Source organism: Choristoneura fumiferana, chromosome 6 (assembly GCF_025370935.1).
Source record: "Choristoneura fumiferana chromosome 6, NRCan_CFum_1, whole genome shotgun sequence".
NCBI lineage: Eukaryota > Metazoa > Arthropoda > Insecta > Lepidoptera > Tortricidae > Choristoneura > Choristoneura fumiferana.
The window spans coordinates 11,041,069-11,104,760 of record NC_133477.1 but is presented as its reverse complement, the minus strand read 5'-3'; the positions used below and the strand labels follow the sequence as shown (position 1 = coordinate 11,104,760).

The following is a 63,692-nucleotide window of genomic DNA, read 5'->3' as shown; positions in this document are numbered from 1 at the left end:
TGTGGGGGGGGGGCTTTCGTTTCGGGGGTGAACAATTAGATTGGACCTATCTTTGGGAAAAAGCTTGTTTTCGAGTTTTAGAGGTTTATTTTGAGTGTAGGTACATTCCATGCGCAATAAGACGAGTAATTTCAATCAAGTAGACTGTCATCACAGCGTGGTGGTCAATCCGGTCCGTATAGTATTGGATTAGGGAGCATTTAAGTATTAATACCACCAACACCTTAGGTCAGTTTTTTTGTAACAACTACCTCAAAAGTGGTAAATTCGCTTCATCAATTGTTGTTTCTTGGCCTATAAATGCTCTCCAACTGAGTTGCCAGTGTGTGACTGTGCCAAAAAAATACCAACTTAACTTGGAAAACGGCTAAAGAAAAAAAAAAATTGAAACGAACGAATTCCATTGCTTAGCACTTCGCATTATGAAAGATGAAGCAAACCGCTTCGTGCGAGCTAACGGAACACTAACTAAGTACATAAGGGTGAAGATGCTCCCCTCTCCTGTAAGTCCGTTGGGAAAATGGAGATGGAGTAATAAGACAATGTAATTTCAATGGTTCAAATGTAGGTCGGATGTAACATAGTTTTTTTTTTACAAAATGAAGCAGTTGTACACATACCTACTTTTGTTTACAATTGTCCTTCTTCAGATTTAGGTTTTCGTCCGAGGAGAGGCTTTTGCAACCCGAATAATTCTCCCGCCTATGAAACTTGGCACATGATGAAAATAGCTAATACAGATTATAGATATACAATAATCCAATAACTTTTCTTACGAGAAGTTAGGTATTTTTACCTAAACATGAAAATCCAATTATTTTTGGATTTCAGAGATAACGCTAATTTAACTTTTAACATTTTGCACTATAACTTCTACTGAAAAATTGCTCTGCTGATTTTTATTTTTTAATATGATTTTATTTACTAAAATAAATAGCTTTTATAAGTTATCGAAAAGATTTTCCTTTGAGATATTATAATTCTTATTTTTACGTAAAACGTCGTGTGAATAATGATTCTCTATCGTTTGCCCGAATTTCATATGCCCGAATGAATCGTTTTCTAGAATTTTAATTTGCCATAAAGTGATTTATTTCTGAAATAGTAATTTCCTCAGATTTGATATTAAACTAACCTAACCTAACCTACTGCATTCTATATGACATTAAAAAAAATCCTGAAAACAGCACGGTTCTATATATTTTATGACAAACGTTGGTATGGCAAGTGAAATTCGGGCAAATGAAATTCGGGCAAGTAAAGGTAAACGGTGAATAATTGCTCAGGTAAATTTATTAGGTTTCTTAGTCAGGGGTCGCTCTATTGTAATAGACTTTTCAATAATCCAATTGAAATTCAACTAAATATACCAAGTTTTATAAATATCAATAATTGCTAATTAATACTAAGTATTTCCGCCGCTTAGTAGCGACTGGGCGCGCGGGAATGCAGAGGGCTGCGTGGCATAGTACCGTAGCAGCCAAAGTATCCAAAAGTATGGGACACCACAAGAAAATTGACTTTATTACACAGCGTATAAGGTCTAATGATCCAGTTAGTTAGTCCTATTTTAATACAATGTGAATGGTGTTCCATTTTTAGTCTCTTGGTGCAAAATGCACATGTCATTGCTTTTTTAAGTAATAAATAGTAGATTGTACATTTTTTTTTTTATATGTAGAAACTCCTTTGTTTGTGGCTGTTTACACCTGATTGCCTTGGTCTTAGACGAAGACTTTACTTTATGCACTAGAGCATAAAAAGTCATTTTGTCTTTTGGAAACTTTTGTCCTCCCTTTTTTTCCGAACGAAACGGGACTACGCCACACTGTAGTTTTATGGTACGGTTTTAATGTGTATTAAATTAAATATGATTTTAATCTAAATTTTGTTCTGACAGTGTAAATAAAACATGCGAAAAAAGCCGTCAACCTCCAAATGAAAGAGATGAAACGATCACTGACAAGTTGGTACTCTTCTCGGTGATTGTCAAAAACAAAAAGTTTGAAGAGATGATCTGAAATGACGTGTTTTATTTCGAAATATACTTAGACTGAAATATACCTACCTACTTTCTTGTTACAAAGGGTAATAAAAAATTCGCTACTGGCATGCGACTACCTTTTGTTACAATTTCAACCTTACGCGAGTGGTAATAAGAACGTATCGCTGATATTAGCCCGCGAACTATATCTCGTCTGCGAGATACTTATCTTAAAATAATACGTTCGAAAATTTTTCGGATAATTGATAAAACTGTTTTAATATATAATCAAATGACCAATAGATGTTGGAGCTAATTTTACATTACGTAATTAAGCAAAAATGAAATAAATGTTTCAAAATGAAAAACTTTTGGATAACTAAGAAAAGCTATGTATTTGAACATATAAAGCATATTAAAATTTTTTTTTATCAGCAGAGCAATTTTTCAGTAGAAGTTATATAGTGCCAAAATGTTAAAAGTTAAATTTGCGGTATCTCTGAAATCGAAAAATAATTGGATAGTTTCACATATATATTCTAAGTAGTACATAGGTACGTATACAGAAAGAATTTGAGTCTAATTTTTAAAAATTGAGGAATTTTTCGCACAGAGATCTATAAACGATTTTCATGTTTATCTTCTTGTAAGAAAAGTTGTTGGATTATTGTATATCTATAATATGTATTACCTATTTTCATCATGTGCCAAGTTCATAGGCAGGAGAATATTCTCCATTCCATACTCGTTAGACTAGACTAGATCATTTATCTATTATAAGAGGTATACTTAATATGGCTAGCATATAGGTATGCTCAGAAATATCTCAATTTAAGCATAACTTTCATTACATGATTGAACTTGTAGTAAATTATTACATAACTTACTTGCTATATTGTCATCAAATTGTACTCCAACAAGTATCAAAGTCATAGCATTAGGCTGTGTTAGGGCTCTTTCCATTTCTTTGGCATTCTTGAATCCTTTAGGTTAGGTAGCATTTCAGGATCAAATAGAAGTGCAAGAAAACTATTCAGGTTATCTAATGCCACTATTTCCAGGGCATCGACTAAAAGCTTTCCTAGCTAATGGACACTCGGGTGAAAATGCTAGTGTGCCTTTGTTTCTTACTTCTGTCATATTTTCTACAGACCTAAGATATTCAGTTAAGAAAGGATTTATTATTAGTTACATGAATATATGGTATATATTTATTTATTTGCCTATACCAATAATAGATATTTGAGTCAATCAACATTTTTAGTGTGTACTATGTTATCCTGGACGAGGACGAGGAGACATCAGTGATACTCTTTCTTAGAAAATCTTTTTGCAAAATATATTATTAGCATGCTTAGGAGATGAGCCATGAAGGAATAATTGCCTTAAAACTTTCTCAACTTTCTAACTTTTAATAGTTTTGTACACCATAAAATCATACTTGACATTGCCATGGCAAAAAGCTGATTGACACATTTCACAGTATTTTATCAGGGAAGAAATTATTATGGTCAAATCACACTTACTGCATTTTCCCGCTTGTGTTTGAAGTATGTTGGCAAGAATGGGGGATAAGTAACATCGGGCTGAGATTTGGGATCCACTAGACATCTTATTAAAATTAGAAATAGTGAAAATATCACAGGAGAGGCAACCTCAAATATAGTTTGGTATTTATGCCTCTTTTGAAGAAGAAAATTCTTCCAAATCAGAAGTTTTAGCTTTTGGAAAGATGCCATTTCCTTGTGTACCTTAAAAAAGGATAAGAGCAAAAAGTGAGCAAAATTTTGTTTAAATAAATAATATCAATTAATTAAAAGCAAGTGCAAACCATTACATTTCCTGGCAGGCATTTATTCTTATGGTTCATAATTCCTTCATGAGTAAATAATCTAGTAGCTGAATTATGCATACAGTAAGCATGATAGTCATGATGTATAGGTAATCTGAAAGCTGCATTTAAGCTTTTAAGAACAAAAAAGTTAAGTATTTATAACAGAATTTACCATTACCAACATAAAATGTTTCACTTTTACAAAATAAAAATGACATGAATCATGAAGCATCAGTCATCTATATTGACCCTCATATGAAGGAACTAAAAAAAATCCACATAAATTCAAGTATCATCATCTGTTTTAATAAGAGCAAATTCTGTTGATTTAAATATAAAAAAAAGATAGCATTTTAGGCATCAATCAGCGTCCTAAGCATACCAGAGAAAACTTTTTAACCACCACTATAATGCATAATATTAGGTAAGTATACTAAATATTTTTTGCATTAGCTATTGAATGTTTCCAATTCTGAGCTTCAAGTCCAAGCAAATAGTAGCTAATAGTGATTTCAAGACAAATTAAAATTATGGCATTTCATTCTGGGTAGCTAATTTGGCTTTATATTCGGCGATTAGGTTTGAGTATTTCATGTGTTATTTTGAATTATTTTACTATTTAAATTACTTTATTTACGCTGGCCATTTTTTTACAATTGGAATCAATGGGTGCATTACAATACTTATTGAAAATTGAGACAGTAAAAATTAAAATATATATTTGCCGAAGTTTTGAAATTAAAAAGAATCGTACGAAAAGTTAATTCAACCGCTATTTATTTGTTAAAAATAATTCTTCTAAAAACAAGCGTAAACGTAAAGCATAAACACGTATTTAACGCCATCAAAAAATATATAATATTAGAAAATACACCATCGTCCTACCTTTTATTAGTCTAAAATACTGTTTTTCACAGTTTTCCTTTTCATTTCCTTATTACCACCACTCCCATGACTTCACATTACTTACACACTGAACTGACTGACCTGCCTGACTGACAGGAGTGACAGATCAGTTGACTTGACTGTTGAGACTGACAGTGACAGTGACAGTGGCTGTGTAGAAAGAATTAAGGCGCGGCCTCATAAAAGTCGCTCGACGCTCGTTTCCAGCGATAAACCTGGTCACGTGACATATAGCGATAAAGCTGAAAATGTTGAGGTACTGCTGTATGCAATCGCTCGTCGCTACAAATCTGGTCACGTGGTATAAAGCGATAAAGCTGAAAATGTTGAGCTTCAAAATGAGAGCAACAATGTGTTGACACTGATAAACCCATTTTTGGTACTCGTAAACAAACGACATTTCGTTAATTTCCGAACAAACACTGTCATTTTTTTTTCAAGCATCTACCATGTTGACGCTGCTGTTCATCGCGGCGACTTGACGCTACTTTTTTGAGTCGCGGGAAATTCAAAATGGGGTCACGTGACCAGATTGGTTACTGCAAACGAGCGACGAGCGATTGCAAACGAGCGACTAGCGATTATCGATTTGAGTCGCGAGAAATTCAAAATGGGGTCACGTGACCAGATTTGTAGCTGGAAACGAGCGTCGAGCGACTGCATGGGGCCGCGCCTTTATCACTATATGTCACGTGACCAGATTTATCGCTGGAAACGAGCGTCGAACGACTTGCATGAGGCCGCGCCTTTAAGGTGGGACCACATGCAGTCGCTAGTCGCTCGTTTGCATTGCAGCGATAAATCTGGTCACGTGACATTTAGCGATAAACCTGAAAATGTTGAGCTTTATCGGTAAAAAAAAACCTCTTCAATTTCGGCAAAAACAGTGTTATTTTTTTTTCATTCACTCCAATTTATTTTAGTTGTACCACTGCGACGACTGCTACTAAATGAGATTAAGAAATCAGCTTCCAATACCAAGACAATTCATGCAAGAAGCCATCTTGTCGCTGCTGCTCGACGCGGCGACTTGACGCTACATTTTTGAGTCGCGGGAAATTCAAAATGGGTCACGTGACCAGATTTTTTTTTTATTCGACCGGATGGCAAACGAGCAAGTGGGTCACCTGATGGTAAGAGATTACCACCGCCCATAGACACCTGCAACACAAGGGAATTGCACATGCGTTGCCAACCTAGAGGCCTAAGATGGGATACCTCAAGTGCCAGTAATTTCACCGGCTGTCTTACTCTCCACGCTGCAATCGAGCGACTAGCGACTAGCTACTTAGGTTTCTCCTGCTATCTAATAATTTTATGTGTTTTATGTACAGTAAAATGTTATACATTGTATTGCAAAGCAAAAAGGATTGTCACTAAACCAATTTCTGTACTTATTTATAGCTCTTTGCACTAAACAAAATATGTCAGCTTTCAAAATTAAAGTATGCGTTAAAATTCTTTCAGTGTCATTTTTGAGATATGACTTGTCTCTCCTTCCCTCAGAGGAAGGAGTAATATCTTTGCTCCTTCCTCTTTGGATATGACAATGAGTCAATGAGTCTCATTCTCAAGATGAGACTGCCCAGCGAAAACTGTCCACGCATTTTTTACGAAACTTTAATCTGGTATCATTTTTGAGACTGTCAAAATTGTCATATTGTCATTCTAGCCTGGCTTAGATAATTTTGATACTCTATAGAAAAAATAAATTATTTTTTGTTTAATTCAACCTCCAACCATCCTCAAAATGCAAATGTTATAAGATAATGTTAGAAGATATATGCAATGCCAATCTGGTCAAAATGGGCCAAAAATTTATGCGTCTGGACTGTACGTAAATGGGCATGGGCACTGAGAAAGATCATAAAATTTACCAAGGGACTCCTAAAGTGCATCATCAACTTTCAACTACATAAATTTTGATGCAGCTTGAAGAGTCCGGTCCGGAGTATGATTTAATATATGAAAAATTTAAATAATATTTAAATATCAACATCGTTTAATCAGTATATACATATATAGTAATTAGCAAATGTTGTCAGCCATTTTTTTTTTAATTTGCCGCGGTTTCTCGTGGATAGCTTTCGTTGGCCAGGGTCTAGGAAAATCGTTCAAGTGAAGCCATATCACTTAGTTGATCATGTGTGTTGAGTCGCATTCACATTTATCTGTTGTGTTGTATTGTGATGCTCTCTGTCTCTCTCTCTTACCCTCTCTCTCTTTCTATAGGTTTAATGCGACACAACACAAGCCGTCACAACTCACTGCATCAGATAGATAAATGTGAAAACGTATGAAACCGATACCGTTCTGATGCGTCACGACACAACACGGCAGATAAATGTGAATGCTGCTTTACATTACTCATTCAACTCATATACTTACTTCGTTCATTTCATTCAGTCATTCATTCCACGGGTTGGCTTCATAGAACAAATACTCGCATTGTCTCTGACGGTTCGATTATAGAAAATGACAGCAGGGCTACTACGTAACTCGAAACTCGAAGTTCGTATCGTACCGTCCCTCTCGCTCTCGTATTAAATAGCTTAGATGAATGATTGGTCTCGCGCGCTCGCTCGACTAGATACCGCCGGCGTACTTGTCAAATGCGGCAACAAATAGTACGCCGAAATCGGCGTACCTGAGCCGGAGGCGAGTCATCGCGTTGCAAACTGTGCATAATGTGCATGTAGCGAATTTTTTGTTAAATTTTGGTCATAAACCGAAGTAAAATGCCAGTTTTCGCAGTGAAACTGTGTAAAAATAATACTACAAGAAATAAGAAGGACACTGGGATCACATACCATTAATAAATATCGTATAATTTCGAAATTACAAAATAAAATAACATGAACCCTAAACGCCATTCTGTGTTGCCACGTACACAAGAATCAAATTCCCCGTGGTTGAGATTTTAATAAATTGAATTTTATTGTTATCATCATTAAATGATGATAAATTTTAATAACTTATTTTATTTAAGTATCTAACGTAATTATTATATATACATAACCTAGTTCTATATTATTTTGTTTATCTTTGTGATATATACACTGAAGGTGTATAAATTGTTACCCGACACTATTTAATTAAGGGCTCAATGTGCCTTAAAATAAAAAATATTTTTCGTCTTCCCATTCAAAAGCCAATCAGCTGATTTACTTAGGTATTACAGGAAAGGAAAAAAATTTTTTTTTTCGTATTTCTACCCATTTTCCTGAAATGTTAACTTTTACCCGACTGCCCGAAGGAGGGTTATGTTTTTCAAGCGTATGTATGTAAGTATGTATGTATGCATGTATATATGTATAGTTTGTAAACAATTTTTTTTTATTTTGGTCTTAATTAACCTGTAAATTATATTAGGTTTAACTAAAGGTGCAACGTGTTATCTTAACTACGCAAAACTTCTTAGTTGGTGACTCAGTCCATGAATTTTTAGAAATAATTTGTTTATGTTGAATGTCCTTAAATATATATTTTTTTTAATTAAAAGTGAGGCTTGGTCATTGATATGCCTACATCATACCTACCATTTTTTTACAGAAAAAACCTACGCCTAACTTATACACAAACCCCTCTTAATTACTTCTTAATTTCTAAGTATTTCCCAAGATACATTTTGTAACCAGTAACTTAAAAGACCACAGAATAATTTATTTTCCCAATAATTCGGGTAACAGTGGAGCAGCTGGCAACACAATTCGTCACGCACACTAGCATCCTTGCAAATTGTCTTACACCGTTCTTACGCACACTACAATATTGAGTTGCCGCATTCACGAACCTTTTGTTTTTAGGTAGCGCGGTATCTAGTCGAGCGAGCGCGCGAGACCAATCATTCATCTAAGTTAAATAGTATAAGTGTCAGAGGGACCGCACGACACCAACTTCGAGTTTCGTAGTAGCCCTGCTGCTTCCACGTCCCCCGCGCCACGTACCGCCTCATTCTTGTCACTTGTCATAGTTGTCAATGTCAACGACAACGTTCATTAGTATTTCTGTACGTAGTGGTTATTTTATTATTCTCTTTGATCTGTGTTCATTAAGGTTTCAAAGTTGATCGAGTGAAGTTTTTCGTTGAATAATTTCCGTAGCTTATCATCTCAACGTTTGAAGGTGTACTAATAGCTTGCAATTATCTAAAATAAGTGCTGTCATCATCATCATCATCCCAGCCTAAAAACGTCCCACTGCTGGGCACAGGCCTCCTCTCAGAACAAGAGGGCTAATAAGTGCTGTGTTGTGAGTTAAATGTGAGTTATGATAGTAGGCGAAAGGACGTCAGTTTGTATAGGTTTCCAAAATCCGAGACAGGACTCAATAAATGGTTAGTGTTTAAATTGCGAGAGATTGCGAACTACTTCTTCAATCTAACATTGAGATTGCACCAATAAATAAAATACTTAAAGGCACAGATGTGATTCGTCTTCAAAATAAGGTTACAACCCATGCAAGCGAGCGAAAAAATGTAAAACGAGATTAAGAAATAAAAGAGTGAAAAAACAAATGTTTTTTTCTTGTTCCGGATTTATAATAAATTTAATAATTAATGTACCGAATACGAAGCTACAAATCTTTTTTGGCATAACAGACGATGTCACAGCCCCAAGAATTTCTCAAGAATAAAAAAAAAGTAACTGTCAAAATCTATAAGCGATATTCGTATGGCGGTTCTTTTCGTATTCGTATGAAAGTTACCCTTACCCGTCTGCAGGGCTACTACGAAACCCGAAACTCGAAGTTCGTGTAGTGCGGTCCCTCTGACACTTAAACTATTTAATACGAGAGCGAGAGGGACGGTACGATACGAACTTCGAGTTTCGAGTTTCGGAGTAGGCCTTCTGAACGTTAGTTCTTTGCAAAGGTTCTTTTTTGAGTTGAGCAGTCTGTGATTCATTCGATCGAATCAAAATGGCGCCTATGTCATTGACATATCTATTGTAATGTTTTATAATCAGATTTCTTTGTTAAAATAGCTTTATTCAAGTGTTTATTATATCATATTAGAGTAATTATGTCTACTAATAATTTGTCATCAGTTCTTAAATCATGTTCAGAGAGTGAATTAATCAACGAAGTGACGGATAATAATATGACACCAAAACAGGTGGAAGGATCCCGATTAAAAAGGACTTTTACGTTGCCTCGTAATCCTTTTGGAACGACGAAGCCTAATTCAAGCAAGATTAAAAGTAATGACAGTGATAGTAAGCAAGCAAGTTCTAGTTGTACAATTGCAGAGTCTCCAAAGGAAGATGGTGGTATTGAGAGGAAGTTGTTTAGAAGGCCATCATGGAAACGATTTCTGAACAAAATAGCGCAGCATATGAGTACCGTAAACGTAACTGGGGTAAGTAATGTCGTTAACTTGTTCCTTAGTAGTTCCATTATTAAGTAGTTTAATAAGATCTTATTAGACTGATCCAAAAATACTAATAATCAATAATTACAGGTGAAATCTGCACCAGCAGTGATGAATGGTGAACGGGTTCCATGTAGTGGAGATCCACCCTGGCCTCCGGGCTCCACCCCTGCTGCTACAGGGATAAAAAATCACGGCAACACTTGTTACATGAATGCTGTCTTGCAGTGCCTTTCCCATACTGATGTTATAGCTGAATATTTTGTACTAGATCATTACAGGGTAAGTATTCAATTTATAATATTAATTTGCTTATTAGATTTTGAATTTTTTAGCATTTATTTGTGTATTACAGATAGACTTACAGAAGAGGAATAAAATTAATTCAAAAAAATATGGAACAAGAGGTGAAGTAACGGAACAATTGGCAGCTCTTTTAAAAGCTCTCTGGGCATGTAGGTACACACCTGACATGAGTACTACATTCAAGGTAAATTGTTGCATCATCATTTAATTTTTATTACATACATTTTACTAATTAATGCCTATGCTTATATGTCCTTCAGTGTGAATGAGTCCTTAATTATAATCCCTGTGCATGCTATTATGAGTTGCAAATGTTGGCCTCAGGTGTAATGATCCAGTAAATTGTATCTAGTTTGTTGTTCATTGCAATAAGTTGCTTGAGAAATGCATAATAAATTTATTTCAAGTGAAAACAAGTATTTACTTCTATTTTTAGATATCCTTGAACAGTGACACCTAATTAAAAAAAAGTTAACTGATAATAATATCTTGTTTATGGTTTCATTAATGTAAACCAGAGAAAGGACAATAGCAAAACAATTTAGTCTAACCCATATTTGCTTCAACACTAGACAACAGGTTATACTAGTTATGCAAACATTAAAATCTAGGTTATAAAAATATTGATTATTATATTAGGGAGCAGTGGAACGACATGGTATGCAGTACAGAGGAAACAGTCAACATGATGCACAAGAATTCCTGTTCTGGTTATTGGACAAAGTTCATGAAGACTTAAACACTGCCACTAAAAAGAAATACAAGACTCTGAAGGTATACTTACATTGTTTATTATAGTTTCAAACAATAGTACATTTGTTGTCAGATTTACGCTTATTAGACCAGTGGAGTTCCTTAAATGTGTTTTTTTTTTACATTTGGTGGTGATTGATATAAAATATTTATTTAAAAACATTTAGGTATATTAAAATCTTTTATTAATTAAAATTCCTTATAAAAAATTTTGGACATTGTACATGCAAATAATTTAAATCATACCCTGTTTCTATTCCCCTTTTATGTGTTTGACATTAAGTGTTTTTAAAATTACATTATTTTTTTTATCTGCAGAACACTGGAGGCAAGTCCGATGAAGTTGTTGCTGCTGAAACATTGGCCAATCACGCCAGGAGAAATAGTTCATTTGTCCAGGCAGTGTTTCAAGCTCAATATAGGTAATTCTTGTTACTTAAATACTGGGGACTCTGTATTCGAACATGACACTGAGATTAAATACAAGGTCACTTGCAATCTTTCACAACTGATAAGTGGACAGTTTGTTTTACAATCTAAAAGTAGTGGGAAAAATGGTTTTAAATATTCCTGTGTCCAGCTCCCGTTGAATAATATTGTACTTCTCATTTTGAGCAATTTTTTTGTTATGTTTAGGCAAAGTAGCAATTTTTTTGAAATATGTGCTTAACAACATCCCAACCATATCAAGTCATGGACGAGAAAAAATCATCTGTCTATAGAGGAGAGGAGGTGCCCAAAAAACTAAATTATTGCGATTTTATTTCACCACATACCAAATCCGCACATCACAGCTGTCTGGTGCTAAGAGTTTATGATTAAATTGTAGACAGACATATATGGAAAAATAAATAAATGTTCAGTTTTTGCCATTTTGGCTACAGAACCTTGTAACTGGAAGCTACTAATGCTATTTATTAAGATAATGATTGCATTTTACAGATCAGCATTGACATGTGCGAAATGCGAGCGGACTTCCTGTACATTTGACCCATTCCATTGCGTGAGCGTGCAGCTTCCTCCCAGGCAGGCCACAGCCCAGCCTTCTCCTTTGCCTGTTAATGTAAGCCATGATTTTGTTTAATTTCCCTACTCCCTATGGCATAGAAGGGCAGACATTATAACCAAACCGAACTTTGGTTGGTTCTTGTTCTTTTGTTTTTTTAGCAGTTAATCCAATATTAGCCAATAATTAGCTTATTTATTACTTGAAATTGAATTTTGATGAGATAAGGAATGCACATGGTGAATAATGATTATGACTATATTTTCAGGTTGTGTATGTGAACCAGCAACCCAGACAAGTACGCATTGGTGTAGAGTTACTACCAAACTCCACAATGGATGAGCTACGGACCACTCTACACACCGATACAGGCATTGATCGTGATCATATCATATTGGCAGAGATCAACGAGACTGGTATTTATTCATAACCTTATTCATAGAAAAAATAAAGGCCCAAGAGGCTAGCATCAGTATAAAAAGAGAGAGAGAAAGAGAGAGAGAGACAGAGAGAGAGAGAGAGAGAGGTTGGATAAGAAAAAAAAACACCCCACTTTACGTCTATGGGAGGTACTCTAAAAAAAATCTTCAATTTTTTATTGTACCATTTTGTCGGCACATATATTCGTGCAAAATTACAGCTTTCTAGCATTGATTGATAGTCCCTGAGCAAAGCCGCGGACGGACAGACAGACAGACAGACATGGCGACACTGTAAGGGTTACGTTTTTGCCATTTTGGCTACGGAACCCTAAAAAAACCAACCACTTTGACATAAAATGAAAGGGTTCCTCATACGCGTTTTTCTGGAGTTTAATGTTCTATCTTTGTAGTGAAAATTACTCGGTGAATATGCCCATATACCATTATTATAATATTATAAATGCGAAAGTTGGTTAGTATGTTTGTTTATTTGTTACTTCGTCTCGTCTAAACCATTGAACCGATTTAGGTAAATTCGGTATACAGATAGTTTCGAGTCCCAGAGGACATATGATAATTTTTATCCCGTAAAATTGCATAATTCTCGCGGGATAGCGATAAACGAATTCGCGGGTAACGGCTAGTGACAAATAAAATAAAATATGAATGAAAGGGTTCCTCATACGCGTTTTTCTGGAGTTTAATGTTCTATCTTTGTAGTGAAAATTACTCTGTGAATGTGCCCGTATATGTTTATGTTTATTCTCCCAGGATGGTGTAACGCGCGTTCTAGCTGGGAGCCCGCCGGGATCGACTTTGGATCCCTCTATTGCGTGGAGGCACCGCCGCTGCTTCAAACTCCCACAACACCCTATTTACTCATTCTCTGGGTTAACTTACTTGAGGGAGAGAGATTTGGTAAGATTATTTGGCTTACCTGTAAATGTAGTCATAAGTCTTATTATTTACAAATAAGTACATACCTTACGATCTTTTGGATTTTTTACGGCATATTTCACTTCTCTCTGATGGCTACTTGGCAATTCGTGTGACTGAATATATCAGGGCTCTCTGTTTTTCGAAATTATGGCATTACTTGTATGCATAATAATAATATGCACAATGCTCCTGTTTAGTTCCCAAAAAAAAACAGAGTCAGCACTGATAATCAATATATCATTTATTAAATCAGACATTAAGAATATAATCATAAATTTACCAGAGAATAATATTCAGCATTTTATCAGTATTAGTAATAGAAGAGTCAGCTTATTTCGGATGACAAAGACGAAATATCCCTTTGGTTACTTTGGGTCAGTACGTTCTATTAAACCCAGTTTTTTTGTGTATACTGACTTTATTTCAATTCAAGTGATTATATTACTCGTATAGATAAATTTTATCATGCACCTAGCCACCTAGCAAAATACTTGGATCTCCAGAATTTACTGTTGATACATTTTGTAGTACTCCTGTCAGTAAAAAAATGAGATTGAGAAAATTGGCTTACAGGCTCACCATACGCAATGCAAGTGCCTCGCGAGATTTCGTATGATGATCTCCAAAAGTTGATGCTAAAAGAGATGTGCCAAGTTGTGGCCGAGAGAGTGCTTGAAGGCGCGCAGGGCGCGGACATATTCCGCGCTCGCATCGCAGAGGCGCACCGACCGAAGGACCCGGCTTACTTGCAACCTGAGGTAAACCTAGAATATTTTGATATAGCCAATGATCCAAAATAAGAGTAGAAACATATTAAATAAGTAATTGTAACTAATCTACAACTATAATAATAACATTAGATCCGGCAGTGGGATTGAGATTTCGGCATTTTTCATTCTCATGAGAACTCTTTAACATCGTAGATTTTGTTATTTTATTATTATACTAGCTTATGCCCGCGACTTCGTCTGCGTGGACCTAGGTTATCGCGCGGTGGCGCTAGGGCTTCATTTTTTTTTCAATGAGTTAGTGTGTTTTTTTATGTCTTTTATGGTCACATCTGAGTTGTATTGAACTGAACACTTTCAGTTACCACATCCATTGTTTGCTTTGGACGTCGAGCAAGCGCTATGTGCCCACGACAAACACCCCCACCTTCGGCTAGAGCTGCTATGGGATCCGGCTCACAGGGACAGGTAATAATTTAAAATATTATAAAAATATTCAGTGTTTTTATAATTTAATTAATTTAAACAAAATTAGGTTTTTTTTTACGTTTAGGACCAAATAAAATCAACTAACTTTTAAGGATTCACGTTTTAATTAATTAACACTGCAAATAATTGTTTATTAAATACATTTTTGAAAATAATACTTATATAGTACTTATGTACTCGCGCTTAGTATGTAGGTATATAATGATGCTTAATTAGGAATTGTGTTTATTCAACAACCCTTTTTATACTGAAGCTAAGTAGTCACGATCGTTAATTGGGACCCACTTAAGATCGAATATCTGTCATTTTGTATGACAATTCAAAGTATTTTTTCACGAAATGGGTCCCAAATTAACGATCGTGACCGTACCAACACCAACAATGATATTTCTATTCTTCTTAGGGTGGGTTCACATTGTATCATTTAGTGTTAGTTACACCAATACTTTTATGATAGCCACATTCTCAAACTTGTTCTCTTTTAATGTTCATTATATTTAAAATTTCTTAAAATTTGACGGCAACTTTGGCATTGATTTATTTAAGGTATCTCCATCGCGTCAGATATGTCGCGATCCGTATTGCACTGCGTATCTTAAATATGCTAAAATTGACATATCTTCAAGGTCAAAGCTCAAAGCGTCCATACCTAGGATACCTACGCGTGCTCAATATATTTAGTAAACGGCACGAAAGTAGAATTATGAAATATGATTTTAGGTTCTTCTTCCGTGCCATCTACTATAAAATACATACGTCTTACGCCTGATCTCGATACTTTAAAATGATATAAATGTAGGCCACCCTTATTAGTTCTGTGGGCGACACTGATTATATCGTTTGATTCGGTAGCATAATCCGCGACCCGGCGGAGTCGTGCGAGGTGCACGTGTCGGCAGCGGGGTCCGCGGCGCCGCTCACGCTGCACGCCTGTCTCGCGCATTACACGCGCGCCGAGCATCTCGCGCAAGAGGACGCCTGGAGGTCAGTCATCATTATCGTAATCCGCGACCCTGCGGAGGCAAGGTGCATTAAAGACTTCGCCACAGTGTGCGTTTGGCGTTCTGCGGTTCAATCGACCTCAGCCCGGAACCCGTTCCATGTGTGATAAGCCTTTAGACTTCGTCGAGCGTACCACGCAGTCGCAGACGACTGTTGGACTTCCGATAGTTTTGCTAGTTAACTATAAATTATTTGCTTGGCCCAGACTGTTCCAATTATAACAGTTGATAGAACTGCGCAGTAACTTTCAATTAATGTTTTGATATAAATGTTAGAATTTGGTATTTTGTATAATTTAATGTGATTTTCCTTCTGCAGATGTCCCCAGTGCCAGAGGTATATGCCAGTCGTAAAAACACTCGGCCTCTGGTCACTACCAGATATCTTGGTAATACACCTGAAGAGGTTTCGCCAGTGAGTATTTCATTATTATTGTTATGATCTTTATTTGCATGTTTCCTCCGATCCTCCTATGCTGGAAATGATTTTTTTTCTAAGTTTAAATCGTACTACCCATTTGCATTTACCCATTTTGTATGTATCCATTTTCTGCAATAAACTTTATCTTATTTTTACCTTGTTGCAGGCAAGCCAAGTGTAGAACGAGCACGAAATTAACAACGATGGTAGAGTTCCCTCTGAACGACTTAGACATGACGCCGCACTTGGCGCGCCGCGCCGCCGCCGCGGAGACGGCCGGCCACTCGCGCTCCCCCCGCGCGCCGCGCTCCCCGCGTTCCCCCGCCGCCGCCCATCCCGAGTTAGCACCACCCCCGCCTTAGACAACACATACGACTTATACGCCGTATGTTACCACCACGGCGATGACCTAGAAACGGGACACTATACGGCCGCTTGCAAAAACCCATACGACGGACAGTGGTACAAGTTCGACGACTGGCGCGTCACCCTGGTCGAAGACGAGAACGCTTACAGCGAACTAGTAAACAACACTGCCTACATGTTGTTCTACAAGCGGAAAAAACCTAACGTCTCCCATTCGTGGAGCGCCGACGACCAGAGTGGGCATTGGGCGCTGCGCATGCCGAAATACGTAAAACGGCCCAGCGAAACAGTAACCGAACTCACCGAAGTCAAAGAAGAGGTGGAAGAAGCTAAAATAGAACCACCCAACGAGCCCGAGTCCGAATCGGAAATCACGCCGCCGACCCACAGTCCGTCGCTTTCCAGAAGCGTTGCTAGTCTTCCTGATGACAGCATGGCCGATGCGACTTGTTCTGGTAACCAAACGACACCGCTCGTCCACAACACTGCCTTCGTACAATCTCCTACTCTTCAAAGGCCGCTGATAGTCGAAGTGAACGGCAACAGGCCGAACGCGAGCTCGAGCGAGTGCGACAATGAATCCAGCGTGTCGATAGAGCCGTATATACACAAAGACGTTCACGTGAACCCTAAGATGACTCCCGTGGACACGAGAAGGCCGCGGTCAGTGGACTACCCCGCGCGGGCGGGTTCGGCAACAAGGGACGCTAATAGGAACTATGAGAGCTCGCCGTTAGTCGCAAGCATTAACGGCGTCGAATACCATCCCACCACCGAAGACCTCATGCTGTCTATGTTTCAAGAGTCCAAATACATCGTGCCACGCCACACCAATCATATCTCCGGGGAATCTCATAGGACGGGTTAGTATTGTCTCTTGGCTACGATTTGTCGGTCACACGATAACTTAAGGTCCGTATTGTACTCGTACTAGGACCGTTATCGGTCCGACACTAGCATTATTTTACATACCTCTACATGTCCCAGAAACCGACGATAATCTGTCGACTGCTGATAAGGCTGCTAATTACGTCTCAAAATAACTAAATTTAGGTTTAGTAAAAATGGCACGATTATCCCACTTCTTACTATCTTACTAATATTATAAACGCGAAAGTTTGTATGGATGGATGTTTGTTGGGATTGGGATGCTTGGATGTTTGTTACTCTTTCACGCAAAAACTACTGAACGGATTTGCATGAAATTTGGCATACAGGTAATATATATCCTGGAATAACATATAGGCTACTTTTTATCCCGATATTCCCACGGGATAGGGATAAAATTTCGAAATAACAACCGCTGGGCTTAGTCATTAAATTTGGTATATAGGTAGCTGGACTTCTGGAATAACACATAGGCTACTTTTTATCCCGATATTTCTATGGGATAGGGATAAAATCTTGAAATTTCAACCGCTGGGTTTAGAGTCTTGAAATTTTGGACAGTTGTTCTTAACACAACCTCAATGAAGATCACGATATACATTTTGAGATTTCCCAGGGAAATTTTGTAAAATCCCGTAATTTCAATTGTAACCACCAGATCAAATACTTTACACGTGCGAAGCCGTCGGTAAACTCTAGTTTTATATATTTGAAGATAAAAAATATTTTAAGTACTTACTGTTAATTGTTTTAGTGTACACGAAATTTTCGCATTGCAGGTGAAAAGTCTTCCGCTTGGAAAACTCGAATATCGACATGAGAACAGCAGGAGGTACCATTGAAGGACACACAGTCCTATTCATTATTTATTTTGTATTTTACTGTAGATCTGATTGTTTTTTGTAGTTGACAGTTAATTTATTATCATGCGTATCCATCGTGAAGGACGAGATTGAGCGACTTAAATTTTTCAAATGATGGTAATTGGCAATGTCACACGAACACTGTGGACCCGGTATTGAGTAGTTGATACCACTGACCTAAAAGCAGATAACATTTAATTTATTGTTACTTTGAAATATATGAATAGCGAGTTGATTTAGTAAATAAATAAAGCCACAGCTTGCCATTCCCACACAATTGATTGAATTTATGAGAGAATCACGTTTCTATAGTCCGTAAAAAGAATTTCAATGACCAGATGGTGTCAATTACTCAACCACATTAACTCAATACCTCATTATTACATCTAAAAGTATCTATACTTCAGGGGTGGCCAACTTGATTAGACCCAAAATCCACTGTGTACTGACGAAACCCTGTGCGATCTACCAATTACATACTCCTTGAAATCTTAAATGAAATAGCATAGTTCAGTATTTATATTTTTTGCCTTGCCACGATCGACTGGACTAAAAATCGCAATCGGCCGGTCGATCACGATTTACCGGTTGGCCACCCCTGCTATACTTGATAGTAACTGGGATTACAAATTTGAAATTATTTTTTATTAATTCATTAATTTCACATGCCAAAGATTGGTTCAAAACCGATATGAATTGGAACAGTTTTGATCGTTGCGTGAAGTAAAGCATTGTTGTGGTGTATTGTATTGTGTATAGACAGTAGGTGAACAGTATAAATACCAATTGTACCGTAGTTAGTGGGCGTAATAATCAAATTTTCATAACAAATACCACACTAGTGCCTTGGCCCATGGGATGTTGTGATTTTAAAAATTATAAAACACAATTGATAAGTTACAATAGGGACGTAGTAGGTATTATATTATTAGGGTTGATAAAATGCATTCAATACACATTTTTATCTCCAAATGATGGTTTATTGAAATGGTAAACGGGTTTTGGTTTGGTATTTGCTAAAAATGGCCGCGGTAGCCACTTCCACCGGGAATGTCTTGCAAGGTATCATGTGATTTTACGAATATTTTCTAATGGTTTACGAAATATTGTATATATTGGCTTTTGTACGTTGTTTCTACGGATCACAAATTACTTACTGTTTTAGAGAAAAATGTAAATACTGAAAATTATATTTTCATATTTGCACATAGTTTAGTTTATGTCGCACTTGAATGTGAAGTTTTTGTTTGTATTGTATATTGAAATTGATTTATAAAAGACAAGATATATAAGGTTAAATGAAGCAGACTATTAAGGCCTAAACGGTTCCTGCGACCCCCCTGTCGGGACACTGTGCTTAACAAAAAACCTTTAATATATTTTACCGAATACTCTGAAGTGATTCTTGCGTTGTAAGGCTGGCTCTCATTATTAAATATTATAATTTTATATTTTATCATAGTTTCGAAGAAAGACGACCAGTGTTATACAATAAAATATTAATATAATAATAATAATATTTAGAGATCGCCTACTCGTTATTAGCAGCTTCGAAAGTTAAAACCTATTTGCCTAACCTGATCTGCATCTGTAAATTCATATTAATGTGCTTATTTGTATGCAGACCTAAACGGCGATGTAATAAAATATTCATATCAGTATAATCCATGGATACTAATAGAAATAGAAACTAATTTTCTATATTCCGAACTTGCGACATGGTCGTCCCATCTCCGAATTTGTATTGTGTTACTTGTTTTAATTTAAAGATGTTTATTTTACTTTCACAACGTTATTTAAAATATAAGTGTTATGTACCTACACAAACAATTCGTCTCGTCATTTCTTACCTCTAATCTCGTTCCTGTCTTATAAAATTTGAAAGGAAAACTCAACAAATTTTGCGTGAGATCATTATTGATCATAACATAATGTAATTATTTACATTATGTATTTGTAAATCAAGGAATGCTTCTACACTAAACAATATGCTGTGCAGCTTTGCCAGGGTACTTTCATTTGTTCCTAAAGTTCTAAAGCTACCTATATATTGTCGGCGACTCAATGTCGGCTGGCTAGCGATCTAGGCGGTCGTCTGTCACACTGCTCCGCACATCGCAGCGGCGTCTGGTGCTTCGATGTTTAACTTTGATTTTTAACAATGAAAATAGTAATGACTTTTCCTTTCAAGAGGTTCCATGGTGGCTCATGACTTAAAGTCCTTGACCGTACCGAACACACTGGCTCACTGACTCACTGGCGATGCAGTGCGGGACACGGGGCATGCCACACTGAGCGCCATGGAAATTAACATAAGAAGCAAATAAACGCGGTTCGTCGTGCACCGCAGTTACGGACGGCGATGCGGAGTGCGGTGGTGCGTCGGCGGCACGCGAATTTGTCGCTCCGCACACGAAGCGCCATGGAAATTAACATAAGAAGCAAATAAAGCGTTTGGTTTATTATACGAATTGGAAAAAAAATTGAAACGAAAAACGAACGGTTGCAGGGCACTTTCAGGGAGAGGATTCAACAAATTCCATTTACAATTGCCCTATGAAAGAAATCCTTTGGTAAGCAGGCAAATGGCTATGCACGACATCAGCGTAGTTGGAGTCTAGTATAAGCAGTGTGTGTTTGAACGGGTCTACAGTGGCGGAGGTCGAGATGAGGCGCGGGGCGGGGGAGTGAATGCTGATGAGACGTGATGCGTTGAAGCCCTCGCGTGCGTCCCATACCATCACGTCTGCACTGTCTGAAGCTCGCAGGTAAATGTGGTGAGCGTCGGAACCGAGGAGGTAGATTGGGTTCCCGTGCTCGCCAAATACTGAAAAAATACAGTTAATTTGAATACCTACCCCTTTACGGCCGAGAAACTTTTTTTCCGATTTTTTTTCTAGAATGTCAATTAATTGTGGTTCACGAAAAGATGATTCACGCGCGCTCAGGATAGTTGCTCGATTGTACCGAGCCGGCCGGAAAGGGCTATGGCGAAACTGATTTGGCGATGGCCCACATTAGTACTTATGTGGTTATGTACTGATGTGGGCATGAGGCTGTATGTTTGATTTGTCGGTACTCAGATTTTAGGTAGGTATATCTGTAAAACCGCCGTTATTGTTTACACTTTGTTTCAAGACAATATTTTGTTATAGGTACCTACAAATTCACACAGTGTATATTCAATGGTGTGGTTTGAACGGTATCAACATTGGGGTCTCCCGACATCTTGTCGACGACGTTTTTTGCCTTTATTGCGTGGACATTTTTTGTAAGCGTGTTTTGGTCGGCTTAAGCCAAGCCGCGTCGATAGATGTGGGAAGACTAATTCATTTACCTCTAAGCGGTGTTCCCGAATCCCGTCTCCGTAGAGCGGCGGTGTCTATCTCGAAGATGCCGGGATAGTTTATTCTGACGGCCACTAGCATGCCGTGGGTACCGCGCCTGACCAGCGCTATCTGGAGGCCGGCTGCCGGCGTACAAATAAGCACCGACCATTCGGCCTGCGACGACGTGTCGTGGACGAGGATCGCGCCACGCGAAGCATCTGATATGTATCTGTTATAGAGAAAGTCTATACTTAGGTATTATTTGTAAATATAGCGACGATAAAGTAGGTAATAAAACCTCCTAAGACTCCTAACTGATAGATCTTTGATATGCAATTGAGGACCTTTGCCTAGTATCCATAGTATGTACTTACAAGCTTTGCTTAGTTTGGAACTAGGTCAATTGGTGTCAAGTGTCGCATGATATTTATTTATTATATTATTAGCACCCCCTAACCAATGCTAACCCGCTTGTTCGAGATTTATCCGTTGGGCGGTGAGAGTTAGTCCTTCATCGTCGACAGGTGAGTTTGATTACAGTGGCGTTCAAAGATATTTATCTAACGCTATGCTTTGCGTGTGAGGCTATAAGCGTACAAAAATCAGTATAAAATCTAGAGATCATTATTATTATTAAACTAAATATGTTAACGTATTACCTACTTCCACGGCCTATGTCCAGCAGTGGACGTCTTTCAATCAATCAAGGACTAGCACATGCAAAAGTATCGATAGTTTGCGAAACGGAAGGAGGGACTTTTAACTAGCTCCGTCAGTTTGGTATCTGTCATTTAAATCATGTAATAGAACAAATAGAATATATTATGTTGCCTCATGTGTATGTGGACCACTTACTTTAGCATAGTGTCAATCCGTCCATATAAGTCTGTGTTACTCACTCATTGTCATAATGACTAAATATCCGCAATTTTGTTCCTGTGTCACAAACTGTCTGAATTCTCCCTCCCCTCTCCTAAATATGTGACGTAATTTATGAATGACCCCTTAAGGCAAAACAAAAAAGGAACATACGGACTTTAAGTGTAAGAAATAAAAAAACCGGCCAAGAGCGTGTCGGACACGCCCAAAATAGGGTTCCGTAGCCATTACGAAAAAAATAAGTAATAATTTTCTAAGAATTTCGTATTTTATACGGAATCTTCCAAGTTTAGGTATATTTTATACCTTAGGCTGCTATTTACTCTTAAACTACTAACAATTCTCAAGCAAACTTAGCCGTTATAGTTTTCCTTGTAAGTTTATACTTAGGTACTAATTTCGCGAACATATCACTGAATCGAAAAATCGTCTTAGCAGACCCCTAATGGTTTTAAAAGATCTATCCAACGATACCCCACATTATAGGGTTGGATGAGAAAAAAAATACCCCCACTTTGCGTCTATGGTTTTTTTTTAGTTTTTTTTTATTGTACCATTTTGTCGGCATAGTTTACATATATATCCGTGCAAAATAACAGCTTTCTAGCATTGATAGTCCCTGAGCAAAGCCGCGGACGGACAGACAGACAGACAGAGACAGACATGGCGAAACTATAAGGGTTCCGTTTTTGCCATTTTGGCTCCGGGACCTTAAAAAGGAACGCTGTTTTACCGCGTATAATAATTAATTATTTTAATTCTTGATTATCTTTTAAACAGTAAAACCACGTAAAACTAAGGCCACAAGTGTCTTGGAAAAATTAACTTTATTTGACCTGTTGAATGTTCCCTTAAAGTTAAGGGAAATGAAAAATAAGACGTAAAGTCAAAGAAACTGAAGCACGCGTACCAGGGTGGAACAGTTGCATAAACAATTTAGCTATGATTTATTTGGCAAAAGTATGGGATGTCAACATGACATTAGTAGCACAATGGTGCCACACTGGTACCTGATACGCACTTACATAAATGGCTTTCCTCCGAAGACATATTCACTGACGACATACTGCAGAAGGGAGGAAGAGTCCGTCAATGACGACAGATCCAGACGTTTGGTAATCTTGCGCAGGATAGTGCTGATGACCACCACCTTTGGCTTGCATGTGCAGTGCGGGGAATCGAGCGCGTCCACCACGCCACTGTCCAACACCCAGAGGTTACCCTGTAGGTAATGCAAATCGGGCAAAGGTACATTATTATTCACACCTCTCCTTCAGAAAAGTAACTTTTCCTCCCTGGCGAGAGGGAGCAAAGTGCAACTTTTCTGTTCAAGGCTTTTCTAAGTGTTTTATTGCAAAAGCCATTTTTTGAAGTTGATAATTGTAAAGCCACGCCATTTTCTATGCCGGTTATTCTTTAATAATATTTTTTTTTTCAAGTTTCTTAATGCTCGGTGTGAAAAGTAGTATGAGCCACTCGGGAGCAAAATTATTTTCATCTTGGGCGTTAACACTTGAATCCCTCATTACGCTCAGGATTCTACTTTAGAATCCCTCGCTACGCTCAGGATTCTATTGCAGAATCCTTCGCTACATTCTGGATTCAATGTACGCCCTCGCCGTAAATACACCATTTTGCTCCCTTGTGACACATAACTATTTCATCACACTTGCTCGTAAACAGTGTCAAAACAAGCAGGCTACCTTGGTTGCAACCCCCCAAATAAAATCCTCGGCCTTAATGTGCTTGTCATGAAACCCGTGGTCGGGAAATTTCATTTCATTTCATTTCAGAAATATAAAATTTTACTCGCAAATGTGATGAAAAACATTGTATGTCACACGGGCGGTACTAGAATTACGAACATCGACTCATTAAAGCCCTCAGTCTTCGACTTCGGGCTTCTAATATACTCTCGGTCGTAATTCCTTGCTAATATTATTTAATACGAGAGTGAGAGGGACGGTACTTTTGAGTATTTGACGGTACGATACGAACTTCTATTTTTTAATTTCGTAGTAGCCCCCTTAAGCTAAGCAACAGCCCCCCGCTACCCCGCATCCTCCTAACCTCGCTGCTAAAATAAAATAGTAGATTGTAGAAAAAGAGCTTAAAACGAGCCATTATACCCGAGAAGTTCATATAGCCACTCGAGCCGGTACGGCGAGGGTGGATAGACTCGTCGAGGGGAAAGTGGGTTTATTGTTCGAGTTTTACACTCTGCTTATCACTTCGATGGCGAGGAAATTAAATATCAACAGTGCTGGAAGCAATTGTTCACTTACTATGTACCTTTTATTGTTCATGCATTATTATATAGTTATTAATTTTTATTGATCTATTTTGATTGATTTTTAGTTTTATATAAATTAAAATTTACGAAAAAATATAATAATATGTAGAAATTTCTAAGTTTGTGCCTGTACCTGATTGCCTTGGTCTTAGACGAAGATTTTACTTTATGCACTAGAACACAAAAAGTAATTTTATGTCGCCTAGATCCAGCATAAATACGAACTTTACCAGCATGAGAAGTAAAATAGTAGAGTGTTCAACAAGGGACTAAAACAAGCCATAATGACAAGAGATGTTCCCCTTAGTTGTGTTTTTTTGTTTTACGCGCTAATAATGTCAATAGCATTGTACGAGTACCTATATTTAATTGACATCACTTGAATGTTCATTGTCAAATATCAACTTGAATGTTAATTGTTTAATACAAACGTATAAAAATCTCGGCTTCGGCTAAACTTTCGGATGAATTCTGGTCGAAACGAAAGGCAAAGCGGTCAAAGAGGCTGGAGAAGCATCTATGGTTAGAGTTCGGCCGAGGGCGGCAGTGCTTTTATAGTTAAAAATCCGTCGAGGCTGAAACTTCGGTTGGATACTATAAAAATGAACCCAAGCGGCGGAGTGCGATCCCAACATAAGTAGTTGCGAAACTGTGTATTGATTTAATTTAATAATCTAGATTTTATACGAGCTTGTGTAAGATGCCTGTTTGACCGCTTTATTTTTAATTATACTTGATCGTACTGATGCTGGTCACGACCAACATATTGCAATACGCCCTTCTCTTATAGGTAATTTAATTAATTTTCTCAAAAATGTCCGTAAAAGTTATTATTATTATTATTCCCTCAATGGCGGCCTTAAGGCCCGTAAAAGTTGACATTATTCTTTACATGTCAGAAGGTGAAAATCCCTCCTGCAATCTTTTTAACTTTTTAATTTTTCGCTGACCATAAACTATGCACTTCACCTTCTTGCCCTTTTCATAATGCTTTCGTTGTAATTTCTTTAGATTAATATAATCATTAACATCTAATGTATCTAAGATCTACTGTAGAATGATACTAATGATTCTATTACTATACCATGTCTATTTTTGATGAATTTTTGCCCATATTTCTTATTTTTAGATAAAAATTATATTTCCATTACCTAAAGCGACATCTATAATGTCCACGTGAAACTAACTAATTAGCCTCTCAGGTTAATCTGCCGTTAATCCCAGGTCAGCGCTAGCTTACTATTTTCCATGGCGTCTACTACTAATTCCTCTAACTGTTCATTTACATTAATTATTATACCCGAATAACACAATTCTAATCATCCCTGATTTAATTACGTCGACATTCTAATCTCAATTACTCTTGTTTAGACGCCTTTATCGACATGTTTTTGTTTCGAGTTTCCATTTAATCTTCATAGATGGCCCTACTAACAATTCTCTACTAATTAGTTTCCAGTGACGGTCTTGATGACACATCTGATCCGTTACACTTGGTTATACAATATCACCTATAACTATCTATTCTCTACAATCCGTGATAGTGATCGGTACTTATTGGCACCTAGTGAATTCATGATATTATGTGTAATATATATATATATATATATATATATATATATAATTTTACAGAAAGTAGTTTGTTGGCTAACTTACAAGATAATCTAGATGAAAATCGACCGCGTTTTGTATTCCATAGCAGTCTCCAACGGCGTGTGCAGCTAAAGAAGGGTAAGGCTCAAGCTCAGGCCCGCTGCGCTCGCGCACCACCCGCCAGACTGTCGCTAGCACGCCATGCTTTAGCCTGTATGACAAAAACAACTGAGTATAATAATGAAATTTAATAATTACGAAATAAAGGATCCGGTTATTTTTTTACATTTTGAACATTTAATATGATCTGGGTACACTCGCGGGTTCACGGTGGATGCTAGCCGCTTCCAATTGAGGTAACTGGAGGTCTATGGGGAGGCCTATTACCAACAGTGGACGTCCTAGGACAGATATGATGATGATGATGATGATGATTACCTACTTGTTAACTTCTACTGCGAAGCTCTTTCTTCAGCTGCGAGCCTAGTTCTGGTCCCTAGCAAAGAGTGGTTTTAACCGGGACAAAGTCCTAAATAGGCGGGACACGTGACAGCACGCTTCAAACCGGGACTAGTCTCGGCGTACAGTCACTAGAACCAATATCTGACACAACAAAACATGCATGAATATCTGATAGGATTCTTTTTCTAGGGCGTAGCTGATAGGACGTGTAAGATATTACACGCACCGCTGTGGCAGATATGAATGCTGGTGTTCTGTACCGGGATGTACGCAACCCTAAACTAGAACCTACCTGGGAGTGATCACGTAGATTTCATCATTGAAGGATACAGCTTTGATGGCGATTGCATTGTCTTTTATGTATTGACCACTATTAGTTAACAGGTGCGCTCCATGCTCACACCCCAGATGCCACGGGCCACCGTACCAAGCCAAATCTTGAGGATGGGCCAGGCTATTCCAAACCATCATTAACAGAATAAGCACGAGCATTTCACTTGTTGGGTATAAATACAGTAATCGAATGTTATTACGATTCTTTGTACACTGCATGTTTTCAAAAATACATAGCAAGCAATGTTTTACCAAGAAAGTACAATGTATGGCAAGCACACAATTTGATTGTCGGTGAAGCCGACTTTTCGGGGAATCATTTTTAGCATTTAAATTGAGGACCCGCTTTTCATTTACGTTTTACTTTGATAAATAACTTTTGGCATATTGTGTTCAAATGAGGTAAAATGGGCACTGCAGTTGAATGTGGTATTTGGTATGTTTTTGTATCATTTTTAGGGTGCCGGAGCCAAAATGGCAAAAATGGAACCCTTATAGTTTCGCCATGTCTGTTTGTCTGTCTGTCTGTCTGTCCGTCCATCCGCGGCTTTGCTCAGACTAGAAGATCAATGCTAGAAAGCTGTAATTTTGCACAGATATATATGTAAACTATGCCGACAAAACGGTACAATAAAAAAAAATTAAGGTAAAGCCATAGACGTAAAGTGGGGGTGATTTTTTTTTTCATCCAACCCTATAGTGTGGGGTATCGTTGGATAGGAGTTTTAGAACCATTAGGGGTTTGCTATGACCATTTTTCGATTCATTGATTTTTTGCGAAATATTCAACTTTAAAGTGCAAATTTTCTTTAAAATCGTGCGTGCGTCCCCTCTAAAATCTAAACCGGTGGGTGGAAAATTTTGAAAAAAATCAGGATGGTAGTAGGTATAGCAAGCTTTAAAGGAAAACTATAACGGCTAAGTTTGCCTGAGAATTATTAGTAGTTTTACTCTTAAATAGCTGCCTAAGGTATAAAATATACCTAAACTTGGAAGATTCCGTATAAAATATGAAATCCTGAGTAAAATATTACTTATTTTTTTCGTAATGGCTACGGAACCCTATTTCGGGCGTTGCTGACACGCTCTTGGCCGGTTTTTAATGAAAAATGGGAAAAATAATTACATTTGTGGAATTTCGAATTTCTTTTTCGAAAATATAAACTGAAACATAAGAGAAGAAGAGACCAGCGCTGCAAATTGAACCCAGGTCCTCAGCATTCCGTGCTGCGTACCCTACACCACCACTGGACCGATATGGATATGGATTTTGGATGGATGGATTTTACGGGATGACCGTAAAAGTAACAAAATTTGGGGTTGGAATAAAAAATACAAAAAGACTCCAAAATCTAATCGTAATTCTTTTACTCATTTGTCGCTGTTACTTTTCTCATCAGTTTAATTAATAAAAATGGCGGGACACTGCGACAAAATAAGTGCTACTTATAGATGTAGTGAATAATGTGAATTCGAAAAAAGTAACTTTATTTAATTTATGTTATTAATAGTAAGTAGGTATGTATATTTGTAAATAAAGTATAAATTTTAAATTTATATATAAGGTGCTACTCTATCGTATTGGGTAACTGTAATGATAGATGTAATGTTATTAGAAATAAATAAAATAAAAATAAAATGTTTTACCATCGTATTTTGTCGGAAAAGTTCGTATTTATCTTGCTTTCTCAAGGTACTGGATTTTACCGACAAAATAAGATGGAAAAACATTATTCGATAGATTTGTACTTTACATGCTACCTGAGCTGAAACTCCGTTTTGCAACTAAATAGAACATGATAACTGGTAATATTAGCTCTAGCTATCAGTTACTAAATAATTGAGTACTTACAAAATAAAGGATCTAAATTCCGTTTCGGTCTGATTGTTTTAGTAGAAACATGCACTCTTCCGACACACGGGCTGGGTTCGTATTTCCTGCTCTCACACTATTTATTGTGATCGAGGACAAAAAGATCTGATTGTGCGCAGCCTGGGAATGGCATCTGATCGATTGGCTAGCGCTGGGTAAATTTCTGGGTTACTGTGAAATAGGTATTACCAATAGGTGGTACCTACATTGTAGTTAATTATCAAATACCTTGTCTTACATACTTAAGTATAGACGGTGTGTATTTTCTGAGGTCTAATCGGTAAAGGCGGATTTGGAAAGTGCGCGTTGAAATTTTACACACACCATACCACCCCAAACCAAATAACCCCAGGGTTTTTTTAGTATATTTTTATTGAGGGACTAAAATAAGCCAATATATACCCGAGATGGTTAGCCCCCCGAGCTTTAGCGAGGGTATCTATTTATCCGAGGGTTTATTTATATTGACTTTTAGTCTCGAGGTGAAAACTCTATTTTTCACTTCGATTGCTAGAAAAAAAAATAGTCATGAATCGTTTATTATTTACGCTCTACAACAATTTGAAAGTTTTCACGGTAAGTATTACAACCAGACACAGATATAATAAAATCGTATCGGCGAAATGGTCCATACACAAACTGGAATACTTAAATAGAATGGCGCCACCTTATATGCGGAAAAAGCATAGAACTAAGACCACGTAGACTAAGAACGTAACATTTTCGTCATGAAAATGGTCCACATACAATCTTATTTTATGCCACAAACTAAGCACGTACTGGCTGTTTGAGTTTATCTAAGTCACTCGAATTATTTTTACTCCCTAGGTACTAAAGTACTCACTTTACTCCCGCCTCGTAAGGCTATATTGACCTACTTTTAGAGCATGATAAGTGAAAAATGTTTTTTAGTCACACTATAACTATATGGCTGTGCAAATAATCAAACGATAGATTAAGGCACGCAGATGAACAAAGATTGTTATAATAACATTATTATTTATTTATATTTGTTACGGCCAAGAATCCCCACTGGCATTGTGGATTTAGATAGTTATTATTATAATAGTAAACATGTGAATAAGCTTGTATTTTACGAATAAATCATTATTCTATTTTTTGTGTTTATAATTAGTAATAAGTAAGTATTCATTTATCGTTATCTTTATTTAATTATTTGCACGCATTATTTACAAAATTAACAATTAAAATAGTATAAAAGAAAAGGAGAACTAAAACTAACTTATTATTAACGTTGTGTAATAATAGGAACTATTTTTGTAATCAATTTATTTCCTTGCATTCGTGTATCGGGCACATTTTTTAAATTATCATTTTTTGCCATAAGTTATGTAGGTACTGTTCTTTAATTAGGTAACATTAATCTGCGTCACTGAACTGAACAAAACGGTAGCCCTCAAATGATCAAAATAAGAACACATTGTGATTCTTACTACATTCTGCTAAACTAGTTTTTTTGTTTTTTTGTTGCAAACAGGACAATCTGGATATTTAACGTTATTTATGCCGCACTTAAAGCATAAAACTGCAAAAAATTAATGCTTAATTAATGTGCTTAACATTATGAAAGAAGGTTTATTTTTATTTAAGGTTGGCTTGCCTTCATTAAAACATTCACCGCAACTTATAAAATTTCTACAATTCTGCAATCTAAACCTGTTACCGATCCCAGACCTTACGTTAATATAAAAATTAACAATATTGATGCCTGTGGTTTGCTAGATTCTGGTGCATCAGTATCTATTATAGGTAACAATAGTCATAAACTTTTACCAGACAGCATAATACACCACGATAACCACATTAACATGGTAGCCGCTGGTGGTCAGTCATTAAAAAGTATAGGTCAAATTAATATGCCAGTCTTTTTCGAAGGTCAGTTTCATATTTTGAAAGTTGACGTTGTACCAGAGGTGGAGACATCAATTATCCTAAGTTTTTAGGTAGTATCACAATGTCTAATAATTCATTAGCTGAGGTAAAAGTGAACACTAATGACACTTTCATTCACTCTTATGACAATCTCCTTGTCTCACAAAAACCCATTGCAGACAATGTTATACGGCAATTTAAATCAATTTCGATGGAAGAAAAAGGCCTGGGCAAAACTAATTTAACTACACACCATATTGATACTGGCGATGCTCAGCCTATTAGGCAACGTTATTACAGAATGTCACCTGAGAAACAGCGAATATTGATGGATCAGGTAGACGAGATGTTGTCTCTCGACGTAGTGGAGCATTGCGAGAGTGCGTGGTCTTCCCCGGTTCTAATCGTTAACAAGAAGAACGGGCAACCAAGGTTTTGTCTCGACAGTAGAAAGTTGAACGCAGTTACTAAACGCGATGCATACAATTTGCCATATGTGGCAGAAATATTGGATAACCTTCGAGACGCCAAGTACCTATCAAGCGTCGACTTATCCAAAGCGTTCTGGCAAATCCCCATTGCACCAGAGGACCGCGATAAGACGGCTTTCTACGTACCGGGTAGAGGCACGTTACGTTTTAAGACCACCGCTTTCGGTTTGACTAACACACCTGCTACACAACAGCGTTTGGTAGATTTGCTCTTTGGGGACATGGACTTCAAGACGTTCGCTTACTTGGATGACATTATTATCATCAGCTCAACGTTTGAGGAACATGTCTCACGTCTCTTGTGTGTTTTGGACAAACCTAGACAGGCTATCCTCACGGTAAATTTTGAGAAGTGCAAGTTTTTTCGAAGCCAGCTCAAGTATCTGGGGTACGTTGTTGATGCCCGCGGTTTGCGAACGGACCCTGAAAAAGTGGAGGCTATTGTTAACTTCCCTACGCCTTCCACTCGTAAGGAATTAAAACGGTTCCTCGGTACAGCTACCTGGTATCGACGTTTTGTGCCAAATTTCAGTACCATCGCTCGTCCCCTTAACAAACTAACTTTAAGTGGCAAGAAGTCCCCTCCCTTTAAGTGGACACCGGAGGCTGACGCAGCTTTTAACGCGCTCAAAGAATGTTTGGTGTCTGCGCCAGTCCTCTCTTGCCCGGTGTATTCCATGCCATTTGAAGTTCACACTGATGCAAGCAACTATGGGGTAGGAGCCATGTTAATGCAGACTCGATGGTAAAGAGCACCCTATCGCCTACATGAGTCGATCCCTAACCAGTGCCGAGAAAAACTACAGTATTACAGAGCGAGAGACCCTGGCTGTGCTGACTGCTCTCGAGCACTGGCGCTGTTATTTGGAAAATGGGCAGACTTTTACAGTGTACCATTCTGCGTTAAAATGGTTACTGTCCCTAAACGACCCCACCGGTAGGCTGGCACGCTGGGGCGTCCGTCTGTCGTCATTTAATTTCGAGATTAAACATCGCCGTTGTGTGGACAACGTTATCCCTGCCTGATGCTCTTTCGCGTGCTGTTCCCGTTTCGTCCGTCAGTCTAGCCAATTCTATTTTAAACACAGACGATGTCTGGTATTAAAATATTTATAATGGTTGTTTAAATACACCAAGCAATTTTCCAAATTTTATAATCAAAAACAACTCATTATTTCGTCTTAGTAAAGATAAATCCCCACTTAATTCGGAATTTTCATGGAAAGAGGTTGTCCCTAGTAATTTTCGAGAACAAATTATTCATCCATCATCCGTCCCAGCCTATATACGTCCCACTGCTGGGTAGAGGCCTCCTCTCAGAACAAGAGGGGGAAGTTCGTGGGCTCTTGTTCCGTCTGTCAGTCATACAAGGCGCAAAATCACTTTACATTGGGTCAAATGGGTCGTCCGAAGCAGTGCTCCAGACCATTTCAGATGATCTCAATTGATTTTGTTGGCCCTCTTCCTGTTACTCGAAAACAGAACAGTACATGCTCGTAATAACTTGTTGCTTCTCCAAATTTTGCCACATCTTTCCTGTACGTCGAGCAACGTCAGAAGCAGTCGTGAAAATCTTAGAAGACTCGATATTTTTGATACATGGAGTACCACAGACTATCTTCCTGGACAATGCTAGTCACTTTGCGAATTCTGCTACCAATTCCCTCTTTCGCAGGTACCAAATACCGAATGTCTACTTCACACCTAGGTATACACCGCAGGTTAACAGCGTTGAGAGATTCGACAAAACCCTGGTTTCCTGCCTCTCTACGTTCGTCGGGAACGACCATAGGACCTGGGACACTTTCGTCCCCAAAGTGAAATTCGCTATCAACAACTCAGTAAACGAAGCGACCGGTTACACACCCTTCTTTCCTTGTGTACGGCAGAGAGCTTGTCTTATGCGGATCTCACTATACAGATTCGGACCTAGGAGACGAAGTTCTGTTCCTGCCACGCGATTGGTATGCCGAAAACCTTGGTTGCCTGGCTTCTGTGTTCAATGATGTGCAGGCTTCGTTGTGGAAAGCACATGTGAAGAACACTGCACACTATAATTTTAGCTCCCGCGCCTACGGAGACTGAGGAATCGCAGCCATCGTATACAGGGTGGCCCAAGAAGTAGTGATATACTAAAGCCAGGAGATAGAGGACCTAGAGGGCTATCTGAATCACCCCCATGTATGTTCCGCGATTTTTCGTATTTTCGGAGTTATGACTTTTTTTTTAATTTTTCACCTATCGCCGAGTACGATGAAATTTTTATTTATGGTGACGTGAATCATTGCGGTAGATGCTTGATTTTTTTTGTGTGCTAAGCTGATAGATAGGCCAATTCAGTATGGTAACATTTACTATCGTTACTCCTTTGAATGGAATAAAAAAAAAAATGCCAAGAAAGATAAAATTACCCAGTATGTTCACAATTTCAAGGGCCCTTAAAAAAATAAAATCACGTAAAAAAAAAAATTACCGTTTGACTTTTAAAAACTTGCTCTATCTATCAGGTAGCTACTCTGAAAATTTCATTTTATTATTATTCATAAGGCTTCAATCAAAAAATTGAGATCTAAATGTGGTAAGTGCAACATTTTAATTTACATGACGATCAATGCAAACAAAGCAAAACCTTTCGAAATAAATTTCGTTCTAATCACTCACTGGCCAGGCCATCAATAAAAAAAGAACAAAAAAACAAAAGACGGTTGACGCATGAGAAAATTTTCACGTTGTTTGGTCATCATTGTTATTTTTAAATAATTTAAAAATTGTGTTTTAATACTGCTAATTGTTCGTTTCCCTAATCATTTTGGCTATTCATATGGACTTTGACTTGCATTGCGTTTTTTGCCCAAATAAACATTAAACATTAAACATTAAACATTACGATTTGGATTAGTGTTATTACCTGGAATCGACGACTTGGCATTAACTGGACTTGAGTTTGCGTGTAAGTGATCTTGTTTACTTCACGTGACTACGCAGAAATGCATAGCTTCAAGGCTGTACCGGGAACATGTGGAACGAAGAGGCGGGCCTCAACCTGAAACGTTTCCTGACTATCGCATGATCTTAAGAGTACTTAATGCGTATTTGGAAGGTCACATACCGGGTACCAGATCAGGCCGTATGGCCACTATGCCGGATCCTGATGTAGTAGATGCAGTTGTTGAAGAAGTAGAAAGAGACCCGTCGATCAGTGTGAGAGTTATGGAACGTCGTATCGGACTTTCTAAATCTCAGGTACACCGTACACTACTAAAGCGTAGGATATCATCCGTTTCACATTAGAAAAGTGCAACAGTTGAAACCGGAAGATTACAATCCGCGAATTGAATTCTGTCAGGAAATGCTGAGGAGACAAGCTGAAAACGAAATTTTTTTTAACCAAATCTTGTGGACGGATGAATCCCACTTTAGACGCAATGGGATTTTTAATATGCACAATTCTCACTCATGGGCAATTGAAAATCCGAATTTAAAAAGGGAATCGACATTCCAAGAACACTTTAGTGTTAACCTTTGGTCTGGCATACTTAACGGTCAGCTAATCGGGCCCTTTCAGCTGCCAGACCGCTTGGGCGGCAATCACTTTTTAAATTTTCTACGCGTCGATCTGCCCCTGCTGTTAGAAGATGTGGACTTGGAGACACGCAGAAGCATAGTACTGCAGTGTGATGGTGCACCATGCCATTTTGCCTTGGACGTGAGAAACTATTTAAATCAAAGATACCCTGAAAGATGGATTGGTCGTTGCGGCCGGGGTGACGCCTGCCTTATAGCCTGGCCTCCACGGTCCCCCGACCTAAACCCCATTGATTTTTTTGTATGGGGATACTACAAAGACCTCGTCTACTCGAGAGAATGCCGCAATTTGGACGAGTTAACCCGGAAATTGAGACTAGCAGAAGAAACCATTAAAAATAATAGAAGTGCATTCAGACGTTTAAAAGACAACTTTTTCCGGCGATGTCGCACTTGCATTGAGCAACAGGGGGGCCATTTTGAAAATTTCTTGTAATTAAACACCTTGTAATTGGTTTTACTTCGTTTGTCTTTTGACAAAAAAATTTTATTTATTATTTTTGTCTTTTGTTTTTTGTTCTTTTTCTATTGATGGCGAGTGCGTGATTAGAATGAAATTTATTTAGAAAGGTTTTGCTTTGCTTGCATTGATCGTCATGTAAATGAAAATGTTGCACTTACCACATTTAGATTTCAATTTTTTGATTGAAGCCTTATGAATAATAAAATGAAATTTTCAGAGTAGCTACCTGATAGATAGAGCCAGTTTTTAAAAGCCAAACGGATTTTTTTTTATGTGATTTTATTTTTTTAAGGGCCCTTGAAATTGTGAACATACTGGGTAATTTTATCTATATTGGCATTTTTTTTTATTCCATTCAAAGATCTGACGATAGTAAATGTTACCATACTGAATTGGCCTATCTATCAGCTTAGCACACAAAAAAATCAAGCATCTACCTACCGCAATAATTCACAACACTATAAATAAAAATTTCATCGTACTCGGCGATAGGTGAAAAATTAAAAAAAAAGTCATAACTCCGAAAATACGAAAAATCGCGGAACATACATGGGGGTGATTCAGATAGCCCTCTAGGTCCTCTATCTTCCGGCTTTAGTATATCACTTCGTTTCGAAGGGCCATTTCGAAGTGAAAATGTAAATCCCATTTATTCCCTATCCCGTGGGAATTTCGAAAAATTACACCTATTAAGGAACATATTATATTCCAAATTTCAAGTTTATAGACCCAGCGGTTTGAGCTGTGCGTTGATCTATAAGTCAGTCAGTCAGTCAGTCAGTCAGTTTCTTCTTTTTTATATATGTCGGCGGCCGATCGTAATATCCGCCAGATCACGAAATTCCTAGGCATATCGTGAAATGCCGCCATTTCATGAATTGGCTAAGGGACATCCGCCATATCGTTAAAAACTCACCGTTTAGCGATTTGCCTAGTGACGTTTAGGCAGATCATGAAATTCCTAGGCATATCATGAAGCGCCGCCATTTCATGATTTGGCCAGTTTAGGCAGATCATGAAATTCCTAGGCGTATCATGAAACGCCGCCATATCGGTTCTGGCGATCACAATTAATACTAACCACTCCTCGCTTCGCTCGTCGTACCTAAATTTTTCTATATAAATAAGTAACAACTAGTGAATACTTTATTTATCAACAAAATACTAACTTTTTTTTTTTTTTTTTTTTTTTATTCGACTGGATGGCAAACGAGCAAGTGGGTCTCCTGATGGTAAGAGATCACCACCGCCCATAGACAACTGCAACACCAGGGTATTGCAGATGCGTTGCCAACCTAGAGGCCTAAGATGTAATACCTCAAGTGCCAGTTATTTCACCGGCTGTCTTACTCTCCACGCCGAAACACAACAGTGCAAGCACTGTTGCTTCACGGCAGGATTAGCGAGCAAGATGGTGGTAGCAATCCGGGCGGACCTTGCACAAGGTCCTACCACCTGCAAAACTTAACCTTAATTTCTAAAATACGGCCAGACGTGCATGGTTTTTTCACATTGTGCACAGAATCCGTTTGATTCACATAAAAAGAACGGAGCTGATGTTCAAAAGCTTCTTTTGCACTTCTATTTTGAATTCAATCACTATTTTCGGTTTAAAGATCATTTTGTTGCGACGCCGACATTTTTCACGCGCTAAACGAACACGGCCGGTCAGCTGGTCACGGCCGCCATTGCATACGCAGCGCCACCAGTGGCCAAAAAAGATACTATTTTACGATGTGCCCGGTATAGAGCTAGGAATATCGACGAATGCGTTGCTCTAATCGATCTGCCGTATTATTTCTCAGGCACATGAAATGGCGGCGTTTCACGATATGCCTAGGAATTTCGTGATCTGGCGGATTTTACGATCGGCCGCCGACATATATATAGATTTAATCTAATTATTGAAGTCTACAATTTGCCAGACTTCGTTTAAACACAATGTACCCAATGTAGAGCCAGGCGTTAGGTACTTTGCGTCAATTTAATTTTTAGTTCTTAATTAGCAGCTTGCAGAATTCACTGTAAGCGCAGTAGCTAAAGATTAATATTCATGACATTTCAGGAGTATTTTGAAATAGTGCTATTCGATTTCAATTTTACTACTTATGTAGCTTATTTCGTTAGTGTGTTTGGAAGGAGGACAAAACTTTTTAAAAATACGTTTTTTGCGAAAACCGAGTTGCTTTCAAAAATCTTTTACTTCCTAGTTTTTCGAGCAAACGCTGAAATCAAAATAACTTTGCGGCAACAACAGCCTTGTAATCCACTTTTTAAAAAGTTAATATATTAACAGTCCCTTTGTTTCTATTATTTTTGAAATAATAAATTAATTTCAAGCCGCACTTTTAAGGGTAACCCTATTACCCTTTTAAGGGTAAACCTATGTTTTGACTTCCACGATACAGGCTCTGCCTAGTGTGGGTGTCGCCGAATTAATGTTTAAAATTGTTTCTGGTTTTTGGTAAAAAAAAAAAAACATTTGTCAAAACTGCTTCAAAAGAAAAGACCAGGTATGTCAGTTTAAGTTTAATGCCACCTACTCAAAATTAGTCTACCCTAAAACTAAAACACACGTCGCAAAAACAGCTTTCCAAAGGCTTTCTTTAGGTATGCATATTAATGTATGTATGTATATAAACTCTTTATTGCACATAAAAATTTGAATACAAATACACAGAGAGGAGAACAAAGGCAAGCTTATCCCTTAAAAGGGATCTCTTCCAGCTAACCTAGTTAGGAGAAAACAGTTTGTTATATAGAGGATAAGCAGACAATGAAAATTACGTGCGGTAAAGAGAAAAAACAGAAATACTCAAGAGAGAAAATAAATACAAAATTATTATTAGTTATTATTTATGTATATTTGTATCGAGAAAAAGTTTAGACTGTCCGGCTGTTATAGTCGTATGCTACCTTTGAGTTATGTACCTACTACATCTAGTCTAGGCGCACATGCGTCTTCTCAGAATGTAGACGCTTGAACTAAAGTTCCCAGTCGTGCTCACTACAGATATAAAAATAATAATGGTTAGCGTACAAATTTTGATAATTTAGGGTCGCACCCCAGTGTAGGCTACTACAGCTTGTTAAGTATTGAAAATAATCATCACCATCATCACATCAGCCGTATGTACTGTTAGACATAAGTCACAAGTAGGTGTACACAATATTTCAACGTCGTATGTGAACCTGGACAGATCTTCTCTGACCTCTGCTCAGCAAATTATCAATACACCTATAAAATCTTTTTAAAATCTCTTTAAGATACGATCTGAGCGATCTGACCATGCATGAAACAGTGCTAATTATAACTGTGACCTTATGTGAAATTATACATCTGATCTTGCATTATTTTAATGAAAAGAGCTTGCAGTGCCCTCGGCTGTCAAAATCACAACCTAATGACCTTGAGACCCAGTAACCGTTCCGGCCTAAAGAAAAAGAGCTTGTGTTTGGTATCTTGTATCGAGTCCACGCACTTTGATAATACAGCTCCGTTTAACGTAATAATCGAGTAACGGCTGTTGTTGGCGCGGACACGCCTCCGGGATCGACCACTTTTACTTTTAAGGTTGTAGGGGGGCGAGTACTTTGTACCGCGCCGAGTGCTTGTTCCTCCAGTAGAGGCAGCAACCGTCGTTGTACGCCCGCCCGCGCTCGGTCACGTGTCGAATATCAATCTGATCGCCTGCGCATGTCATCTCATCATTATCAGGTACTTAAGAGTTTGTTACTCGTTTCATTAGTTAGAACATGTAGTGTTGATTCATTTTAGAAGTATCCGGGTTTTTAATTGTGGTTGATTATTAGTGTAATAAATAAGAGATAAAAAATATTGTCATCCTTGTAAAGAAAAAGGCTACGTAAAGGCTTGTCACTTTATGTGTATTGATTTTAATGTTAGCATATAGTGCAAGAGTTGCGAATAAAAAACGAAATGCATTTTTTACTTTTAATCATTGTTTGACGGGCAACGCGAACCATAGTTTACTATAGTTCCAGACTCAAAACGTATCAAATTGTCATCACTAAATCAGGATTAATGATTTTTTAAATCCTTAAATGAGAAAAGTAAAGCCTCACAAAATTGTCTCACATATTTATTTTGAAGCTAAGCATTTCATGCAAGCCCGATATCCCACATATTATAAGCATTTATTTACGTTATTCCTGTGAAGCAATATACTTAATATCTATTATCTATATCTGTGAAGTACTATGATCATGTGAAGTTGTTGTTGAATTGTGAAGTTTCTTAGCTCCCTGACACTGATTACTGGGCCCGCTAAGAGTCTAGCCATTTTATCGCAGCAATGAATTGGTGTGATTATGATAGAAACACTAGTTATCAATTCATCACTAGATGTGTCATATAATTCCCTTAAGAACATACTTGTAACATCCGAATATATATCTATGGGACAATTTGAATAACTTAATACTACATACATTTATCTAAAGTGCTGTCTTCATCTATAAATATATCGCATTATTTTTTTGTAAAATATAAGACCATAAAAATCATAGAAGTATTGATAAAACGGAATGCACCTTTTTTGGGTTAGGTACGAGTAGGTACAGTCAACGTCATAAATAAGTGATCACTTTTGTACCTTGTCACATTAACGTCATGTTTGAAAAGCGGTACGAAATTGTGTAACGACTGAAAGCGACAAGGTACAGAAATGATCACTTATTTGTGACGTTGACTGTACCTATAATCATTAAAAGTTAATTAAAAATAGTAAATGATTGCAATTTGAGCAATTGCAACATATTGCAATATGAGCCGGCCATATATAGTTTTCCCTATTTTATCAATAGTTGCAGAATAGGTACATCACAGTAGCTAATAATAATTATGAAACAACCGTGATCGTTGTTAGTAAACATACAAAATGTTGTTAATTAAGTTAATACTCGTTGCGACGTAAACAATAGTTCATTGTCTGATAATTCGCCAGCTACGAGTTTACTAATACATATGTGGTAACAATACCCGTGAGCTGGGGAGAGGAAGTTGTCTCCATACCAAAGCATTGGAACGTTGCCTCCATTGTACGAGATAACAGCAAAAACTTAGGAAACATGGCTTTATACTACACACTTTTATATAGGCATAGGCAATGTAGCAAGTGTGCTCTACAAATTTGCTCACTACGCTGGTTCAGCGATCTGAAGTGGATTTTTGGGTTCTCTATCGTTTCCCCGAATTGCATATGCCGTAATGTATCGTTTTCCACTATTTTCCTTTGTCATAAAGTAATTTATTTATGAAACAGTATTTTCTTCAGAATTGATATTGAACTAACCTGACCTAACTTGTTATCTGTTGTCTGTCTGTTCTTGTTCTTGTTTTTCTATAAGGCAAATGAAATCATAATACATACTTACATAAGTGAAGTGATTCGTATTTGGTCCTCCGATACTATCTTCAGCCATTTCTCTATCTTTTATAACACGGTGCCAAATTTAAATTTTAAATTTAAATTATAATTTAAATTTAAATTAAATTAAAGTATGTATTGCAAATCTAAGGTTTTTGAATGCACACTAAAACAAAATGATATTGAGCGCTCTAAATTTTCAGAATCCTACGAGCATTTGAAATAAGAACAACCATCAGGACTAGTCAAAGATTTAAATAGAAGGGTGATTTAGAACTAACACACTCCAAACATGTTTTTTTTTCTTTGGAAAATGCGTTAAAAACTAACATATTCTTTAAAACTATTTATTAGATTTTTTTGGTTAACAATAAAAAGTAAAAATGTACTGTTTACTTTATCTAATAAGGATAACAAGGCACCATGCACCTACTTATTAACAGAAGGTTTATATTACACGCGTAAAACGTTAGATAGCTTTGTGGTACCTATATAGTGCACTTAATTGTGTTGTTTGTTCAAGCCAGGTGTAATAAATAAATAGAAATCGGCTTAGTCTAAAGTCGGCTGGAACAAGTTATTGCACGCGCGAAGTTTTCAAGGCGACATTTTATTTAGGGATACCTATTTTTTCCTTTTGATCTATCGACTAAGTAGTTAAGGTAAAGGTAAGGCAAAGGTAGATAGAAAGGTATAAGATCAGAATCTTTCACGTTAAAAATATAAACTCCAAAATATCCACGACCTATCCTAACATCTCAACAATTAGCCAAGATCAAGTTAAGTCTACATTTATACACGTAGTTGACGGCATATCAATCAAAGTGTCATGTCGTGGTGTCTGCGTTAATTAGCTAATTACATGTATCACAATTGGAAAATCACAAAAAGAGGCATATTTTTATCTCGAACGTTTTGAAATTAAAGACGCTTCTCATGCTGAGCTTCTTGACGGTTTGCTTTTGCAAGAGTTTCATGTACAGGGTACTTATTGTTAACCATATTAGTTAAAAACACAACTGATAATTAAAGCTAAACCTATTACTTAATTACTTCGGCGTCAATCGTTCTCAGGGATAGAATCGCCTATTGTTTCCAAAACTTACCTGCTTCTTACCACATACGGCGCATTCCAAGATATTGTCTATTGCAGGTTATTGAAATTAGCGAGGAAATAACTGTACTGCAGAAATATCTTTTACGGCTCGTTAAAGAAAAGTAGGACGTGCTTTAGTACCTTGATCACATCTACGCATGAAAACAATTAAGATATGATCTTTAGTACTTATTGCGTTAGACACTACATTATTTACGGTTCTATGCTTGAGGTAACGACAGGATATTTATACTCGTAAGGTGTATTATTATTTATCGGTTTGTTCTGTTCGAAACGATTTATTGCTTGGCCATTTTACTGGAGCATTGGTTTTTAAAATTATTACTTAGCGATAGGGACTCACTGTATACCGAATTTCATCTAAATCGGTTAGCGGTTTAGACTTGATTGAGTAACGAACATCCAAACCTCCAAACATCTTTTTTATTTCATGCTAAGTTTGTGAGATGGTTAACTGGAGTTTTTTAACTGAAATATTGTTATCGTACGTTAATAAATTAGTTAGGTAAGATGTCTGGTTGTCTGGTTGGCCTTTCATAGTACGAGTATATCAGTTTTGGAGTCAACTACTTTAATTAGTTAGTTTGTACCATTTTTTTTATGAAAACTTATTTGTATAATGATCATGTTTTTAAGTGTTAAAAATCTGGAGGCATGCACCTCCACAAGACGAACATTCTTTTACAGTATTGCTGATTTGAACATTATGAAAACAATAGATACCTATGAACTCTGTTCCAACGGCAGGCGAAAAAACTTACTATGGACAACCTTTCGCATGTATCTCTTAACGTCATTCTAAAGCCGCGTTTAAAATTGCAAGAAAAATCGCGCAATTTGCATTACATTGCGAGGCCGTAAAGCCAACGAGTTTGAAGTGTGGTCAATCGAGCGCCGCAATGTACCTAATGCAACTTGCACGATTTTTCTTGCAAGCCTAAACTCGGCTTAAAGCATGATACAACAAGTTTTATTGTCTTGAGTGACCACTAACAGCACATACTTTGAAAGTTTGTACTAAAGCCGAGTTTAGACTTGCAAGAAAAATTGTGCAAGTTGCATTACTTAAAGCCAACGAGTTTGTAGTAGTCAATCGAGCACCGCAATGAAATGCAAGTTGCACGATTTTTCTTGCCAGTCTAAACTCGGCTTAAGACCAAATGATAGTCATCATCATCATCATCCTCCTAGCCTATAAATGTCCCGCTGCTGGGCACAGGCCTCCTCTCAGAATGAGAGGGCTTGTGCCGTAGTTCCCACGCGGGCCCAGTGCGGATTGGGAGCTTCACACACACCACTGAATTGCTTCGTAGGCTTGTGCTGGTTTCCTCACGATGTTTTTCTTCACCGGAAAGCTCGTGGTAAATTTCAAATGTAATTTCGCACATGAATTTCGAAAAACTAAGAGGTGCGAGCCGGGATTTGAACCCACGATCCTCTGCTTAAGAGGTCATAGGTCAAACCACTCGGCCACCACGGCTTTTTCAATCAATAAACAATAATAAAGAGATACACAATACAGATAATAATATATATAAACAAGTGCAAGTGATAATAACAGACTACGAAGCTTAAGGTCCCGGGTTCGAATCCCGGCCGGGGCAGATATTTGTATTGTATGAATAATACGAATGTTTGTTCTCGGGTCCTGGATGTTTAATATGTATTTATGTAAGTATGTATTTATCTGTATAAGTATGTTCATCCGTTGCCTAGTGTCCATAGTACAAGCTTTGCTTAGTTTGGGACTAGGTCAATCATCATCATCCCAGCCTATATACGTCCCACTGCAGGGCACAGGCCTCCCCTCAGAATTGGTGTCAAATGTACCATGATATTTTTTTATATTTTTTATCGGACATAACATTATGTACTTCTTCAAAACTCGTTTTTTCGCCTGCCGTTGGAACAGAGCAGCAGAGGAGTATATTCTCACATACATTTTCACACTGCAGTCATAAATCAGAAAAGGGTGTCTAACTGTATAACTACGACCGTATTGTCTTGTGAAGCATGACTTGACTAATAGAATCGGATTTCACACTTAACGCACGCACATGAAATTTGCTGCCGAACTAAACTGTCTTTGTCTCTTACTTGCTAGTTCAAATGAAAGTGACGCATACAGGTCGAAAAAAGTAAAGCGACAGTTTTGGCACCGATCGACCCTTGATTTTTAAGTGGATAATCTAAACTTCCTTCCTGAATAACGCCACATATGTATGAAAACTTTTAGCAATTTAAAACGAACCACATGTAGACATAATTTGAAAAAAGTCGTACTCTAGTCTTTTTTTCAAGATTTTGTTACTTTTTTGCGTATACAATATCTGAAAATTATGGCAATGTAATAATACAGTTTTGTTTAATGTTTTTGAACAAAAACTATGCAACACTGTGGCATGCTCGATAATGGTATGGTTAAGGTGTATTAAATATGATTTTAATCTTATAACAGACTTTGAAAGCCATAAACTATACGGTAGCCCTCATTAGAAAAAAGTCGTACTCTAAGATTTTGTTAGACATCAATGTACCGTTATTTAGATGTTATGTACTTTATAAATATTTGAATAGTTAGTACCTATAAAAATGACAGACATAAAATTTAATATGTCAACATAACATAACATATTATGACAGTAAACGAGCTCGTAAACAAATGCGTTATGTCAATTATGATGAAGTATGTACATGACTAATATGGCACAAATTATGACAGATTACGTTTAAGGCGCTTAGCTTGTCTATTGTGTTACAAACACTATTAAGCTTGTTCTATAATAATTAGTCTGCATATGAACAGTAATTTTAGAGTTCCTTACATACGAGTAACAAAACAGAATCCTTTAGGGTCACTGTCTGTTTGTCCGTCTATCACATCAAAATTTATGTAGGCACAGTCAAGGGCATAAAATATATACATTACCAAGACGTCACAAATATCTATACACCTTCATGTCAATAACCGTAAGGTCGCTGTCTACATATATTTGATGCTATATAGCTTTATAGACATTTATTTATTTAGAGTGGAATTCCCTGCCTGCGACTGTGTTTCCTGAACACTACAATTTGGCCGCTTTCAAGTCTAGGGTGAATGAGCATTTACTAGCTAAGCGTGATCCATCGTAGGCCTCATCCTCGCTTTCCATCAGGCGTGATTGTGGCCAAACGCAAGCCTATACTGTTAAAAAAAATAAAAAGAATTATGCCCTCGACTGTACCTACTCCGATTTGACCGGATCAATTAAGTTGTGGCAGACTTATACAATTATGATTCCCAATACAAAAAAAGAGTTTCGCAAATAAATGTATTTTGAATTTGGAGGGCACTTTTGGGAAGCTAATCTACAAAAAAGAAAAGATTTTGCAAACTCTACTTTTAGATACATTTTGAAATAAATACATAAAATATTTTTAAGATAACTTCCTGGAAAAGCTACAGTAAATATATAGTAAAAATATTTTATCGTACGGAACCCTCCATACACAAGCTCGACTCGCACTTGATCGGTTTTTTCAACATCTTATGAGCCATTTCATCATTCATCAAGATAAAAAATTAATACCTAACAAGTGTCAAACTTTATATACAAAAAAAAACCAGTAGATCTACTTAATTGTATCCGGAAGGACCCAAATTAAGATTAAGTGTTAACTGCTTTATACTGCAATAATGTTCTTATACTTCAAATTATTATAGCTGTGTAAATAGTAGATTATCGAGTCTGTGAATACTAAGACTTTCTTGTCATAATAAGGTCATAGTTAATAAGTAGTACCTATCATGTTGATGCGACCCCACTTATGTAACATAACAAAGGTACCCTATACGTATGATATTTATTAATAACTGCCCAGTAACGCACATCCTAACTTGTTCTATAATCCCGACTGACCACTTTTAGATTTTCTAAAAGTAGTCAGTCGGGATGCTTTCAAATTATTGAGGGTAGAGAAATCCCAAAAAACGGGGGCGTAACTACGCTGTCTATCCTACTGTACCCTTAGTGTAAGTTTCCGGTACATGGAAACACGAACATCGCAAACGTTCCGCTAGAGGCGCTGTTCGTGTTTGCATACAAAGTGAGACTTAAACGCGAACGCGATCGAGACGTATTTTATAACCGAAAACTTACACTAAGGGCACTGGCCTACGATTTCTATAAATTTGTTTTGCCAGTCTATCCTGCCTTTGTCTATCTTTTGAATATGATAAATAGGTAGTTGAAATATTATATAGTACAGATTGTCATTGCATTGCTGCTTTTAAGGGGGCGCAGCGAGCTTAATAGCGCATACAGCTTATCATTTGAAATAACGCCTTTATTTAGTGCGTTTGACAGTTACGATGCCTCCGTGTCGTACGCACATTGCATAAAGGTCCCACCAAAGGTTCCGCGACCGTTTTCTCTCATTACGACCTTGCACGTTGCGCGTGATTCCACCAGTTGATATTATGTAAATATCTTCACTACAATATGATATGTTGAAAGACATAACCCAGTTTTAATGTTGGAATTTAAAGTGACCTTACTATACATCTTGTTTATCCCACGATTTGTTTGTTAACTAGCGAATAACTGTCACTGGATAAATCAAGACAGCATATCGAAGAGAAAATCAGAATAATTTCAAGTTTTTCCACTTATTTACTTTACTACACAATCAGTGGCGAAGCGTCAGATATTTTCATGGTAAAGCCGAAGCAAAATCTCTTACATCTTTCACAAATCCTGAACGTACTGTTGTCCTATTTTGTAAATGTTGGGCAAGCCAGTGGGACTCGGGTTCTATAGACGCTTCGCTACTGCTACACATTTACTTAAACACCTGGAATTTACTAAATATATCTGCTCATAATTAACAGAGGTGCGCATTTTTTCCACTTCAATAAGCGAAAGGCAAAACATGCGGAAATGATGTAGGTATTTATTACTTTATGGATAAGGCCAACTGCTTTATAATACCTTGTCGTCAAAAATGCATTTGCACTTACTATTTTCGGATTTTCATGAGTAGGATTGGGTGGATGGATATAAGTCTTCAGAGGCAACTTTAACGAAGTCACAGCGTTATGTACTATTATGTCACAGCGTTATTTTATACAGGATAGGACTAATAAAACTTAAATATAATTAAATGTTAGGATGTTAAAATAAAGTTATTGCTTTTCGCGTTTACTAAATTATAGCTGCTTCCTATGCGGTATTTGATATGCCGTAACTAATTTTAGTGTTAAGTATTAGAAATTATATAACTACATAACATGTAACGCGCAAGTTACATGTCAGTGCGTGGGAAATGATAGCACTCGAGTAGGTGATACACGGTATACGAAAATAATACCAAAAAATAGAACCTAAACGTAGTAAGAAACTACCTAGGTACTACCTACAACAAAACACGTGCATTCACAAAACATATTTTTCAGTACCTACCCTATAATAGAGATGTAAATCTTGATTCGCTGCTTGAGAAGTATTCCGAAAATCAACTGACTTATTGTTTTTTGCTTGTACCTACCTACTGATAATGTGAGATCACATGTCGTCTGCACTTTTATAAGTTTCGATTTTAAGGGGCTACCCGAGGTTTTCATCGATTTTTGACAAGTTTTGAATCGTATCTCCTACTTTTGCACTACAGATAGAATTATAAGTCAAACGGCTATCGGTTTTCCAATCTTTTATCTCCATTTTCGTCTAGCGGATTTTGAAAAAAAAAAAAATACTTAATTTTGTATGTTTTTTTAAACATTGTCTGAAAAAACACTTATTTCGTATCTCTATTGACGTGAAAGATCTAACATATACGAAATCTACATATTTGGGTTCGTCTTTGACGTCTCTAAAAACGTGTCCAGGGTTTTCATTTGAAACTAATTAACACAAAAGTTATGGCCAGAAAACCAGTTTTTTGACCTAAAATTGTTCAACTTTGATGCCAAATATCTCGAAGACAATGAACTTTGAAGTAAATATGGGATACTATATTGCTTAAAGCCGTTGTTATTAATATAATAAGCTACAAAAAACATTAGAAAACTAAGGACTTCAGATCGAAGGTCATTGGGGCATGGGATCCCCTAAACATGCAGAATTCGCATACTTATCCAAACATAACCGACCAAGTGCCAATTGAGATGATTTGCTAATAAAAAGTAGAATAATCTCATAAACAGCCAAGCCCAGAAGATAGATGTGATAGAAAGTGGTGAAAAATTGTAAAGTCTGGCCAAACGAGTAGATTCAGCCTTCCTTATCAAACGAGTAGAAATTCAGCCCAAATTATAACCCAGTGCAGACAGAAATGTGAAAATATGCCGAAATGGAATGAGAAAAGGCGGTATGGCAGTTTGCCTTGCGCTCGACTTGGCGGCCTCACTACCGTTCCCCCAGAAATTTCTGATACATAAATAAGCTATTGATACAAAGAATATCGTAACCGATTCAAGGGCATTAAAGATATCGATAGACATTCATAAAAATAAAAAGTAATAACTACAGACAATCAGTCAAATAGAGAACTTCCTCTTTGTTTAACCGCCTAAAAAAAAACCGGCCAAGAGCGTGTCGGACACGCCCGAAATAGGGTTCCGTAGCCATTACGAAAAAATTAAGTAATATTTTTCTAAGGATTTCTTATTTTGTGCGGAATATTCCAAGTTTAGGTATATTTTATACCTTAGGCTGCTATTTACTCTAAACTACTAATAATTCTCAAGAAAACTTGACCGTTATAGTTTTCCTTGTAAGTTTGATATAAGTACTACCTACCATCCTGAATTTTTTCAAATTTTACATTTTAGAGGGGGAGGGGGACGCTCGATTTTAATGAAAATTTGCACTTTAAAGTTGAATATTTTGCAAACATATCACTGAATCGAAAAATCGTTTTAGCAACCCTGTAATGGTTTTAAAAGACCTATCCAACGATACCCCACACTATAAGGTTGGTTGAGTAAAGAAAAATCACCCCCACTTTACGTCTATGGGAAGTACCTACTATAATTTTTTTTTAATTTTATGTACCATTTTGTCGGCATAATTTACATAAATATTCGTGCAAAATTTCAGCTTTCTAGCATTGATAGTCCCTGAGCAAAGCCGCGGACGGACAGACAGACAGACAGACATGGCGAAACTATAAGGGTTCCGTTTTTGCGACTTTGGCTACGGAACCCTAAAAAAGGAGGTACTCATTAAAATTCATCGGGATATTTTTTTTTAATTTGCAAAATAACAGAAAACGCGAACAAGTGACGCAGCCTGTCGTGTTAAGTTTATATTTACCAATATTATGCAACCTCGACATTGCGGTTAAATATGCTCAACATTATTTGGAATGAAATCGACTTAATAGAACCCGACCGACAAACTTTTTGATTACTGTAGAATAATGACCTTAATGAGCGGATGTAATAGTAGATTTCTTCAATAAAAGGTACGAACCCTTTATACTCGTAATTGATCGAATCGTTAGAAACATCAATACGTTAAAACGCACGTCAGTTTACTGGCTTTAGCTTAATATTAAGTAGGTATACTAGTCAATAGAAAATAAGGGCCACTTGAGTTTTATCGGTAAAATTAAATCCCACTAATGTTATAAACGCGAAAGTATGTAAGTCTATTTGATTGTTAACTACCTCTTCACGTCTAAAACGCTGAACCGATTTAGATGGAATACATGGATAGATGGGATACAGATAGTTTAAGGAAAGGAAGGACATAAGATAGTTTTTATCCCGGAAAATTGCATAGTTCCCGCGGGATAGCATGGGCTAGCTAGGGATGACCGCGCGAATTCTACGCGGACGGAGTCGCAGGCATCAGCTAGTCAAAAATATATTTACGTTTTTTTTTAATAATTTTATTGAACAAAAAGTAAATTGTGAATTTCTTACAATATCGATGATGATAGACTTAAGTATGTACGGTAGAAAATTATCGTGAGTCTTGGCCGCTAGTTTTACATGAAATGTTTTGGTGGGATTTGTATTGTGTTATTTTTTATTTATTTATTAAAGGAGGAGAGGAGCTTATACATGTTGTATTAACAAAACCATTATCTATAGACAATGAATGTTATAAATAATTGTATTTATTAGTATTTAAGTAATTTATTGAATCGGGCGTTACTTTGCGAATTATTTCATATTAAGAATTTCTTTGCTCACCCGACCTTATGTTCGCTAAGTTAATGCAAGATATGCGTGTGAGCAAAGAAATTATTATAGTTAATTAGTATTTAAGTTTTAGCAATGAAACTCACGTGGCCCCTGTTATCTTTTTAACCGTCTTCAAAAAAAAGGAGGAGGTTATCAATTCGGTTGTATTTTTGAGATCTATGATTTGCTGCTTTTGCAAATTGCCTAGAGCGCTGAAATATGAAGAGATTACTTTCTCAGATCAAACGACTTGATTTGTTAAATTATTTCAGGTAGGTCAGGTATAATTACATTCTTGCCGGCCTTCATTTAATTATCCGTTTTTTGTCCATCACGCCTTAAGTATCATTATTATCATTTTTTAAATTTCATTGTTCTGAATGCAAGCGGATGAAACCATTTATTTTATTTTATCATACGTACGAACAATATTTCCGATAGATTTCAAAAATAGGCCAATAGTATTAGAACTTTTCGAATAATTAATTTGGGTCACCTGATGGTAAGTGATCACCGCCGCTCATGGACACCTACAGCCTTGTTGGCCTTGCAATAGGCGATACACTCGCCTTTTGAAGGTACCCAAATCACAGCTAGATGGAAAAACCCCAGCAGCGAGTCCATTCCATATTTTACACGTGCGAGGTAGAAAGGAACGTTTAAACCGCACAGTGGAAGAGCACCAATCATCGAGATGGTGCGGGTGAAAACCACCCTTATGCCGAGTGCTACGGTGATGGAACTTAGCAGCTGGGGTGAGATTGAAGAGTTCGTCGTAACACTCCCTATTGTAGATCCTATATAAACGCAGAGAGAACTAACGTCTCTGCGTAGGGCCAAACGATCAAGTTTCCCAGAAAGTATTGGATCGCCGTTAATACGAGCTGCAGTCGATCAAGTGGGGAAGCAGCTGATACTGAGGGGCTCTAGCCCAAAGGTGAGAGCAATATTCAAAGTGAGGACGAACCTGAGCCTTGTAGAGCTGTAGGCGATGGCTCGGTTCGAAGTACCGCTTTGCACGATTAAGAACCCCTAATTTCCGGCCAGCAATTTTAGCTTTATTTTCTATATGATCACGTAATCACAAAATTGGACATTACTCGAGATATCCACACCCAGGATTCCAATACTCTCTGAGACCTTCAATGGCAGGTTCTCGAAACGCGGTGCTACAGTGAATGGGGTTTTTCGTTAGGTCCTAAATGCGTGTAATCCGAGTTTGCTATTTCCAGGGGAGTTGTGCGTAACTTTTGGGAGCCTAATAATCGCGAAATGTTTTTTTTTGCTTGTATTTTGGGCGTGTCCGACACGCTCTTGGCCGGTTTTTTAAATATACGGCTACTTACAATTTTTGTTAGGATATGTAGCAACAATTTTTTGTACGCAATCTGTCAAATTTCATAAGACCGTCAGGTTGACCAACCTAACACTAAAACTAGATTTTTTATACTATGCAGGCTAATTTTAAAGCAGAAATACTTGTGTTACCTCTTTGGTGGTGCAATTTAAAAAAAATCTAAAACATTGCAATAAAGGATTTTCGTACATTTTTTCTGCTCTAGAGCAGAAAAGTCCCGTTTTGTGCTGGGTATTTAGTGCGGTTATGATGAAATTAAAGCATAGTTGGAAGAAAAAATAATTACTGCATGAATGCAGCGCCCGCTAGCGGATAAACACCATCGCAAGTTGTCACACTGAGAGGCTTCTAACAGGCGAATGGATATACTCTTCTAACCACGTTTCCTCCCTTAGCACCACGCCTACAACAACTGCAAGTCATAAAGACTTAATAAAATTATGTAGTTAAATTTTTCATGCATGATGAACGAACATTTTCGGTATATAGGTACCAGTCAATTATTCTGCTGTTGTGGGTTGGCTTTACATAAAGGTTGATAGCTAAATCAGTAGAAAACATAGCTAATTCTATTTACGGCCTGTGTCGTAATAATTAGGTACAATGGTGTAGTAGGTTGTATAATACCAGTTTAATTTTTGGAACACATATGATTGATTATTTAAAGAAAACGAGAGTAGACAATCAAGTTTTGTAGCCTGTTGCTCGAAGCATAATTACTTTCGTGTACCTAGATAACTCTTACATAAGTGTGATAAGATTTTGATTATTCTACAATCTTAATTGTTTAAGTATTCTATGATTACTTAATTGTAAATGGAACAAACGACCGTTGTGCAAAAAAAACTTAGGTAGGTACCTAACTAATAAAAACAACGACGTGTGGCATCCAACTATACTCAGCGGCAGAAAATTTGAGGGCCAGATTTTTTTCCGCTCAGTATATTTATAGGTTGACCCGATTGACGACCAAGCAACTCTTTTGTGTTATAGTATCTATAGAGCAAAATCGTATTAAACGACAAAATTAAGCTTCGAAAAAAGCTTCGAAGTTGCTCAATGATCGAATACGGTATTTGCCAACTCCTGATTTGGCCATATCTTAATCTTATTATGAAAATATAGATATACAGATAGTGTTTAGCGAAGAGAAAATTTGAATCGGTTGAAAATTGGATTAATAGTGATTTTTTGAAAAATCTATATACCTGTCTATTTCTCAAACGCTTTTCTCTATGCAGCAAGTATGGCGGTACTGGCGTGTGACGTCACATGCCAGTATGTCTTTCTCTGTCTAATCTTGAATTTCAAGCCTGTATAACTTTGTTATTTGTAAAGGTAGCTTAGAAATTGTTTTTCTATTCGATAACACGAATTGTGTAGTTTTAATTTATAAAACATATACAAAATAGTCAAATACCGTATTCTGTCGCCATAAAGCTATACATAGTGACAAATCCTTGTTACCCGCTAAGCCTTCTCCGGTCAGGAGATAAATACCAGCGAAGTGAACTGTATCAGCAGCTGACCTTATGTATAAAATACCAACTGCCATACTGTCATGGTTTCATTATTTTACAAGGTGTTAATTAAATAACTGAAAACCTCAGACACCCCAAAAATATTTTCTCATTTTAAGTTAGTTGATTGCATTTATTTTAGTGTGTGTGTGTGTGTGTTTTGCTAAATCAGTAATTCTATGTCGTTTCCAACTCTACAGTTACACTCATTATTTGAACGTTAGTTCTCTGTATAGTTTGTGTATTTGTCAGTTTCGCTTTGACGTTTTTAGAAGAAAATCACACATTGACAGCAAAACGGCCAGTATTAAATTATAGAAATAGTATGCAACCGCGCTAAATTTTAAATTGGCGACTGTTGCAGTCGTAACTATTACACTGGACACAATAAAAAAGGGATTTAAGAACACAAATACAACGTAATTTAAAACATAGTGTAAGTAATCGAAACTACTCTCGATTCTGAGCAAAGTACTTTTTGGTTTTCAGTTATTTAATTAACACCTTATAATATACATGTCTGGGAGCCAGCAACTAACACCTTTCGCATATAAAAAATAGAGACAATTATATAATTCAAAAGTAATTAACACGGTGTTCTCTATTCTATTATCCGTATTAAATTACTGACAAACGGACGGTACAAAGCAGTACCATGTTTAAATTAGACACGATTCATACATTTTGTAGGTTTTGTAGTATGTTAAAGTTCATGCGTTGAAGCGTGGAGCTACTACAAGCGTAGGGTACTTGTATTAGTTGATTATGGTATTTATTTTACGATACTTATAATCCAATTTAACTGTTTAATTGGCCAGTTTAGTCAGCCTAATAAAAACGGAATATTTACGATTACGATTTTTTTATACCTACTGTTTATTTAAACAAGAATTTTATGCAATTTGTTTATTTGCATCTTTTGAAAGTAATTTAACACTATTTCTGTGGTGTGATTGACTTCAGATTTGATACACGTCGGTAAACTGCTTTTATATATTTTTTTCAATGAAAAACTTAACCTGCCTTGTATTTGTCATAAAATAGAAACAACCCTGGCTGATTTTTCTATTACGAGTACTGTAGCTAGGCGGAAGAGTCCTTGAACTATGAATAAACGGTCGTGACTCGGACAGGTCATTGCCGCATCGAACTTACATAACTTTTTATTTTCCAGAGCATCACTATGGGTATCCATATTGCCTTGCTATGCGCGTGGATAGCGTCAGCCAGCGCTACCCTGGAGGTGGTAAATCAGTGGAATGTGATGCAGTTCGATTTCCCCCCGGATCCAGTACTTCTGGAGAAGTTCCAGCCTGAGAATACCGTACCGACTGGTCTGGAGATTGGGTGGGACAGGATCTATTTAGGCATTCCGCGGCTGCGTGCTGGTGTGCCTGCTACGCTCGCTTGGGTCCCGAGGAGCTTACCACCTGGCGTCAGTCCCGTACTCCAGGTAACGTTTGTTGTTATAAATTCTGTTTAAGTCATATTATTACTTATTATAAGCTTCTTCAAAAGTTGTTTTAACTACTTATCATTAAACTACTCGAAATAAATAAATCAATAATTTATAATAAATTTATAAACAATAAATAAATCATGATAAACAGATGACCAAACAAATAAAAAATAAATATTTGTTACCCGCTACTCAGTCAGCGGCTTGCGGGCACTTCACAATTTCCCGTAAAAAATAGAAGTGTACAAATCAAAAATAATGTTAGCGTTCTATTCGTGAAAGATTTTTTAGTCAAATTTAAAGTTTTCTCTCTACATAATATTGTACAAACAAAGATAGCTTACGGCTTTGTTACATTAGAATAGAGGTATATAGATTTGAATTAGATACCGATTAGGTTTTGTTGAAGATAATGCTGAAATCGCTGAATGTATTTTTTTTATTTCGGGATATTACGTAGGTACAGTCATCAGCACAAATATCTGATACGACTCTATTTCTAGGGCTGTTAGTACGTGTCAGATATTTTTGCACGCTCCGCTGTGGCAGATATTAATGACTGTACTAGCAGTTGTGACGTACGAAACTAGCACATGTCTCCTCATTTACTTATTTCCAATAGACATGTGTACAATGGAATGATTGGCAATACATTGTCATTGCAAAATTTAATATTGATAGTTTTTACGGGCCAACCTTTAAGTTATTCTCTTAATGAAGCCTCGTTAATGATAAAACGCCCATTAAGTATAGCCGTTTCTTATTTTAATTGCACTTTAAAGTGATTACATTTAATTAGTAATAATAACGATATAGTCTTCCATCAAATAGTAGTGGTTACTACTATAGGAAAATATCTTAACTCTCATCGACTACCAGTCCATGATAGTAGAGAAATCGAAAATACAAACTGAAATATAGATGCATAGAAAAACTAGAAAAATAAGACCAGCGCTGGGAATCGAACCCAGGTCCTCGGCATTCCGTGCCACGTGCACTACACCACCACTGGACCTGAGGAGACATGTGCTGAGCTGCATGAGCAGTCCAGTAGTGGTGTAGAGTGTAGTGGTATAGCACGTGGCACGGAATGCCGAGGCCCTGGGTTCGATTCCCAGCGCAGGTCTTATTTTTCTGGTTTTTCTATGCATCTATATTTCAGTTTGTATTTTCGATATGGGTTTTACGGGATAACCGTAAAAGTAACAAAAAATTTGGAATTGAAATAAAAAATACAAAAAGATTCCAAAATACCAATCTTATGTAGAGTCAAAGTAAAGTAGTGTTCAAATATTTTTCTAAATAGAATTTTTGATATGACAGTATTTTCCCATTTTTAGGTAATTGGTAAAATACTATCATATCAAGGGTTATCGATATTTCAATTTACTCAATACTTTTTTTCTACATAATTTGTTGTGCTAATTGCATATTTTACGTAGTGAACGTGAACTATAATCCAAGTTCATAAATTATACGTCTTGGCGGAACTAAATAGATAAAATGACTAAAACCAATTAATATCAAGATCAAACTAATTAAAGTTTGATAAATTCTTTTCAATATCTAACTGTCTTAATCCTTATTATGCTAATAGAACATTACAAGTACCTAAGTCAAATTCAAAAATTAAATGATATTCCTGATTTACTAAAACATATGATTATAGAAGAGATATGTGTATTTCTGGTTATTAATAGGCAATAAGCCAGTGAATTGTTATTAAACTAGTAAATAATACTTATATAACATAACACTCAATTAAATACGCTGGTAAAACGTAAGCATGTAACCAATAGAGCGTCGATAAGTGTTCGTGTAGCAAGTTTATAACAGCAATTTATTTGGTATTTAAATGAAACGGACTCGGTTGATACTGAACTACATGGTACAAGCATATTGCAGTTGGTAGCTTAGCATTATTGGTCTCTTTTAACTCTAGGCAGTAATTAAGTATTGAACAAAATAGAGAGAAACGAAATAGTAGATTACATTAATAGTAGACAAGAGCATAAAACGAGCCATTTTTAACTCTAGGCAGTAATTAAGTATTGAACAAAATAGAGAGAAACGAAATAGTAGATTACATTAATAGTAGACAAGAGCATAAAACGAGCCATTTTACCCAAGACGTCCATATAGCTCCAGAGCCGGTACGACGAGGGTGGATAGAGGAAAATAGGTTTAATGCTCGAGTTTTACAATCTGCTTTTCACTTCGATGGCAGGAAACGAAATAGCAAACATTTGGAAACATATTGTTCACTTAAGTACTATGTACATTTTATTTTTCATGCATTACTATATAACTATATTTTTAGTTTTATTGACACAGTTTTAAGTCATTGAAATATCATTAACAATAAATTATTTATTTGATTGTTTATTTAACTTGCAATGTTCGTATGTAAATATGTCAGAAAAGACGTAAGTGATGTTCTAAAATTTACAAACCATTTTTCAAGCACTCCGATTCAGCTTAAATTTGGTACAATTATGCATATTTGGTGACAATGCAAGATTATGGCACCATCAAGTTAATCTGATGATGGAGCCGGAAGGTGAGCACGGGATCTCAGTAACAAAACTATGCAGCCCCGTCGAGTTTGGGCTCATTTGATTGGTTTTCACGAGTACTCTTTACCTGGATGATGTCCAGGATCCTGATGATGGAGCCGGAAAGTGACCACAGGATCTTGGTAACAAAACGACGTATTTTCTGATATATTTACATACGTACATACGAAAATTGCAAGTTAAACAAAAAATATAATAAATAATTTATTGTTAATGATATTTCAATGACTTAAAACTGTATACAAGGTTTTATTCACTGATATTCACGGTTGACCTTGCATCAGTCAGTATGGCTGAGCGCTGCGGACTCTCTGCCCTCTTATCTCAATAACGGTTGGACCTACAAAAATTTTTTAACACAATATTTGTTCCACATTTTATTCTCTACAATTTTTTAATAAATGTTAATATCACTGGATCTATAAAAGCCGAGATAATCGCGAAAAACTGACTTTTTTGACATTTGACCTTGAATAACTTACGACGCGGACACGAGATTAAATGTGACTTTTGAGACAACATTTAGGACACCAAAATGAAGCTGTATACGAGTTTTTAGTTTATTATCCCTCATTCCGAGATTGACTCCTTCCCATTCCTTAATTGATAGAATTAAGGTGGTGTTTTTGAGAAGCTTGCTCCTCCCTGTCTGATGTCACTTTCAAAAATCAGTTTTTTTTAATTAGTAACGACAATTTGAGTTAAAAAACGTGAAAGTCTTCCACTTCGTCTTTGAGTATTTAACGGCTTTTGCAATCAACCAACCGATATTACTTATCAACATTTTACGTACTGGTTTTCATCGATATTTTAACGACAAAATCATCAAATATTTTCAACACTAAAGAAAAACCGCCACCAGCATTAATATCTACCACAGCGGAGCGTGCAAAAATATCTGACACGTCCTTCCGGCCCTAGAAATAGAGTCGTATCAGATATTTATGCACGCTTGTTGTGTCAGATATTGGTGCTGGTGACTGTACCTTGTCGCAAAATCACTGACTTGAACAATGTGCTCCAACAGCGTCGATTAAGTGCAACGGCTCGATATTGCTCAATATACAAGTACTGGACTGACGCCCGCTTTAGCTCCATTTGTGTTTGGTATTTAGCAGGTTTGCTCTGAAATTTGCAAACATACTCGACACTTTATTTCTTATTTTATAGGTATGTTGTTGGCACCTTGCCAAGAAATTCGTTAGCTAATAAGCTGTGGTGCCAATGAGCAATTATTATGAGCAACACTAATGAGCAATTTTTCAAATACCAATATATTGCTATGTTGCTACTATCAAACATCTGTGTAATTAAACATTTTATAAGTGTGAGGACTGAATATTTAAATGCCTTCCTGTTACAAAAATTCCGACACGACAAGCTAAAATACACTGAATTCAAAGTGAACTTTATGCAAGGTCGTGAATAATATTAAGAACGTCACCGATACCGTTCATTTTATACGTAAATTTGGCGTAATCATATAAAACAACCAAAATATCGTCGCCAAAGTGTAATAAATGGTAAGGACGCTTTCTGGTATTACCGAGTCCATAATCAACAGTATGTTTCTGCATGATAGCACTGATATACGCAATCCATTGTTTTCTCCTCAAAATTATAAATACCTATCTATCTTCAATTGTGTACCAATTTGGTTATAAGCAAATCGTAACATGAGCAACTTCTACATGTACCTATGCGACTCCTCTTGTGAAAGCTTTGAGGCCCACGGTTTCACTGTTGTGTAACGGCAAGGTTTATCAACTAGTCGAGCCTACATGTTTACATTATCGAGGAAAAGCTATAAAGGATCCGGCAGGGAGTGAAGTGTATCGTGGCCTTCGCAGAACGATCTCGCGGGTCAGGCCATGGCATTCTCGATTAAATAGTTGATTGCTACAGTGTGCTACCCTTTGCTTTGTCAATAGTGATATTGAATTATATTGCTATTTTTATGCGCAATTATTTAATTAGCAAACAACGCTGCACATGTTATGATCGTTATTATGACTTAGACTGTAACTAATCAATGATCGTGACCTACTGTGTTAAATAGGCTGACACAATTGTGTGCGGTTAATTAACCGCAAAAGTTAAGTTCAATTGAATTTTAATTATTCTAATACACATACAACACGCTATTTGTATACTGCTTTCATATGTCAAAACGTTTATCATTGCTTTGAATTCAGCATTACAATTGAGGGATTTACCTACCTAATTGTTAAAACTAGAATTACCTGTAATTATCACAGAGTTATATTGGTTACTTCCGCAATAAATATAATATTATAAGGTACTATAATATCACTCCCACAGTTTGACGAATCTAATGATGAACAAATAAAAACACAAACAACATGCGCTCGAAAAACATAACCATCCTTCGGCCAGTTGGGTAAAAACAAACATGTGAAAACATCACAACTGCGTGGAATACTAACGTGATGCGCAAAGATTTTACTCTTTGTTTCTGAACTCTTATTTGTATTCTGTGTAGAAAAAGTTGAATTGAATGAGATCTTCAGTTGCTAAATCACGTAAAAGGACGGCATACAATCGCCATATTTTATTTCTTTGTTTTAACTACCTACTGAGCAGCTAAGTTATCACACTTAGGTGTATATGATACATATAATCACTGTCACGATGAAATTAATACAGTGATGAGCAAAACTAAAGGGTAACAGTATAGTAAGTATTAGCATAGGTTAGTTCCCTTAATATGGACTATCATATCACCCATCATCATCATCCCAGCCTATATACGTCCCACTGCAGGGCACAGGCCTCCCCTCAGAATGAGAGGGCTTGGGCAGTAGTTCCCACGCGGGCCCAGTGCGGATTGGGAACTTCACACACACCATTGAATTGCTTCGCAGGTTTGTGCAGGTTTCCTCACGATGTTTTCCTTCACCGTAAAGCTCGTGGTAAATTTCAAATATAATTCCGCACATGAATTTCGAAAAAACTCAGAGGTGCGAGCCGAGGTTTGAACCCACGAACCTCTGCTTGAGAGGCCATAGGTCAAACCACTCTGCCACCACGGCTTACGGCCACGACTATCATATGAATTTTACTAAATAAAACACAGAATGTTAAAGTTGCTTTGTATATCTGATATTTCTTAAGTAAGTAATTATAATAACATTTAGGAATAAAATGTCTAACAATATACCCATTTTTTTAATATATTAAATTTAAGATTTTCAATATAGGTACTTTAACCTAATATGGACCAAAATTGGCAAACCATTTTTCGATTGCTTTTTAGCAGGGATGTATTGGAGCTCCGTATTCGAAATAATAAACTATCCGTAACCGCAACCGAATCCGATATAAAAATTTCGGATAGTTTTGGATAGGGGCGGAGTCAAAATGCGACATGTTGTGACAGGTTTTTGTCTTTGCCCGGCCGAGTCGACAGAAACAGTAGCCTCGCGCGTCTTCTGCACCTATTGTTTATTATTTTTCCATTGATAAGTCGTAATTTACGACTCGTAACTATTACAATAAAATTAAAGTCAAGTCATCTATATTCCTATTAGAAAGCAAACTCTTTATAGTACAAAAGAAAATAAATAAAAAATACAAAATTATACGCATAGGTGTTTTTATGCCTTAGTTTGTAGGTATACGTTTACGTTGTTTTTTTTTGTAATTTTATTTATTCCTATTTATTTGTATTTTACTTTTAAAAACTTCCTTAAAAATCCAATATCCGTAACCAAAACCGAAACTATCGGATAATCCGTAATAATTTAACATCCGTAACCGTAACCGAAACCGGTATATTGTTTGACATATATCCGTATCCATATCTAGATCCGAAATGGTTAATCCATAAACATCCTTGCTTTTATGATACCACTATTCATATTATTTGAAAACTAGTACCACTTGAAAGTCAAATATTTCTTAAAAAATACTGAGAAGTCCCTGCGATAATACAAAATAACAAGAAATTAAGTAATGAAATAAAGTTCCCAAAGCAACTAGGTTCAAGATTAAGCGTAGCGTAATTAAGTATCTTATCAAAGTAACCTTAAAACAAGAGCGTGCCGGACACGCCCGAAATAGGGTTCCGTAGCCATTACGAAAAAATTAAGTACCTAATAGTATTCTGAGAATTTTGTATTTGGCTGGGGTTTAAAAGACCTATCCAACGATACCCCACAAGGTTGGATGAGAAAAAAAAACACCCCCACTTTACGTCTATAGGAGGTACTCTAAACATTTTTGTTTGGTCTTTTTATTGTACCAATTTGTTGGCATAGTTTATATATAATATATATTTGTACAAAATTACAGCTTTCTAGTATTGATAGTCCCTGAACAAAGCCGCGGACGGACAGACAGACAGACATGGCGAATTTATAACGGTTATGTTTTTACCATTTTGTCTACGGAACCCTAAAAATTAGAGAAAAATTACATCAAATGTGCCAAAAAATTAAAAATGGCGTTAATTGACACGTACATGCTTATGTAACTTCACTGCGATTCACTGGCGAGGAGTGGCGGCTCAAGGGCGTCGAAAGTGACAAACTTTACTGAGATAGCATTGACTAGCAGAATATTAGTGTGGACCATATTATGGGCCTAGTCGATATTTAAGGAATTTACTCTATTTCAAGTTTCAAATTTTGTCTATTAAGTAGAGATGAGACAAAACAATAGCACAGACATTATTAAAGTGGCAGTCGTAAAAAAAAATGTTTGTAGAAGGCACATTGAACGGATTACCTTAATTAATAATCCAACTTTATATTGCACATAATTTGGTGGCCGGTAGCTAATTGTTATGCTCTAGTTACACACGACGTAGGTACTAATGGCAGCTTCGTGAAGTGCCATCAATTGTGACATTAGTTCCAGTAAGGTCCAATTTTCGCTCGATGATAAATTAAGCACTACGAGTACATTTACCTATTTAAGAAATCAAAGCAGCCAAAGAAATACATACAACAAAAATTTGATGTTTTGACTCAATAGTAATACTCGTATGCCTGCATATTATATTGAAATCTTCAAAATCTGTCTAAAAATATACCTAGGCACTTTTGATGAGTGTAGCTTTATCCTAAATAGTAGGGTTTTTGGGGAGAGGCTGCTTTAAATAGGTTATAGAATCGATTTAAAACCATGATTAATATTTTTAAGGCTTTTCTTCTCATAGGAACGGAACTCCAAAACTGATTGTTATAAGCTGCTTTTTAATGGATATAGATATCAATATTTGATAATATAAATCTTCCTGATTAGTAAGCACATACATACTGGTACAAAAATACAGTGAACGGGTCAAAGATATTGCGATATTTTATGGTAAGGCTCCCAATCTATGATCTTGAAGTGTAATCCAACAAAAATGTACCTAAAATTTAATATAGCATGTGGATTCACAGTTAGCTACCTCTTTACATATTTGTATGCTTAATTGGAATTGTAGTACTCGGTTAAAGCGACTAATCAAGCGATTCAAGTTTCCGTCGAAATGTGATCGTTTTGTCAAATTACGGCGTATTAAACATGTACCAAACAGGAAACAAACACGTAATCGTACTAGACGAGAAACTAGTAATGGAAATTAAAACTATAATTGTATAGAAGGGTTCCGTACCCGAAGGATCCACACGAAGCCCTATTGTTGTCATTCATGTGTCCGTCAGTCCGTCGTCTGTCACACAGGTTTTATAGTAAACGGTAAGACAGCTCTCGCTCGCTACTCGATAGCGACGGCGGAAATTATTTTTATGGAGAATTGTACAGCGCCTCTACAAATAATTTACGCCGTCGGTATCGAGTACGGTCACTGTAAACTCATGGTAGCGGTACAGTAAATCACCCAGTCCTCACGAGAACTTCAGACGAAATATTATTAAATTTTTTTTTTGTTTTATCTACTATTGAAAAATTAACACGTTCACTGTCCCCATGAAAAATGATTTGACAAAGTTACACGTCGAAGTATGCTTCCATTTTGGGGACAGTTTGAAGTTGTGAACCCTTAGTGGACACACGAACTTCTGAAAAAAAAAGCCTCATGACCTCACATTAGGGGCACTCGGCCAGGGATGGTGTAAATTAGTAACATGTATTAATTTTTTGGCAGGCGTACCCAGACTGGTCGTGGCACACCGCCGGTCGCGGGGACATCAACTGCACCGGTCTGGTCTCCGTGTACCGCATCCGAGCTGACCGGTGCAACCGGCTGTGGGTCCTCGACGCTGGCGTCGTCACCTCCCTCGACGACTTCCGACGAGTCTGCCCACCCAAGATTCTCATCTTCGACATGGCAACTGACCGACTAGTAAGTATATGCCTTACTTTATACCAGGTAAAGAAATACGAAGGCGTACTATTTAGTTAGTTACCATGCACCTACTTCTTTCTGTGCACCTACCTGTACTTTTATATGTATAAACCGATGATATTTATTCGGTGATCAGAAGGTGAATAACATTATTATTAGCTAACCGAAATTGAGTTCAATAGCTGATGTGTGACGCAATTACCTCACTGTTTAAATAATTACAATTAATGTTAGGTATTGCTAGATCAATAACTAGTAGGTAGGTACATGGCCATCCTACATTTAATATTGAAGTGAAATTGAAATA

General features: G+C 36.9%; 3 protein-coding genes and 1 pseudogene across 3 annotated transcripts in view; 2 read left to right on the top strand and 2 right to left on the bottom strand.

The window, feature by feature from the left end:
* Window positions 1–3,022: 3,022 nt before the first annotated feature.
* LOC141428488 (ATP-binding cassette sub-family A member 17-like) lies at window positions 3,023–4,774 on the bottom strand (annotated as a pseudogene).
* A 4,789-nt stretch (window positions 4,775–9,563) lies between these two features.
* On the top strand, window positions 9,564–20,107 carry LOC141429034 (ubiquitin carboxyl-terminal hydrolase 31-like). The gene is given in 15 exon segments (XM_074089181.1): window positions 9,564–10,083; window positions 10,186–10,377; window positions 10,451–10,585; window positions 11,041–11,175; window positions 11,473–11,576; window positions 12,097–12,217; window positions 12,429–12,576; window positions 13,354–13,500; window positions 14,095–14,279; window positions 14,611–14,717; window positions 15,591–15,722; window positions 16,059–16,154; window positions 16,327–16,439; window positions 16,442–17,389; window positions 18,194–20,107. Coding segments are annotated over 15 exon segments (2,940 nt in total). The 5' UTR covers window positions 9,564–9,747; the 3' UTR covers window positions 18,235–20,107.
* A 631-nt stretch (window positions 20,108–20,738) lies between these two features.
* LOC141429042 (major royal jelly protein 3-like) lies at window positions 20,739–27,330 on the bottom strand. The gene is made up of 5 exons (XM_074089192.1): window positions 27,126–27,330; window positions 26,435–26,582; window positions 23,511–23,707; window positions 21,615–21,835; window positions 20,739–21,104 (listed from the first exon to the last, which is right to left on the bottom strand). The coding sequence occupies exons 1-5, from the start codon at window positions 27,323–27,325 to the stop codon at window positions 20,821–20,823; spliced, it is 1,050 nt and encodes a 349-aa protein (XP_073945293.1). The 5' UTR covers window positions 27,326–27,330; the 3' UTR covers window positions 20,739–20,820.
* Window positions 27,331–39,085: 11,755 nt separating this feature from the next.
* LOC141429039 (dopaminechrome tautomerase-like) overlaps window positions 39,086–63,692 on the top strand; it is a 65,936-nt gene continuing 41,329 nt past the window's right edge. Inside the window, exons 1-3 of the mRNA XM_074089188.1 lie at window positions 39,086–39,189; window positions 54,206–54,484; window positions 63,185–63,382. Of these exons, the coding sequence (XP_073945289.1) occupies window positions 39,169–39,189; window positions 54,206–54,484; window positions 63,185–63,382 (498 nt within the window). The 5' untranslated portion in view covers window positions 39,086–39,168. The remainder of the gene's footprint in view (window positions 39,190–54,205; window positions 54,485–63,184; window positions 63,383–63,692) is intronic.

Bases quoted from the DNA above. Each gene is read 5' to 3' on its own strand.
- LOC141429042 (XM_074089192.1), bottom strand. From the start codon at position 27,325: ATGCTCGTGCTTATTCTGTTAATGATGGTTTGGAATAGCCTGGCCCAT. The intron at 26,583-27,125 runs GTAGGTTCTAGT...TTTGTCATACAG, and splicing joins ATCTACGTGATCACTCCCAG to GCTAAAGCATGGCGTGCTAG. The intron at 23,708-26,434 runs GTAAGTTAGCCA...CATTACCTACAG, and splicing joins ATTTTCATCTAGATTATCTT to GGTAACCTCTGGGTGTTGGA.